Here is a 58,489-nt window from a genome sequence, read left to right as displayed (position 1 = left end):
CAATAACAAAATTCGAAATAAGAACAGCGACAAAAGTTTATGTCGTATTTTTAACCCCCGGATTCATTTAAATGATAATTTCAATGTTGGTGTCTGACTTACTTATAGGTGCATAGTTTCTTAGCATAGCATAGACTGCTTCAGAACATTAACTAACTTTTCAGACAAAGTCGGATTCAAACTTGTATACCTCAAACTTTCCGGTTTCAATTACAACCTTTCTGAGGCTGACATCTGAACGACTCGGCCATCCGTCCATTTATGAACAATTGCCACATTATTTTAACATATAAATTCAGTTGTATTTTAAAATAACATTTTTGCGTTATTTTATATATTATGGTAAATGGCTAATAAATAAGCCAAATGTGTTGAAAATCTCAATGAAATGATAAAGGTTTTAAAAATTAAAAATTCATCTCTTATTTTGGAAAAATTCGTAATTTCTTTGACCCATAGCGAGTCCAATTGAGGCAAGCTTACGTAATGGCTGATGAACATCGAAATTTATTGCTACAGTTGTGTTTATACCAGCGTCACAATTAGTTTACATTTCAGCGGGGAACGTTTTAACACAGCCATCATCAACTAAACAGATTAGTGAGATTACGGTGAGATCAACCACTCCCACTTTAGTTTCGGTAAAAGATTTGAATGTCAATTGAAGTTTTGAATGTCAACAATCCTCAGCTTGTTGTTGATCTGTAACTTTCACTTAAAATTAGCTTTCTATATTTAAACAGGATTAAACCAGTTTCGATAGGTTATCAAAAATTTCGTGACTTTTAATCATGGCAGATTTGTTTTATTTCTTTCAATATTTTGTTGAGAATGTTGATAGCCATTAAACCAAGATACACAGCGCATGTTTTTGCAGATACTGAACCAGCTTAGCAGTAAAAACTTTTAACGGGAATTTTAAGGAACTTCAGAGGGGATATAATTGAAGATTTGAAAGTTTAGAGATGTGAGGTTTATCATGGCTTGTCTGTGTGGTTTTTCTCAACCAAGTGGCGAGTGTCATTGGTATATACTTGGGGAAAAGTCTTCCTCCGAGGTATATACAAGGAATTTAAAAGAAATGGTAGGAATTAGCTGAACACTATGCATGGGATTGGATGTTAAAATTTTGTGACTTTTCTAAAATTCTTTTTCCAGAAAGACATACCGTCACAGTGTTATGTGTCTATTGTTCTTATGCTAATATTGTTGCTGTGTTATTAAAATGCAGACAATAGATTTTGTATTTCCAGTACCAGATTTTTTATTTTAAAGGTCATGTGTTTACTGATGACGTCATTTTCAAATTATTCATATAACCAATGTTTGTGTAATAGGGTTAAAATGGAAATTATTTCACTTTTCCTAGAGGATCGTTACTTCTTTTAAAAAAACATTTGTCTTAAAAACACAACGCACTTAAAAAAATGTGCTTATAGTGCGTCTTTCATTTTCTATATGATGAACAATTTTAACAGCTGGAAACAAAAGTTGGAAATTAAATGAAATTATTCCTAAAAAAACCCAAATTCTATTATCATATTTTTAAAACGGAGTGTTTGTAATGAGGATACTTTTTCTAGCCGTTATACGCATATGAAAATAGTAAGCTCTCTGAAAAGATAGCAAAAAACCTTCAAGTACTTAAGGTTCCTTTAAACTTTAACAGATTTATTTTTGCATAGCTAAGAGCAACATGCGAAATAAATGAACCCTTACAAAGGTCTTCAGATAACAATTTAATCGCTTAAAATTCATGTACTGGCATTCCTTCGCCGGACCCTTAGTCACACAACAGCATTAATAGGAGCTTCTTTCTTATTAGCTAGAAAAAGAAAGTCAAAAAACGTCTTGGGAAAAAGATTCCTCTAAGAAAATTTTTTTTAGCGTTATGTTGATATTACACAACTATGGCCCAAAACCTATTTTTGGGACTTATTTTTAGTTTTGCATTGAAAGAAGAGGGTGTGCCGTTTTACCGTTCCTTTGACATCAGGGACGGAATTTTGGCAAAATAACTAAGCAAAATAGTAGAAGAATATCTGTATTAAATTTTGTCGGATTTTTTCATCACTTAACTGTTCTCTTAATCTCCTGTATGTACAGCTCTGAAACCGTAAAGCTGACCAATGTAAGAAGTGATCAATGATATTTGTGAAATGACTCTCTGAGGCAAAATAGTAGAACGAACAAGTTTTATAAGCTAGTTTGAGTAGTACCTAGAGTAGCCGAACAATCACCTGAGACATTAACCCATTTTTTATATGACACTAATCAGTGATGGATTCAGATTTTTATACCGTGCGTTTCAATTTGGCCAGGGATTGAACACAAGGCTTTCCGCATTGGAACCGAACAATCTGTCACAAAACGTCATAACAAATTTTCCAGACACACAAGTTATTTAATACGGTATGTAATCATCTATTTTGGCATGAGTTTTATTACCACGCAAATAAAAAAGATTTTTTTCTTATATAATAATACGGAGTGTATGTGACGGAAAAAGTATGTCTCAAATGTTAAATCTTCTGACGTTACGGTGCGACGTCAATAACACTTAACGTCAATATCCGATATTAAATTAATGAAACCATTACGGAGTTTCATACCGTGCAGGTCTGGGCACTAGCGAAGCGCTTGTGAGGACAAATTTTTATATTCCCCGCAGAGCGTAAAGCTACGGGGACACGGCAACAATTTTCATGCGATTGCAACAAAAAAATTGTTTTGTTGCAATCGCATGCAAAGTTGTTTCCGTGTCGCATGAGTTCCAGCACATGAAACAAAATTTATGAAAATGAAACCGAAACATGTGTGACAGTGATTAATGCCGTCGCAGTTGATCGAAGTATAATAATAGCTTCTATTGCACTTCTTCTCGATGAAGAAGAAACAAAGAAAAACAACCAAACGATCTATTTGGACAAGGCCATGGTTACAACGTAGGAAGGTTTATGGAGCCTTCCACACCTTGTTCAAAGAATTAAGGGAAGAAGATCTAGAAGGATTCAAAGGATATGTAAGGATGGACGTTGTTCATTTTGATAAACTGGTCCATCTACTTGCTCCAATTTTGCATACGCAAGATACCACTATGGAAGAATGCATAAAACCAGAGGAAACGTGTTGTATCACATTAAGATATCTTGAAGCAGTGAATCATTCAGAACTTTAGAGTATCAATCCCGGATCAGTTTTTGTCTAATTTGTTGTGATTGAAAAACTTTTGTTTTAATTTGTCTTGAGTTTTTCAACGAATTTGATGGTTAAAATAAAATAATGTTGCAAAAATTTTCCTCAAAGTGCGGGGATACGAGGAATTGTTCCTGATCCTCATTTGCAACATGAAAATTTTGTTGCAGCAACAAAAAAAAAATTCAAATTGATTTGAATTTTTTTTTTGTTGCAGCAACAAAGAGTTTGAGCGAAAAATGTTGCAGAATGAGGATATTTGATGTGGGGACACAGTGAAACACAACCTCGTCCCCAGGGCATCTTGTATCTTTTCTGACCCCGGGACGGCGATACGAACATGGCCCTGGAGGAGGCTGGTCCGATATGAAACCTGATTGGCGCGGATATGTCAAATAATTATTGCGTCATACAAAACATTTTGGCGAGGCGGCGAGTCTGTGACCAACAGGAGGAAGCTGTTCCTTTTAAAATGGCGGAGGTGTATCAGCAGTATCAAGTTTTTTTTAAAGTGAAAAATTTAATAAAAAGCATTACTAAGCAATGAGAGTATAAAATAAGACATCATAAAGTAATACTGCTTACATGACAATATTTCAATAGCTGGGAATGTTTAATAAAGCTAGAAAAGTTGTTAGCTAGCACACTATACCTAACACACTATCAAGGTAAGAACAAAAGAAAGAAACTCAATTTGTTTCCAAGTGGCCAGGTTTGATTTGCAGCTTTTTGCAAAGACTGACGTTGCATAAAATTGCCGCCCATGTCCTTTATAGACAAAATAATTTTGCACAAAGTATCGAAAATGTTTTTTTTTTACAAAATATATATACATTACGTTTTAAATTATATCAGGTTGCTATTAGTGGGCATGTTTTATTACCTTATATGCTTTGGTTACTATAAAAGATATAAAAAGCCAATAGGTTAACCGTCGGAGCCATTTTATCATTGAATGCACATTTATCCGGCCTAATTCAAGAAAATTCAAATTGCAAAAGCTTCAGTAAAAAAATAAAGTTATTGACTTGAAACTTGTTAAGGAGTACCTTTAAACCTATCTGATAAAATATAAAATTACACCAGGCATGAAAAATTTAAAAAGCCATTTTGAGGAAGAGAAAAAGGTAGGAAGATTTTCTTAAACTGATTCTTGCTAGGCCTTTTTTAACACGCTATGAAGAAATTTCAGAAAATCAAACTCAATCAAATTTTATTGAGCGCTCAATTAGGCATATGGTAAATCCAGGATGTATTGAAGATGGTGGTAGATATTTAACAGCTCACCACTGTGATATATTATCTCAAGAGTTTTAATACAAATTACAAAGCAGTGAACATAAAAAATCACAAAAAAAGTCTAAACCGAGTATATAGTTTATAAAGCGTCCCATAACTTCAGTAAAAATTAAAATATTGACTTGAGATTTGGTATGATATGGTTTTAGATTGGTTTGATGAAATTGAGCCAAAAAATAGTTCTATTATCATCATACATTCTGAGTTTCAGAATTTAGCCCTTTTCAAAGACGCCGATAAGCCGTTTTGACAGCATATCAATTTTGACCAAGATACAGATTCAGAAAATTTTAAAAGCTATTCTAACCTCAGAAATGTCAGATAAGATTCAACCTAAAATTATGCTAGTAAACAAAAAATTTAGTTGCAAGGAATGTCTCTTTGCTGACATCTTTTTGTGATAGGATGCTCTTATGAGAATACTGAATTAATCTTCACGGTTAGCTAGTTTGGCATTTTAAATATTTTCCAAGCAGAATGATAACAATAAATAGATGTATATATCAATAAAAATCGATTTTTGAACAGCAGCAGAATTTTGATGAGCTCTAAAAAGTGCGAATTTATGAAACTAATTTTGGTCCAAAATCCCCAAAATAATTTCCTCAAAAAATTATTCCCGAAACATTTTTTTCTCAAGGTAGCAATGCTTTGCTGTTCGTAAAGTCGTATATCAATTCTTTCTAAACTATTAAGGCAGTGATACATTAAATCGAGAAAACAGATCACACGCAGACTTGTCGTTCTCGATTTTCAAACCAGCATAATGCTTTTGATAAAATTTTTGAATTATTTATGTTTTAAACAGAAAAAAACCTTGTTTTTGTATAAATTAGATGCAAATTAAGTGTATATACAAAATAAATGTGAGCTTGCTGAGTAAAAAATAAAAAAGTTGCAAGGCGTTTTAAAACATGTCATTAAGAAAAGAAAAAGCAGAATTTATCAGTAATGGGTGGCTTTTTGGAAATGTTAAGGCCACAAATGTAAAAGAAAAAAATACTTCTAAAGTAAATACTTTTCTGAAGCCTTTTTCACCCAATATAACTGCAAGCAGTGAGTCCACCATAGTTGAATTCAGTTTCAGCTAAGTATTGTTTAAATACAGCAAAATCTTTGTCATCATATAAAAGCAGTAATGCAGACACAGATATGAACTCACGGTAAATGAGAATTCTAAAGTTCAGCCAAAATGAATAAAAAATGTAAATGTTAATATGAGGTTAAATTTCTGCCTAGCTACTTTCAGTCGGGCACCTAGAATGATACGAACATTTGAAAATTATGTAGCCATATCTGCACCTTAGAGAACCAACGAAGTGCTATGTTCAGATGGGCAAATCATTTACTAATTTCCAAGTTTCCCCTAGCTACAAGTTTTGCAACCCAGTGCTTGCTAGTCAACCAATTCAGTGAAATACACATAACTAAATTGCTTGAATTTCTTCAAGTAAACAGCAGCCTAAATAACATTATTGTATATTTATACATTTACACAAAACAATCAAGGGCAATATGCGAGAAGTTTGTGTGTTGCGATGAGAGGAATCAAAACAAACTCGCCGCACGCATCTGTGACGTAAAAGGCCGATCTCGCTTAGCTCTGCAAGGTTATATTAAAACTTTGGTACATTGAGACAAATCTCATTAAATATTACACACAGAAATACTGTGTATTGGAGGGTCACGTGACGAGGCCTCCTCCAGGGCCATGTTCGTATCGCCGTCCCGGGGTCAGAAAAGATACAAGATGCCCTGGGGACGAGGTTGAGTGAAACATTTTCATGCAATTGCAACAAAACAATTTTTTTGTTGCAATCGCATGAAAATTGTTGCCGTGTCCCCGTAGCTTAAGGCATTTGCTAAAAAAAACATGCAGGACGCAGAAAATTATTCAGTTTTTCCTTTGTATTTTCACTTTTTAAACTGGTGCGATATATTGATTTTACAATTATTTAAAGGAAGTATACTCAGTATTGACATAAGATTGTATATTATGAAAGTTCAAGACCTAAACTTGGTTATTAATTTGATTGCTTCAAGTTGTGGGGTACACTCACCATGAAAAGTTGGCGGTCAAAAGAGAAAGAAACCTTATTTTGGTAGCAAGTTACATCACAAGTTTTAATATTGTCTTAAAAATATCACAGTGCTGATCAAGGAGGAATTGCTAGTTATGTCATTCAAGATTTATATAGCTACTAGTACAGCCAAAATACAATGCACCTAAAACTTTGAGGCCAAATAAAATGGAAACAAGGTGATGACGTCAATGATTTTTCACCGCGTGGGTAACTAAGGAGCCCCTGGGAACAATTTAGGTAATTTTCCCAAAACTGGGTTCCTAAATCATTTCCAATGGTTGGGTTGATGATTTCATCAAAAAACCTTTAAACCCTAATATCTCTACAACCGTTTGTCAAAGATGCATGATCCTATACATTTTCTTGATCAGCGTTTTAAGATCTATACGATGAAGGCAACAGGTATACAAATTTCTAAAAAAATCTTTAAGGTTTTGACGGGTCTTTGCTGACGTCAGCAAAGTTTTTAATCCCTGATATCTTAGGCCTTAGGCCTTCGTCGAGAACATATGATCCTGTACATTATTTTAACCAGTATTTCAACTTCTACACGTGACAGACAAAGAATAAACAAATTTCGCGAATATTTTTATCTGCACTGCCCTGCTGACGTCAGCAAAACATCTAAAACAACTATCTTTTTATTGACCTTTTACCTAAGTGGAATTCTCCACGGGCTTTATAGACTAGTTTAATTAATAATAACAAATAGTTTTAGTGTGTAAAGACTTCTGGAAACTTAATATCTTGAAGACGTACATTCTAAACGGACCGTCTTAAGAGAGTTAATCTGCTGACATAGCAAAAGTAATTGCTTTATATATAGTCGTAGGTCCAAAGTCCAAAAAGTTGAGCGTGAATGTAAAAGTAATTGCTTTATATATAGTACTTGAATCAGCAAAAGTCGGTTTGTTACAAGCATGGACAAAACCAAAGAAACGTCGTCGTTTTTCAAACATCGCTAAATGAGTTAAATGGGCAATACTCAGTTGCGTCAGCATGTTTCAAGACTGCGCATGTAAAGAAATGACCTAAGATCCGAAGTCGTAGGTCCAAAGTCCAAAAATGCATGGAGGTGCTCATATAATCACTTGTGGTGGCAAACGTTAAAATTAGCTGTCTGATTTATTTTATTTTCTCTATGATTGGAGTTTTTACAAATAGTTGTGAGAAGCAATCATAAAACATAAAAATAATTTGATAGTTTTATAACTTCGTCCCCAGGGCTTTTCGCTATTTTAATAGCTATAGAATAAACAAGCAAGTGCCTCAGGGACAGGATCCATCGTTCAGGAAACTAAAAATCTTTGCAAATGTAAAAAGTAATCCAATATTAGAGTCTGTTTCATGTTAATAGCAAGTTGGAATGGTGTTAATTTTCCTGCTGCATGAAATAGCGGATCTCCGCCATGCATGATAATTTCATGAACTATGTGTAAATCACCAACACTGACAGCTAAATGCAACGGAGACCATCCGTCGTCTGTAATAGAGGTTAGAGATGCTTCACACTGTAAGATATATCTGACGCACTCCACGTTCTCACCAGCAACCGCTGCATGCAAAGGCGTCCAACCCGTTGCATCAAGTAACGTCACTGAGCTACCATTTTTAGTTAATACTTTAATACATTTAATACATCCTTTGAAACAAGCTTCGTGTAAAAGAGACATGGAATCTTGTATGGTGTTAATATCAATCAGTCGACGTTTAACTAAAATTTTTAATCGCTTACAATCATCGTGACGTATGCATTCCAACATTTCTGTGAATAATTTCATTTTCTCGTCATCCGTCAGTAGTTTTTGTAAATGTTTCGGCGTAGAAAATGGAGAGCGCAAAGAACCAAAACTTCGACTGTGATGCAATCGAGAAGTGTCGTCTTCTATGGTCAAGTGATTAGAATTTGTATTAGGTTCGCTATTTCTTTTAAAAGATAACCTGCGTGTCCAATTTGTTGTGTTTTCATTGGTTAGTTTGTTTGGGTCTGTGTTTTCCACGACACGACTCAGTCTGCGAAATATCGACGGAGTTCTCACTCGTGGAGATGATTGCTTTTCATCGCTAGTTTCGGTTGGCTCTGTTAATATCATTGAAAATATTTTAGATACTCTTTTTAAAGAGCCTCGTGTTGATGACGATTTTTTACTAAAGCTCTTCTTCTTCGTTTCTTTTTTATCGATATCTTTTAAGTTTTGTAAACTTATAGTCCCTCTTTTCAGATGTTCGTATTTTTCTTCGTCGCTCGATTCAGAACTGCTACCATGTTTCGTAATTCTAAAATGTGATTGGTTCATGAGATGGTTCGAATGTATATTATCCAGACTGGCTGTTGCATATAAACGCTGTGTAAAGATAATATCTCTTGGAGACCTTGGAGACTTCTTTTCCTCTTTTAACTTTAACGAGCTGCAAGTTCTTTCCTTAGATTGAAATTTGTTATCTGAAAACAGAACTAAACTTGTTGTGGATCCTAGCACCATGATTCTTCTTTCGCAATACACACAAATTTACTGACAATAATCGCTGTTCGTTTGATGTGGTTATATTGAGATCTTGAACATGTAATGTATGTTTTACTATAAAATTATTTTCGTCTACAAACTTTTATGAACTTTTCCAATAAACATATATATGTTTTTATCACAAAACCATTGTCGTAGAAACATCGTATACATGCAAACTCATCAACTTGTTTTTCTGCAATTTCACTTTATTTATAAATATATAACAATACTTTTACTTTTTCTTTCTGTTTTCCCTTTGTTCAACGTCGATTCTTTTTTGTTTCCCCCTAATTCATAGAATTTCCTATCCACGTCAAGTTTCCAATTTCAATTTCCTTCTAGAAACAAAACAACACAACACCCAACGATGATGAAATTTAAATACTGTATCATCCTTGCCAATGTTACGCTTTTTTTTGTTTTTGTTTTTTGGAATAAAGAGTATACCTTGGTTCCCTTTACGAAGTTGATGGCTCTATTACCATCACAAATGAAACAGCGTTTTCAAGTTTTGTCCATTAACCGATTTTAAATGTTACAATTAACAAGATTCGCATACTTGTGAAGCTTAACAATTGTTATAATAATTATATGTAGCAATCACGGTATCTAAAAAAAGATACAGAATTCTTAATTAAAACGATAAAAGTGGGATGACATAATCTCTTTTGGCGATATATATTACATCACCATATCCAGAGAGTTTTAAAATACAGTGGAATTGTGTAACCAACACACAAATATATTTGAACTTTCTGTGATTATATTTATTTGTGTTTTTATTCATCGATTTCGAAATAAACGCCCACAAGCCCCTTGAACGGTTAAAACGCAGATCAAATAGACGAAATTTGAGTTTTAGCTGAAACAATTTCAATAGACAATTAAAAACTTTTACAAACTTCTCCGCCAAAATTTTTTAAAATATTTTTTTCAAGTTTTTAATATCCCCTTATTATTTAAAAATCACCTTTTTAATTGCACACTACGCGAAAATGATTGCGAAAGTGATAGTTTAAACAACCCCTTTCCCAGGCCTCTTCTTTTATAACTTACTTCATTAGGGCAGTGGTGTTTAAAAAATAATGTAAATAATTACATTAAAGGAAATATGTAATAAGTCCCCCTTGATAATTAAAAAGTTTCTAATATGTCGTTGGTTTGAAGTTTACCGTAAATAATATTTATTCTCAATGTCATCATCCACAGGTATTTTTGTAACCTCTTTGAGAGAAAAAAAAATTCCTGGGTACGAGGGTTATGTGGAAAAACTAATCTTTGCGAAGGGTTCAAAAATATAACATAACAACCTGCAATATAAATCGCATCGTAGATAATCTAAACCGTTTATTTTTAAAACTTTTGGTTCTCGGACGAACCACAGTGCTTATGTCATTTCCCCCACACCCACCCTCTTTTTCCTTCCATGAAACAACTTTGTTTCCTATGGCTAGTGTACTACCCACATTGATCATGCTGAAAAAGAACTATTGTAAATCATACAAAAATCAAATTTACTCATTCTATTTTTTACCTTAGATACTTTCTTCACTTTCACTCGACATGGCTACCATCTTTCAAGTATGAGATTGTTAAAACGAGTGTCTTAATAATTCATGCTTTTTAGCGCCAGTTTAGCGCCAGCAAAAACACTTTGCTGAGGTGAAATTAATTAATGAGGCGTCTCACCCTCATATAAAAAACGCTACAGGCCCTGGGATCGAGGTTGGTTATTATTATGTGTTTCTTAATGTTTGGTTGTTTCACAATTTCATGTTTATTTATTATTTATTTACATTGTACTTTTTCACTGGTGTGTTTATTTATAACATTGTATTTTTAAGTCTTTAAGTAGTCGTTACAAAACCCGGCAAAAACGGATTATATAATCCAAAAAAACGGAATACATCTAGGAACTATTTGTTAACACGATTAATTTTAATGGGATAGTTTTTGTGAACAAACTTTCGATGATAAAATGTGCTGAGAAGCGCTTACATCACTGGTAAAATATTTCCATTAAAAAATGTTTCGTATAAGCAATTTCCCGTTTGAATCACGTAAGACTAATAATGACAAACTTTCTCAAAGAAATAACCTCGCTCCGTTTTAACCAGTTGTTTTTGACAATTATAGTTTAAATTACTGTCAGCTTCTCATTAAAACTTTGAAATATCATCGGCGTCTCATTAAAACTTTGGAACATTATCGGCGTGTCATTAAAATTTTGGAACATCATCGGCGTGTCATTAAAACTTCGGAACATTATCGGCGTCTCTTTAAAATTTTGGAACATCATCGGCTTCTCAATAAAATTCTGGAACATCATCGGGGGAAAAATTTCGGTAAAAGAGTGACGATGAATCAGTTTCAACTAATTAATAAATTATTGGTATTGTCTTTTAAAGGGGCTATGAACCGGTTAAAATGCTCACATTCCGCATATCCCGCGCACATATTAAAAATCCAGCAAACGCGTTTTGCGCAATGAATAGACCAGCGCACTTTGCTCGCTGGTTCAATATTTTTTTTCAAAAAGTATATTAGAAAGAAATATTTCAGCGAGACTCATTTTGGATGAAAACATGACCAAGGCTGGAGAACATAAAAATTCTCTGTAAATTACATACATGTAGGAAAATAGCGTTTTTTGTTTTTCACCGTCATTAGCTCCATTTTGTGTAAGTCACTAACGTTGAAAGCCAACAGCCGTTCCGTAGCTCCTTTAAGGCGCTTTTAGGAAATCCTTTTGCTCCTTTGTGAAAATTATTATAAAAATTGTTAATGATAATAACATAAAATAAATAAAACTTAATCGTTGGGACAGTCAAGAAGACCGTCATGGGGCACTCTGTATCTCAAACCGTCCTCACACATCTTTCCTACTAAAGTGCACCCTCTGATCTTTCCTTTTATCTTATCTCAGAAGTTTCCGGCCTCTTTGGGTTCAAGATACAAACGGATCCACTGCATAGTCTTTATAGACTAAGCAGACTGCTTTATAGACTATGTAGTCTGCTGCAATCTCGCCTAAATGCTATTTTCAAAGGAATTTAAACTTCGTTTGTATGGAGAGGCGAGATGGTTTATTATGCTCAAGAAATTAAATTCTTTTGTTATGAAAATCATTTTCTTTGCTTAACATTTTTTATTGTTTTTATTGTTCAGAGCCAGCCTCGCCCACAAGTTGAAAGTCAGCCGACAAGTGCGCCAGCACGGTTTGCCGAGCTAGCCCGCTTCCATGTAAGCGGTCCCTAAGTTTTATTATATACCCTAGCATGACTGTTGCTAACATCTGCACACGTTTTTTCATAAAACACAATTTTATAAGATACTGACAGTGTCTTTTCAAACATTAAGAAATTTTAACTAGTTTTATTTTGAATTCCAGTATTATTATTTGGTTATCCTGACAATATCATAAGAAATCTTAACAATTGATGATTCAGCGGGAAAGACATCTTTTTAGATGATAAATAAAAGATGAAAAAGGTATTATTTTTTTGTGTATATCTTGATAAAAGCCTTCTTGTTGTGACATTCATCTGAAGAGTTTATCTTTTCAATATCTTTCAATAATGCATGTGTGCATTTCGCATTTTTTTAAAGCAAGTATCGCTGTTCCGAAATATATCACAGCGAAATATATCACAGCGAAATATATCACAGCGAAATATACCATAGCGAAATATACAACAGCGAAATATACTATAGCGAAATATACCATAGCGAAATATATCACAGCGAAATATACCATAGCAAAATATATCACAGCGAAATATATCGCAGCGAAATATGCTATAGCAAAATATACCATAGCGAAATATACCACAGCGAGATATATCACAGCGAAATATACCATAGCGAAATATACCACAGCGAAATATACCACAGGGAAATATACAACACAGCGATATATCGTCGCTCTTATAAAAACATGCTATATAAGAATATCTGGCTGGGATTTTAATTTAAAACGACAGGTTTGTTGTTTAGAAGAATATAAAAATAAGAATAATGAAGAGCCAGGTTAGATTGTCATATTCCCATCATAAAAGCGTGTCAACTATTGCAATTCCTCCCGTTAATCAGTAGCGAAATATTAATAATATGCCGCCTATTACTTCACTAAATTCCAAAGATATAAAAAAGCAGTTTATATTATTACCACCTTTATTGTCGAAAGCTTTTTTCGCACCTGGTTGCATAAAACAGTGTGTAAAACTTGCATCCACGTTCTCGCTGTTTTTCTGTTACTCAACATAATATAGATGATTACAGCTGAGAATTTTTCACATTATGTTGAGTGACAATAATATCATTCAATGTTTTAATTGATCAGTCAACTCACTTCAATTTTCAATAAAACCTGTACGATGGAGTGCACAAACTCACGTTCGATTTGGCATATCACCCCCGCCCTGCTGAATTTGTTGTAGCTTCTATTCAATCATGTCATTACTTAATTCAACCTAGTCTCCGAGCTGTCTTGTCGCATTAACATTGCGTAGCTATTTTTTTAAAGAAGTTCTGAGTCCAAGTCTGTCGTATTCATATTTTTTGCACGTGTGTTGTTACATGTTGTTGCATACGTTTTGAAAAAATTCATAATATATAAATGTTTGTCGACCTACGTGAAATTAACTTAGTTAAAAGGCTTTTTGGTATGAAAATACGTGAGAAATAATTACGTCTAGGAACGAGTTTGTGCATAATATAAACAGATTTTCTTATTTAATTATATAGCACGTTGTATCTACTTCTGGAGAGCTGGGGACGGAGTTGTCAATCCTTAACTTGAATATATTGACTTATAAATAAATCTAAAAAAGAGTGTTCCTTTATGACTCAATTTTAAAAATAATTAGTTAGTTGGTTTAAGACAACGTGTTAGCAAATATATTTACTTTTTTTTGTTAATATCCCGTTTTTTAGAAACATTAAAGATGAAACTTCACGAAAAATGAGAATTAGTTAACAAACGCACTCAGAACATTTTTTAAAAAGTTAAAACAGGTTTAACTTCTCACTCCGGGCTGATATGCGTTTTATCCTGATATCAGTCTTTTATATAAACAAGACATGAAGCGTGAACCAAAATTGCTTGCAAGAAAAACTCGCGGGTAAAAATTGTAAACAAATATGGCGGATGTATGCTGTAGGCAGTCTAAACCAACTTTACTTTTTCGCCATTGACAGCTTATCAACGAGATTTTTCCCTCCCCAAGTGAGCTCCCTCGAGTTGTTATAATAAACAAAGATCTAGAAATCTGTTTCTTATTTTTCTAATTAATATCACTAAAATTTTTACAGTTAGATTTCTAGATATTATGTTGTGTTTTGTTCTGCAAGATATCATATAAACAAGAACGGCATACGACGAAAGATATAAATCAAAACATCGATAAAAGAAAGGAGGAGGAAATAAAGTCTTAAAGTCGATCTGAGAATTGATTGAACTCCTTGAGGGCTGTCAACGTTTTGTGCTGTAGATGTTTATAAAATCTAATTTTAATCAATACAGTGTATATATTAGTCGCGAAAAAACCGACGGATTTCGCACGAAGTAGCGGTTCGGCTACCATTTTGAATAGAATATCTATGGTATTATTACGGAGACTAGGTAGATGATCAGACGTTGAACACCGAGTTTGGCACTTCTGTACAAATGAACTGTGTGACACATCGGGGCGAATTCCTCAGTATGGGTATATTTTGCGCCGCACCTATTCCAATTATAACTAAATTATAAATAAAAATAAATCTCTGGAACAGCCGTAAAATAAAAACACAAAAACAAATAAAAACGATACTTACAACGAAAACAAAACATCTGTGTAGAACGTTTGTGGCGAATAAAAACATGTCCAACAGCCTGTTCTCACCCTGCCTAAAATTCCCTTTTTATTTTAACTCGTTGTGAAAGTAGCAAAAGACTTTCACCCATGTTTATAATCAAGTCAAAGGTTTGTACTATTAACTAAATAAAGAAGCTGGCAAAACATCTAAAAATTCTGTTTCCTTTTTTAGCCAGATATAGCTATCCACAAAATCCCGAGCTGCACCTTAGTAAAATGAGTATAACATTTAAAACCAAATATGTTACTGGATAAAAAAGCTTGAAAATAACAAATATAGCAAACTAGTTAGCTGGCTACGATATTTCTCACGATGTATGTTCTTAGCTATAATTTGTGAATTGATTTCTAAGTCTAAGTCTAAGATTTGTATATGGGCTAGAAAATGTAAAAAAATATTTCTCTTAATATGAACGGAGCGAAACGAACAATGAGGAATTTTGGTTATTGAAATTTTCCTATCCAAACTAAAAGTTGAAGTCATTTTAAGTTTCCTTGCAGACAGGAACAGAAAAAAATTAGCAGATAGCCAATCAATTTTAAGTCTTTCCATCTTAATGGCGTTAACGTCAACATCATACGTAGAGCTCCTTTAAACGAGCTCTATATCAGTAAATTTGAACCGATGTTTTACTTTTCTGATATAAGCATGATGAAAAAGCCCTGAGCACAGGCTTGACATATTGCTTACTCCACTTGATATGTTTAAGTAATAGACAAGCAAAAACCTAGAAATTATGTAGCAGTGAGGCTCGACCGAAAATTATTATTGCTAAAATAAAAAACAGCATGTAATGTTATAACTAGCTAAACTTCCCAATTTTAAAATTTAATCATTTCGTCAACACAACTACGAGCACTACTGAAACAAAGTCGACATATGCGTAATGCTAATTAACCATCTGGATATTGCATCATGGAAGAAGCCAATATGAGCAACCAAAAACACCTGAGTACTGTACTATGTATAATATTTTCTCCCAAGCGCGGCTGCTAAACGAATAAGTGCTTTGTTTGACTCTGTAAATATTTGGACATGAATTTCTTCCTTGTAAAAAAACCCGAATATTTAGTTTATTTTTAATTTATTTACAACAAACAACTAAATAAATAAACGATAAATATACAGGACCTTAGGCCATCAATCAATAACCGTTAATTTCAAAATTACATTCACTAAAAGAAGGGTTTACATCAGGCGAACTGGTCCAAGTGATGCGTATTAGATAGTAGGATAGATAAACAGAAGGAGCCATTGCGCTTGTATCGCTCGTCCTAGGCTTTATTGGTGAAAATATGATCAAAGGGACTTCCTCCTAATTAAAGGCGCAGGAAAGACTACTAATTTGATGTCCATGTTGATGCATCAATAAAATACGTGTTTATCTATCTATTCTCCTAAATATTAGCCATGCTGTGTATATAAATCAACTAGACTAAAGCGAGTCACGTGACCCATACGACATACAGCAACATGATCATGCCAGAAGTAATTTCTCATCGTCCTCATCATTCAAATGTTTAGCAGACTTGTGTTCTTGATCTAACGACGCTGTGCAAGGAAAGGTTATCCAAAACAAAATCAACAGCACATAAATAAAATAGTAATAAGAGGTCTGGAAACAAATGCTCGAGCTGTAGTCTTCTTTGATCATCCAATAAGATCGGGCTAATATCCAACATAATAAAAATATGTTGAGGAAGAGGGGAAACCACTTTGTTTCGCGAACAGATCCTCTTGTTTTTATCAGAGTTAAGATGATAACAAATAGTGTAATTCCTGCCACTCCAATTGCTACCATAGCACTATTTTTTGTTTCCGGACAATATCGACTTTGACTAACAGCTACAAAGAAACAAAACACAGAATATATTTATACGATTTTGTTTCCAGCGTCTTTCTACACATTTAGGAGAACTGGCAGGACGCTGAGAGGTTGAACATGGTGTTTTTGAAGAATGACATATTTGAGGTAAATAATAAAAAAAATTAAGCTTGGCACCCTCGTCCCCAGGTTTCACCTTTTTGATATAACAGAAGACAAGGAAAAATATTTATTGCCGTCTGAAAAACAATTAAAGCCACATTCAAACTCGTCCTTAGGACTACTTGTTTTCTCACCGCCGCTGCACTTTCTTGCCGTCAGATATACAAAGAGAGACCACGGGCCTTGGGATAGAGGCTGTGGTTCATTACGCCTAACGGCACAGATAAAAGAAAACTGCTATAAATAAATACTTACAAACGCAGATCACAGCAATTGGAATTGCCAAAGTCAGTGCTATAATAAGTATACTGTATACTTGATCCTTTTTTGATGCCATTTTTACGTAACCTATAAGAGAAATAGGTATGTTATGTTATAAGCTGCAAAGTTCTATTTCTCTCATACAAAAATGAACAAAAGAATATAATGAGCGAGAAACATAAAAAGCTGGTGTATTTCCAGCTTCACTCCCAGGACGCTATCTTGGGGACGATTTAATATCTTCCCATTAATAATGAAAACAAGTACGGCAACTTCGTTCCCAGGGCTTGTTATTTTTTTTAAATTTTGACTTATTCCATCCGAATGTAAAGTAGCTAACAAGCCTTGGGGGCGAGGTTGCAAGTACGTCGCAAATCCACATTCTTTACAAAAAAAGTCACTTAAACAACTACAATAACATGATAACATTAGCGATGAGTTTTGTGCTACTCCAACGTAAAAACATATAATAACGAAGTTAAAGAAAATCATTGTACATAATTAAAAAGAGGATTAAAAGTTCGGAAGATGAGTGAAGGATACGAAACGTGACTTTAAAAGTATAGAAACAAGTCATAAATTATAAAGCTGGATTTACTCTCCACCGCAGGGTATGAAACTTTTTGATATACAATGTCAAGGAATTTTTCTTATATAAATGAAAATGAATACAGAAACACACTGTTCAATTAAAATGTAATAAAATTGAAAAAAAATATATATTAAAAAAAACTTTTCCATTATTCAGCTATTCAGACTTTGAAGTACGCATTTCAATAGGTAATCCATCACTCTGAGTTCAGAATTAATTTGACTGCTGGGCGGAAAGGGAAAGTTTAAACCGTTGACCAACTTAGTCCCCAGGGCTTTTTGTATCTAGGCTGAGATCTGTTCGCCGTCGATAGTGTGCTGCTATTTTTGTTACTGGTAACGAAAAGATTTTCGGCTTATTGCTCTGAAGAATTTATTTTTAATTGACGTAACGAAACCTTAAGTTTGGTTTCCACTAAACGCTTTTTTTGTGAAGTTAACATTTAACACTTCAAAAATCTTGAAACTCTCGACTTACAGTGGAAATAAAAACGCTACTGGTTGCGTTACGTCAATTAAAAATAATAGGGAACGTGCTGTGTGCTGTGCTGTATCCGATTTTACATTGACTTAAATATTTGAATGTTTTTGACATTACACAAGCATTTCTTGTCAGGCGTACTTTTTTTCTTTTTTTTATAAGAACAAAAATGTCCCTGAGCAGGACATTTTTTAAAGCGATTGCGTTTGCAAGTAAAACAAGGGGCATACCCAAAAACCTAGGCCTGATATTGTCAGTTGTATCTTTTGTGAAGACGTAACTTATGCTGACTTTTATTGCAGCAGCTAGCAATAACATCTTAATAGACCTTTCCTGAATTTCTTAATTATGCCAAACTCAATTAAAGCAAAAGGTAGAATAAATTACCTAATTTCGTAAATATTTCTATTCGTTAAGTGCCTCAATCGCGAGCTGAGAGTTACGGTCAAACCCTTCATATAGCCGAGCTTCCTAAGAATAGCCTCGTTTTCAAAATAATTATTTTCTTTAAATTTAAATAAAATCCAACCAGAATATTATATTTCTCCAAAAACTTCATTTTTGTCATGATAATTTAATATTCTATCTGAATATCCTTTTTTGGAGAGCACAGAACCATTATAAAATTTTTGATGACGTCATAATTATTATAATTTATGAAATTCAGCAGAGGTGTATGGTTCTGACAAAAAGTTGTTTTTGTTTGAGAAAAATTTATGGTGCTAACTACGTTCCCATCGAATTCGTTAGTGCAAACCTGCCTTGAGGACTATTAAGACAAAGGTGTTTTTTCAATGGAAATTGTGTTTTAGTGGATTATTTATTGCGGAATACATACTGACCAATCTCGCCCCAGGGCTTATCAAGTTTTTATATAGAGACGAAAACATTTTGTTTTGATGCACACAAGCAATTTTTGTAAGAATAACAAAAATGGATGGTCATTATTTTCACTTCTTATTGCGTTTTGTTTTTAACCTGAAATTCCAGCTTGATATTCTTATAAAAGAAAAAAAAAATTTTTAAAAAGTAACAAATCTACTACTTACTGAACTATCTTCCAAGCCATGCTTTTTTCGCCTTATGAATGATCGCGTGAAGACAATAACACTATTTTAAAAACGCCTCACAGCGATCTCATGAATAAATGCAATTTTTAAATGAAATTCAAACGACTCATTTAAATAATCTCATTGAGGTGACTCAAATCAAACTAGACTGAAATAATTTGTCTCAATTGAAGCCTTCTTTCAATGCAAAGTATATTTTCGCATGTTGTTCTTCGAGTTCTTCGTCTACGCAAGAACGTTGAAAAATCACTGGATTCCTAAGCTTTTCCTAAGCATATGAAGTAGCAAAACCACACACTGTGTGTGTGAGGGGGGGAGGTAATTATTTTGAACAGAATACAGATGTTATTATAGAGAATTAATCGTTAATCTGTGGGGAAATCCAAAGGTAAGGGGTCTCAGTCATGGAGAGTTCAAATAGATTCTCAAAAAACAAATTTCCAGAATCTTATCAGAAATTAGTCAATTTGAATGTAGGGATTTTATGTATGTTTTTTCGCTGCGTATTTTTTCGAATGTATTATCGAAACTCTTGCATCTGAGTCATACTGCTTGTCTTCACTAAGCAGTCTTTATACTCTTCTTTCTTAACCACATCCCCATGACCCGTCAGTAAAAAACAGGCGTAAAAGAGCCCTGGGAACGAGGTTAACTTTTCTCTCTAACCGACGTTCTGGAAAAAATAGAGTTTTCCTTCAAATAGCTAGAAAATGTAAAAAAATTCCCTGAGTTTTTACTACAGGTCAGATCTTAGTTTAATAAACTAAAAGTTGCTTTGAGTTTTTCCAAGGTTTTCTGTCCGAACTAAAGTTCATTGGCGTATAACGAAGCAAGCACTTGAATTTGGACTTCCCAAGCAGATAATAATCCACAACAGCAAGTAAGCAACTGCAGAGAATTTGAAACGACATTAAACACTAGCAAAATTGTGATGTTTCTCACCACCTTCCAAGATTTCATCAGTTAAAGTCAAAATATTAGTGTCGATAAAGCAGACTTATTATCGAAAAACATCCTATATGCTTCTAACAATTTCTTATTTATTATTTATTTCTTCTTTACTTGACTTTGTATATTATTGAAGTGATAGTATATATGTTTATTTTCCTTTCTTCAAGTTTCATTTACAACCTAGTACTGAGGCTCGTTTAACAGATGTTTAAAATTTATTTCCAAAACTATCCAAGTTTTTGCTAGCGTAATTTTAAACAATTTTTGTTTATTTTATTTATCTACTCATTCTTTTAATTACGACTCTATGAATCAACTGAGTACATTCTACTACCTCATCCAAAGACGGCACAGCACCGTAAGAATAGCGTAGGCGTAGAAGAGCCCTGGGAACGAGGTTGTACGTTCTTCATGTCTAATATTTAAAAATTGTAAATTGTAAAAAAATTCAACTTTTACTTAAGCAAATTGCTATGTTAAGCGCTATTAGGCAACCCACAGGGAATCTAGGGATATATTCAGGACTCCAGCAATGATAACTCAGTTACTAGCGAGGAGTAGAAAGCACTATCTTAAGTTGCCAGTTTTTGTAGCAAAAAACATGGCAGATTAGCTGCAAGCACAACATTTTCACATCTTGCAAATAAACATTTTGCACACCCATCTCGTAGTCAATAAATAAATAAAACATACATAAAATGCACATTCGTATACTGTCATGGCTGACCTGCAAACGTGATGTCTCCAACAGGCTCGAAGGCTTTGCACACCTTCTTTACATGATGTGACACTTGTACAAAATCTTATACGTAATAACGCTACAATATTTACGGAGAATCAAAAATGACTTACCACTTCTTCGTGTCACTCCTTCGTTATAATTTTTGTTTGTGTGTTGTACTTATATTGTTCAACTTTTTGTCGGTCGCGTACATATTGAACACAGTACGTTTTCCACAAAACAAAAAAAGGATAACAAATAACAAAAATTCTGGTAATTACCTCCCTTGTTTAAACTTAATGACTCTTCTCATGTGTCTTAAAAAAAGAATAGAGGGTTTAATTTTATCGGCAATTGGGATCATAAAGATTTTTATAATAATATGGTTTTAAAATTTTTAATTTCTCAATTGCTGCGCGTTTGTTAATTTATCTTTCTTTTCAAATATATTTTGAAAACCAAAAGCCTTTTAAAACAACTTGTTTATATACACTCTATGAATTATAAATTTGTATCAACATTATTTTAGCAACTTCACACTTTATCTTTCAACAATTGGCGCTGACGACACGTGTCCACCTGTTTTCTCTATGTGTTAAATTTTCTGCCGTTTTGGTTTCCACACGCATTAAATCTTTTGGGGGGACACCGAAACTTCGTTTTCAAGAATTCTCTCTTGGTGCAAACAATCTCTGACATGTTTTACAAAAAAACACCGTTAAATTCAGAGTTTTCTCATGGACTGATCTCTTTTTTTTTATAATTTTATCTCCGCATTACATCAGTCGGCAAACGAGCCTGATAAAAGAATTATCGCAATATTCTCCCAGCTCATCTTTCCGCTTTTGTAAGGGTCGGTTCCGTGTGATATAAAAGCAATAAGAAAGACTGATTTTAGGAAGTAAACTTCGTCGCGAAAGTTTGGTCTCGCTAATTTTTTTAAGAAGCCTATCGCGAAAGTTATTCCCTCAACACATATTGAAAAAAGCTATTCGCAAGTTAATTCTCGAGAGTTTTTATTAATTCTGAATTTTTTTTTTTATGAGATAAAAAGGTTTCTTTTTAATTTTGTAACAGTTTAAATTGTACTTTTCGAATCTATTTAAAATCGTCATGTGCTTTTTTATTGTTAAAAACATTATATTTTATTTTTCTACACGTGTTTTCAAGACCTTCTTAAACATAGAAAAATTTACAGATTTTTCTGCTTTACCAACTAGCGATACACTAGTTGGAAATACAAGAATGTACAAAATGGCCAAACATTTTATATTTCAGAATCAAGAAAAATTGAGAAAGTTTTGGGGTCATTTCAGGAGAAAATTCGCTAAAAACGTTTGAAAAACATTCCATATTTTACGGAATTTTGACCAAATTTCAGAAGTTAATAACTGAGTTACTAATAACTCACTCGTTTTTTTTCCCGAAAATGTCAAAGAGACTGATCGTAACTCATCTGTCCAGTTGCAAGATAAACATATCCTTAATTTCCCGCAAAAACAACAGAAAGTTACTAAAAACATGGATATCAGCTAAAATAAGTTTAGAAAGAATAGATACTTTGGGTTCACATTTCAGATTTAAGAGCGTCCACCTAGAAGTCTCGAGAAAGAGGGAAGATTGAAGAACTGAAATCTCCTCCTCACGTCTCTTTATTTTGACAATATGTGTTTTTTATTACAGGTTTTGGTGACGAGATTGGCATGGGCAACTATAACATTTACCACGTTAGCAAGTACTCATTTTAACACTTCTCGCTTTTTAAGATTTACATTTGCTGCAATATTCCCTTTTAAACAGTTGACCCTCGTTTTAGCGAACCCTAAGGGGACCGAGTAATTTAGTTCGCTATAATGAGGGATTCGTTAAAAGCGTATTTTTTAAATCTGATAAATTCACGATACTGTATTTCTAGAAACGTCATACTTTTCGGCAACCCTCTTTTTCTTAGCAGCCGACATTGTGTAAACAAAAAATATGTAAACAAACAATTGAATAAGATTCAAAGATTGAATTTCGAATGCCGTTGATTCGATTTTGGTGATTCGAAACATTCCGATTCTAAAATTAGGTACTATTTGCTATTTCAAAGGTAAATCAGGCGTTGTGTTAAGATATTTTTGTTCGATATAATGAGGAATTCGTTAAAAGCGAGTTCGTTAAATAGAGGTATTTTATGAGAGCTTTGTTAGCGAAAATCAAGGGACCAAGACATTTTGTCCGATACAATAAGGAATTCGCTGAAAACCATGTTCGGTAAAACGAGGGTCAACTGTACATTCCTTTTTTATAAGCAGGGCGGCCACAGTTTCAAAAAAATTCGTAATTTTAGGAGATTTTAGAAGGGTTTTGGTTAAATCTTTGGAGAGAACACTAAAGAACGTACAAGATTTTGATTTGAGATTTTGCTAAAATTTTAAAAGGAAACGAAGTAAATAAAAATGAAGGCGATATAAAAACACAAGTGAAGAAAGTTCTCAACATGTTGATCAGAATAATCTATTAAGGCGTTTTGGACTAAATTTGGCATTTATACTGAATCTTCAGTAGCCTTGCTTCATTTACAACTTATAAATAAATAAATAAAAAGCTCTGACGCGACAGAAATTGATGTCATTGCTTCTCACACCACAAAAAAAACCTGCACAAAAAGCTGTGAACAAAATCGGCAAAATTTCATTTTGTGGATTAGTTTTTTTTTAATATAATCAACCCAAAGTCCTTTTTAAGAGCGACAAAATATTCCATAGTGACGATAATACCATCTGCGTATGAGAGCACATTTTATAATATTAAAAGTTAAACAAACTTTTTTTATAAAAGATAAAGAAAAGAAATAAAAGAAAAGCATAGTGACTGAGACAGAAAGTATTTTTTTTTAAATTGTTTTCAAGAAATGCTGGACGGATAGAATTTGGATATTAAACAATTTCCTCTTGCAGAGCGCGCGGAAATTGAATAATTAAGTTTTTCATTTTTCATTGAGAATGAAATTGCAGTTCTATGTATATACAATTAATCGGTCCTGTTTCAAGATAAACATATTCTCAGTGTTTAATCACAAAAAACGAAGCTAACAACAAAAAGTTACTATAAATTGTTTTATGATAACATCCATTAGTTTAATAGATGTTATTTGTTAGAAGATTTTAGGAAGTGTGACCACCCTGTTCATATTCTTATTTTTTTATTCTTCTAACAAACATATTATTTCCCACGTGAAATCTCACCTTGATATAATTGCTTAAAAATATATATAACCCTATCAAACATGTATTTTAAAGCGAGACAAAACAAATTACAAATTGCTACTTTTTTTACTTTTCATTGCTACTAAAATATTCTCTTTTCTGATTTACATCTTCTACATAGTACACATTTTTATACCACTTTCAGTTTAGAAACAGGCCAACAAGTCTGAACAGGTCTACAATTCCATTCGACAATTGAGGTATTGTTTTCTTGACAAGTGACGTCAGATTATATAATCATAATGTGTTCACAGCTGCGACACCATGTTGATTTAAAAGATGTAACCAGTTTCACACTTCAATGGGACCTTCCAAGATAAAGGCATTTTTAGTTGATCTAGAAACAAAATAATGATTTAAAAATTAGAAAAGCATTATATAAGCATAGTCAAGCCTGTTATGAAATTTCCATACACTTACAAAAAAAACATAATTATCATCGTGGGATGATTTTAACTGACATTAACAGTACTTAACGGAGAATACAAATTAGAAAATTCAGGACAAAAAACATACCATCATCTGCCATTTTGAATAACTGTAAATATGAATTAGCATGCATGACCAATTGTGTTGCTTCAACGATGTTGTTGCCAGGGTTACAAAATATAAGAAAAGCAGTGAATGTCACACTATTTCTTTTGCTAAAATAAAAAGAAATATATAAAAATATAAATCGTAGATGAAAAAGAAATTGCCTTTAGAAACATAAAAAGAGAACAACAATGACGATTCATTTAAATTCTCAATTACCCGTTCCACTTTAAATCCCGCTTGTCCTGTCTAGAAAATAATTTTATAACGTTTTAATTTTTTAAGTATATTTAAGTACTTCTAAGGAGATTTTCTTTTTCTAAGGTTATTTTAGGAATTTAATGAGAAGTGGTCACCCTGTTTAAATAAGCGACCCTCCGCCTTGAGAAACGGGCGCTTATTAGAAATTTTAGTTAAGACAACATGTAAACTTTATTTACATATTTTGAATTTCTACAACGTATGGTTGTTTTTAGAAAGAATTTGAAATACGATAAATAAGTAGAAACAAACAAAAAAGTTTGTTTTTTATCTCCACTTTTTACTTTTTACTTTTTTTTTTGAAATATTCCAAAAAAGCACCTGTTCTAGAAAACCATGCTGTAATAAATTTAACAAGCGTCCAGTCGCCTCACACAAATAGGCGCTTCCTTGAAAGCGCAAAACGTTGACGGTATATAACAAAATGATCAATTACAATCGTTACCATCTGAAATAGACACACTGACAAATTATATACTTTTTTATGCCACCCAGTTTAAATGTATGTAGGCCGCAAAGTTGATAAAATTAAGCAATTTGCGTAGAAATCAATAGATCTCAAATATATTTCATGAACACTTCACTGGGAAACTTTTTGAATTATAGGGTGGGGAGTCTTCTTAGAGGCATCAGATATATATCAGTGTATAGTTATGTCATTTTCTTATGACATTTTCTTGTGATATTTACAAGCATTCTTGCAGCTGTACGGTTCTAGTTTGTTTTTTTAACAGAACGTAGAATAAACGCTTCATTTTTCAATAATTTAGAATGTTTTAAGTTTTAAACATCTCTATTTGTCTACGGTAATCGATTAAAAAATTAAAAACAGCCTATGTGAACGTTTTCTTTATCTTATTTATGAAAGGTAACTAAATACCAGTCCGTGGATCAACACGTAATATGTTATTTACTTGTCTTCTTTGTCAGCGCGTCGACATTCGCGTCGGCAATCGCGTCGAAAATCGCGTCCACATTCGCGTCGGCAATTTCCGAGTACCAATGTGAATTAGAAAGTGTGAATGATAGATTTTTTTATCCTATTAAAAACTTTCTGCAATCACTGTGTACTTCTCTATCAAAATTAACAACAAAAGAAGTTAAAGTTAGCATCCTACCACTCTTCATATAACGATTTAACAATGCCAGCACCAGGAAGATGATAGTCATCTATAAAATATGATCAACAAAACAAAAGTTAAAATCTTTCCGTACAGAATATTGCTAAATTCCAGGTTTTTTTATCAACTCACAGCTTTAAAATTGAAATCGGCTAACACATTATGCACACTATGGTTAGCTCATCGTTAGCCCATTGTGAGAACCAAGCTTAAATGACAATTAGCAGACATGCTGTTTTCTAAAAGCAGCGCTTTGATCAGACCAGATTTAGTGTGGATTTTAGGCCTCTGTAATTAATTTAACGTAGACATTGCCAATTGTTGGGCGTCGACGCCCAACAATTGGCAATGCGAGTCAGAAAGGTTGTGAGTGTAAACAGTACTTTAATGTATCACGAGAAAGTAAGGAATCAATTGATCAATTGACAAAGTAATAAGATTTATTTTATTCAAACATGAAATGTCTAGATTTTAATCTTAAAGTTTAATTTTTTTTAAAAAAAATGAGCCTCGTATTGTTACATTAAGGTTGGTTCCTATTGCATCATTAGATAACATTTGTTTCATAACAACATGATCAGAATTTACCTTCTTTGTCGCTATTTTTTGTGACACAATACTCCAACCATGACTTGTCGGCTGCCGTCTCTTTCACACACTGTGAATTGGTCAGATACCGGATTGTTGAGCTATAAAGGTTACATTAAATAACAAATAAAAATAATGCTGTATATGTTTTAAGTGGATTTAATTTTTTTCCTAATTATTCATAAGGAAGATTATTTTGTTAACAATAAAAATTAGCCTTATCAGAGTAAAAATTAAGATTGTAACCCCAAATGTCAACTATAGGGAGTTAACAAGAAAGACACCTCAGTTGCAGTAAAGTATCACTTATATCATGTTGAAATTCATCAAATACATAAAAAATCTATTACCCGGCAATATCTTTATCTTTCCTTACATGAGAACTAACACTGGATAACATAAAAACATCACTGAATTCACAGTCTTTAATCCATTTTACTAACTTTCTTCGGAATGAAGGAATTCTGCCCTAAATGTAGAAGAAAATATTATTTTACGTTTTTTAATATTTATCTGCTTAGAGGCTTCGTACATATCCCTGAAAAAAATTCTACATTTTAAAAAAAAGTCTTATCATGGCCCAATTAACAAACATTTGAAATATTATACTATAAAATATGAACTAAGCAAAGCAGTGAGGCAAAGTTACTATAGCTCTTAGGATCAATTCACAAAATCTGCAAAAATAACAAAATAATCTAATCAATATGTTTTAAGGTATACCTTAGCAAATGGAGATCTTTGTTGCAGAAGAATGATCTTATTACCTTTAAATACTAAATGGATAACAAGATGAAGCTACATTTGATTTTATATGCATTAGGCAACTCAAATACTTGTAACATATATATGCTTACACTCTAAGCTTGTGCAAGTTCCTTGATTAAACTGATCTTTTCCCACTACTGGTAGAACTGCTTCGTCATATATAGCACTGATCTTTTGTACATTATCACCAAGATTTGCAAGAAAAAGGTCAACAGCCAACTGCCCAACATTACCAACAGATACCCCAGACTAAAAAATATTATTCAATTCATTGTGATGTATGATAAAATAAATGTAAATTTAATGAATTGCATTGGGCATAACAGACTTATCATCATTCATCATCATTCTCGGCTTAACATCCGTTTTACATCCTAGCACGGGTTGGACGGGGTATAATAATGACCCTCTTCCAATTTGATCTAGACTGTGTTAGATCTAAACTCACCTTCCTCTGTATCAAGTCTGTCCTTATAACCTCCTGCCAAGTCTTTCTCGGTCTGCCTATGGGCTTTGCCCCAGAAACTATCAAGTCTCTACACTTTATTACCCAATTATGCCAGCCAACTTAATCTTCTTATTTGGATAACATCTTTAATTCTACGGATACTTAGCCTGCTTCTTAGTTCATCTGAACTCTTTCTGTCTCTCAGACTGGCGTTACACATCCACCTAACCATTCTCATATCATTCCTTTCTAAACGGTCAAGATCTTCCTGCTTTATTGCCCCTCACTACCGTACAACATAACGCTTCTTACACAGGCCTCATACAACCTACCTTTTAACTCAATTGACAAGACTCTGCTAGTCAACAAAGGAAGTAACTCTCTGAAGTTATTCAAAGCAGAAACTATCCTGCAAGTAACACTTCTTCCAACACCACCTAAGTAATAGAAGTTCTCAACTATCTCTAACGAGCCACTGTTGGATACTTAGAAGAAGATTAAAGTAACAAAATGACTGTGTTATCCATTTGTAGTTTACATAATAAATATGAAAAATAAAATAAGGCAAATGCAATTTATTTTATACACATTGTGATTGTTAAGATTAAATAAAATGAAAAGACTCCTTTGTGTTGATAAATTTTCTCTTATGGCCTTAAAAATCTTTCAATATCATCTTCCCCTTAATTTTTTGCTAATTTCATTTGATGTTTGACCTTATGACCAGTTTGCATCATTTCATACCAACAACAAATAGCATAAAAGTCCCAAAGATATTATTGACTGGTTTATTTATAAAAGCTCCATTTTGATTGGATTAGTAGCATTTCTGGCAAAAAATCTCCATGCCTCACTTTTTAGTTAAAAGTCGACCAGAAAGGGTGGTGCAATTATTTTCGATAGTCCCTGATTCATGTTAATATGAAACGTATAGATGAAAGAAGAGACAACATGTCCGAATGAGACTGGATGTTATGTTTTTATTATTTGGCTGAAAAATGCTTTGAAAGAAGAACAGTCAGCCACAAAACAAATTTTACTGGTTCTCGTAAAAAAGAGTATATAAACTTACTTTTAAGAACATTGTGGCCAAAAATCCTAAATCGGAAATAATGTATGATAGAATCATTTATATCTTTCTTATAAGCTTTTTTATATGCACTTTGCTGTTTTTAGTCATTGGCCTCTTTCTCATCGCTCTTTTTCACTTTTGAAATTAGCAATATTAATATTCTTGTCAAAAACAGCCTAGGTGATGAGGTTGACAAGTAGGACATTTATTAGTATTTGATTTTAATAGTTAGCAATTTTCCTTTACCATATTTGGTTTGGCACCCTCGTCCTTCGGAATTTTTGCCTTTTTGATATGATATAAAATCTTCCATGCCTATAAAATTCTGCTACGCATAACATGTATAGGTGAAAACTATCACTGTAAGATATTGTAAGCAATAAATGTGGTGCATAGTAAGAAAAATTAAAACAAATTGCTTTCCCCATGGTAGGAATAACCCTATCTCGTATTGCACAAAGATTGACGAATTAATCCCTTGCATACCATGTGGAGTGTGATCGTTACTTTCAGTAAACTTCTATTGGCTGCAAGACAAACAAGGTGGTTCTAAATAGTTAGTATTATTATCTCCTCACTAATCTTAATCAAGAGCATTAACATTAAAAATCTTATATATTTTAAAAAGCTGAAAACAGAACAGTGTTTTTATCCCACACCTGTTTGACATATTTTCAGTCTGCATAAATCATAAGTAGAATTAAGTCAGCAAATTCGCCATTATGAATAAAGCATTATCAAAACTGCATGGTCATGTGATAAGAAAAAGTAAATTTAAATAAAATGTTTTGGCTTTTTTTGGAGATTAAAACATGCAAACGCATAAATTATACGTTACCGTGTGTTATGATTTTGGATTGACATTGAAAATAAACCAAAGTGTTGTAACAGTTCTAAATTCTTTTTCAAATGGAATATATTTTTAGTTTGCTTATTTATGCCACTGATGATAAAACTATTCCATCACCAAAATTTCGACGTCATTAAAAAATGTCAAATAACTGGTGCTTTTATTTAGCTCATGTTTAAAAAACATTCTTTTGCTTATATATTTGTGAAAAATAAGTTAGGCAATAAATCAAAGTTTAAGTTCCTTAAGAATATTAAGAAAAAAGTATATATATAGTAAAGATTGAAGTTATTCGTTGTAAAAATGATGTGACCATTTGCATGTGCGTAACAAAGTTTTATAACATTGGCGCCACAGCACAGTGGTTATAACTCTCCAACTTTCTGCAAGAGATCAGAGTTTCTATTTTCCCTTAGCATTGATTAAATATGGGCAAGTGAATGTTACCATCCCGGGTACACTCAAGCCATCGCATCATGTGCAGAAAATTGGGAAGATGACAGTGGCAGGCAGTTGGATGTTGCAGGGAGTTGTCCAGCAGAGCACGGACCTTAATTGGGTATGCGTAGCTGGAAATAAGCATTAATAATAGACAGGATATACCCCTTGAAAATTATGAGGCTGGACATCATCATGTAAAATATGCTAGCTATCTAGCTTCAGGAAAAGTATTTAGGAAAGAGAAAGAATCTCTATTTGCCTTTGTAGATTTAGAGAAAGCTTTTGATAGAGTGCCACGTAAAGTTATTTGGTGGGCTATGAGAAAATTAGGTGTGGATGAGTGGCTAGTTACGATGGTTCAGTCTATGTACAGCAATGCTAGAAGTCGTGTCAGGATTAACGATTCACTTAGTGATGAATTTAGTGTAAATGTTGGTGTACATCAGGGTTCTGTACTTAGTCCTTTGTTGTTTATTCTAGTCTTAGAAGCGCTGTCGATGGAGTTCAGAACAGGTTGTTCATGGGAGTTATTGTATGCAGATGATTTGGTTCTCATAGCAGAGTCGATGGAAGAATTAGTTGAAAAGTTTGAGAAGTGGAAAAAAGGACTAGAAGAGAAAGGGCTGAAGGTAAACACAGCAAAGTCTAAAGTCATGATAAGTAGCATTGCAGCCAAGTGTGACCTTGTAGTTGGAAAGTGGCCTTGTGGAGTTTGCAGGAAAGGGGTTGGTAGTAACTCAATTTTTTGTCAGACTTGCAGCATTGGGTACATAAGAAGTGCAGTAGTATTAGTGGAAGGTTAAGAGCTGACATACAGTTTGTATGTGTTAGAGGGTGTGTCCATATAAAAGACTACTTTCTTGTCATCTATACTTTCTTAGCACACATTTTTTTGTTACAACCAACCCACCTGCACTGCCTACTGTGCCTCTACTTATAGGTTTCCTTACTTGGGCCTAGCCTCCCTGATGTGAGCTCAATTAGGCACAGTATACTAAAATGCACTTGATAGGAACTGGGGAAAGCTGGGTACCAGACTCAACTGGTGTAGACTTAACCCAAAACAAAATGGTATCCAGCTACAAGAAAGAGGAACAAGGTTTTACAACTAATATATCTCACACTCGCCCCTGCTTTTTTAAAAAGGTTCTGTACGTTTTGTCGGAACAAAGTATATCTTGAGAATTCGTTCTCAGTTATCACTTTTTCGTTGTTGCTTCATATAACATATTGCTTAGTTAGAAGTCAGCCTTTTTACGTGTAATTTATTACTTCGTAGTAGGGTTCGAGTTAGTCGTTGCTTGACATGGACTTCTTGCTTGTTGCATTTTGTCTTGTTGATGGAATCGTGGCCACTCGTAGGCTCGTCGAACTTTGAAATCGTCGATTTTCTTTTTCGAGGAGGAGAATCTTTTATGTAGATAAGAAAAAAATCATTAGAAATTGTGCTGAACAATAATTTCAAAATGAATTTCAGCAACATCTGCAACAGTTGGATGTTTGTTGACAAGTGATCAGCCTGCCATATCCAGTGCAGGGCACTTCTTTGCCATACAAATTTCATAATTTAATTGATACTTAGCCTCCCCAGCTAGCTTTAAGCACCACAACATAATCTTCCACCCAAACTACGGATTGATTCTTCCTGATGCTTCTTATGCCTCTTCATGTCTTTTTCGTTGTTCATCATGTTTTTACTTTGCTTCTATACATCAGCATTTCTTGTTTATCGTGTCCCATGCAGAACTTTTTGCAGTCTTCTAAGCATATAGATTGCAACACAACATTATATACAGTAATACATACATACGTTTAATCATAAGTCAATCGCCGAGGAGGTCTTCGATTTCGACCTGAACTTCGGATTTCATTTTGTTTGTGTTGTGCTGTTGTGTCCTCAGGTTTTGTAGACTTTTCTCCACTCATACAAACTTCATCAACCTGATATGGGATAGTTTCATCTGCTGCATCATTGTCTGCATCTGGATCCTTGGGGAGGTCAGAAGTCTCAGGGACCTCAGGATTTACATCATCAACATCATCTGCAATACTTAAAGCAGGACCATCAGCATCCCTGTCAATGGAGTCATCATCCTCTTCAACAGGAACATCCACATCAGCAACATCTGCACAATTTGTGTCATCTGCACTACTCTCCCCTTCAACAAGAGCAGTGTTGTCTAAGTTGGCAATTTCTTGACGGTCTTCAGCTCTGATATGAAAGTCAATTTCTTCATCGATCTCTGGATCAGCAGTCTTTGGTGTTCTACTCAGGTTCTCTGTTAACTCTAATGGTAAGAAATCACATTTTAACATTAGGTTACGATGCAAGGATCTGGGCTCTCCCTTACCACTTTCTCTCCTGATTACGTACACAGGTAGGTCCTCTACTTTTCGTAGAACCACATGTACATCTGCTTCCCAATGGGAACGAAGTTTACCAGTGCCGCTTCGCTCACTTAGATTTCGCACCAGGACTCTGTCTCCTTCTTTCAACTCCAAACCTCGAACTTTCTTGTCGTATTGATGTTTTCCGTCCATAGCACTCTTTGAAGCAATTTTTGTTGCTGCAGCCAGGGATTCTTTCCACTCTTGCACGAAGGCTGCATGAGTTTTACCTTTCTGGATGTTATCTAAGCCGAACATTGAATCAATTGGTAGTCTTGAATGACGTCCGAACATTAAATAGAACGGTGAGTACCCAGTAGACTTTGATATAGTGCTATTATAGGCAAAAGCTAATTTTGGTAGTTCTTGCTTCCAATTGTTTTTGAACTTTGATGGTAGAGTCTTTAGCATGTTTATGAATGTCCTATTCATCCTTTCCACCATTCCATCACCCATAGGATGATATGGGGTTGTTTTTGATGACTTGATCCCAGACAGCTCGTTCAATCTCTTAAATAGCGTGTTGTTAAATTCTTTTCCTCTGTCGTGATGAAGTCTTGTTGGAAATCCATACTTCATTATCAGGTCATTAAAGATTTTTTCTGCAGCACTGCGTCCAGACTTGTTTTTTGTAGCATATGCCTGAGTAAAGCGTGTAAAGTGATCACACACTACCAAAACATATTCAAAACCCCCTTTGCATTTGTCCAAGTGTAGATAGTCTAGCGATACAATCTCAAACGGTCGTGTCGACTGGATAGGAACTAAAGGTGCTTTGTCCTCTCGGTTTGGTTTTTTGTCTTTCAGGCAACGACAACGATTTCGAATGAAGAATGTGATGTCACGTTCCAGTCTGGGCCAGTAAAAGCGTTGCCGAGCTAATTCAACCACTTTTTCCACTCCAAGATGCCCCATTTTTCCGTGAAGCTCTTCATACACGATGGCATGAAACTTTTTCGGTAAGACAATTTGATTTCCGTATTTATTGCTATTTCGAATAAGGATGTTGTTTTTGATGTCTAATTTATCGAATTGTCTCAGCAGTATCTTTGTTTTATGATGATGCTTTTGATTTCTAGACGGTTTTACGCCAGACAGCACTGCTTCAAAAACAGGTCGAATTACAGGATCCAGTCGTTGTTCAGCAATCAAATCCTTTTCATCGATTACCGAGGAATGTATACCAAGATAATTGATCTCCACCAGAGCCTGTTCTCCCATCTCCAGTAATTTATGATGATCTTTTGCTGCTGAAATCATAGAAGCAATTTCGTCCTGAGTGAATAGATTTTGTGCATGCATGAATGAGATTGGATATCTGTGAAGGATTTCGTGAAAGGTAGTCACAGTCTTGTTGTAATTTGCCTGGTCTATACCTTATTGTAAATTGATAATTTGAAAGATCTGCCACCCATCTCAAACCTGTTGCATTTAATTTTGCAGTGGTCATGATGTATGTTAGGGGGTTGTTGTCTGTGAATATTTCAAAGGGTGGGCCATATCCCAAGTAGTCAGCGAATCTTTCGGTTATGGACCACTTCAAGGCTAGAAACTCGAGTTTACCGCTATGAAGATGATAGTTTTGTTCTGCGTTCGTTAGCGTTCGAGAGGCGTAACTGATGACCTTTAGTTTGCCTCCTTGATTTTGGTATAATACAGCTCCCAGTCCTTTTTGCGAAGCATCACAATGTACAATGAAGGGTTTATTATAATCTGGAAAGGCTATTACTTCAGGTGACTGCAATTTTTGAATGATCTCATCCAAGATTTTTTGATGTGATTCTAACCAATTGATTTTTAACTTCGAATTCTTTGTCTGTCCATGTCCTTTCAATAGATCATAAATCGGCTTCATTAACTTGGAAAAATCTCGTACAAATGTCCTGTAGTAGCCTAAAAAGCCTAACAGACTTCTAAGCTCACTGATAGTGGTAGGCGGTTTTCTGAAATGATCTATATCTCTTACCATCTCAGGGTCTGCGTGATATCCCTCCTCACTGATAATGCGCCCAAGATATTTCACTTTACGCTGAAAGAAATTACACTTTGAAGCTTTAATCTTGATACCTTTTTCTTGCAGTCGTAACAATACAGTCTTGACATTTTTCAAGTGTTCTTCAAATGTTTTTCCATAGCACAAGATGTCATCTAAATAGACTGAACAAATTAGGTCACGGAGCCCAGATAAACATTCGTTCATATATCTCTGAAATACAGGCGGCGCATTTGTTAAGCCAAAAGGCATTCTCAACCATTCATATAATGCCCAAGGGGTCGCAAAAGCGGTCAAGTGGCGCGAAGATTCGTCGATGAATCCTTGGTGGTAGGCTTTCGCCATGTCCAGTGTTGTAAACCACGATTGCCCGCCCAAACCGTCCAAGATATCCTGTACGCGGGGAATGGGTTGCTTATCAGGAATAGTTTTTCTGTTTAGATCGCGATAATCAATGCAGAGGCGCAAACTTCTCGATCGATATGGTTTACTTACAGGGGTCTCATCCTTCAGTCTTATGTTCAATTTAAAATCATCGATTCTCCCAATATCGCTTTCCGATCTCGAAAATACTGTGTTTACTTCACGTAACATTGCTTCTACGCGATCCTTTTGGGCCTGCGGCAGATGCGATAGATCCACGTCTGGGAGCCAATTATCGGAAGTCTTAGTTAATACAGAATGGGTTTTGATTTTAGTCGTCGTCCCAGGGGTCTTTTGATCGGGTGGTAGTGGTATAGCTGCCGAAAAGGACTTTATGGTACCAATAACGGTGCCCTTTCGAAGAATGATGTCTCGACTAGTTGGGTTTTCGATGTAGATTGACACAATTGGCGATTTTCCACGTTTTAGTCTCAACAGTGTTTCTCGAATCTTTATTTCTTCGTCAAAGTCACCGTTTTCCATGGGCTCTAACAAAACACTTCTTTCCTTTTCATCCACCATAAGACGAGTTTTGCATAACACTGCAATCCGATGCCTAGCAGGAATTACCGTGCGATTCCTAACTTTGACGTTTTCCAAAAAGTCTTCTGAATCCTTGTTGTCCTGGATAATCTTAATCATTGACTGTACATTGCATTCATTCAAGCTCGGTAGAACATCTGTCAGTAGAGATGATACATCTAACTCTGGAAAATTTAAAACGATATGTTCAATTATGTTAAATCCGATTACGGGTTGTTCTATTGGTCCCGGGGTCACGAGAAATGGTACAGTAAATACAATAGCGTCTGAAACGCGAAACGACAATGGCGCGACCCCACAAATAGCAACTTCAGTGTTGTTCGCGGCTTTGAGCGATAAGTTTTTTTGTTCCACATCGGCGAATTCAGAAATCGGTGTTGGCTCTATGCCAGGGGCATGCGTGGAAAGCCAGATGCGGTCAACCAAACTAATCATAGACCCGGTGTCCCACAATGCTTCGCATGTCCGGTCATTTAACCGGCAGTTTATGATCGGTTTGCGTCCAATAAGCTTTATTAGTCTCGAATTAAACTTTGACGGCAATGTCTGGTTATCAGCAACTGTAAAGTTTTTAAACTTTTTATCGCGCTCCAAATTAGTAAAATCCTCGATTGCGGAACAAATGTTTTTATGAGAAGTATCCTTCTTTTGGCATTTTCGCGAACAATAAAAAACATTAGATTTGCATTTGGAACAACGATACAATTTTAAACTATGTACATTACATATCCGACATTTTCTATTTACAGGAGAGGGCTTTTTTTGAAGCACTCCTTGCCTCTCGGGAGCACTTGTCAGTTTTTTTGAAAAAGATCACACTCAGATTGGCGGTGGTCCAGAGACCCACAACAAAAACAATGATGACAGGGGCCGTGCGAATTACGCTGCATGCATTCCTTACATCGTGCGGAGCGAGAGGCTTTGGGCCTATACTGATTTGAATTTGGTTGCCACTTTCTTGAGAATCTCTCAGTTGGGTTTTTATCTCCTCAATTTCCTTTTGCAAACTCAAATTATTTAAGGTAGGGTTTCGTTGTTCCCCAGCAATCTCATTAATTTTCACAGTTTTATTATATGGTTTTAGCTTATTAATATGCTCGGTTTCATCTGAAACAACTTGATTCAATTTTTGTAGAATATCTTCATCCGAAACAAAGTTTTCAATTTGAATTAGGGCAGGTTCTTTGAGAAAAGCCTTCATTTGAATCCTTACGTTGTCAGACCGTAATCCAGAAATAAAAGCATGTAAGAATTTTTTTTCCACTAACTGCTCATCATAGGGGCAATCTTCCTCCTGAGACACAAGAATGATTTTTTGTCGTAAACTGAGAAGTCTGATTGCAAACTCTTGGGGTGTTTCTGTAATAGTTTGGCAAGCATTTGTCATTTCGGTAAAGAGTGTAGTTGCGTTTTTTTCGAGAAAATGGCTTCTGAGTATTTTAAGTAGTGGTTTTATTCCCAACCCGGACCTCGACTCTAGGTAGGATCTCAATGGGTTATCTGGGTTGATCGATTTTATCACGGCTGCCAGGATATCCCTTTCACTATATCCTTGGTCTAACCCATTTTTTATTTGGAAAGCCAAACTTTGGTAGGTTAGTTTGTCCTTTTGACCTGGACTGCCAATTGATCCGTTGATTTTGAATTCTCTGATTTTCGAATTTGACAAAAGTTGGGGCTGGTTCCATGATGTGACAAAAGTTTTAGATGGGTGCTCTAATGGTTTGAAAACATCATCAGGTTGAATCAAGGTATCACATGGATAATTGTTCCTTGGGGGTGAAAAAGGATTGTGTGGATTATACAACGATTTCTCCAGGGTGGCACCATGACTAGGAGTCGAACTTTTGAGAGTAAAGGTACGAAAGGGATCCTGTGGCACACCTTTAGTTGTGTCCATGTGGCCACTTGAGAAGGTTTCCCTACTTAGTCTGACTGGTTTTAGAATACGGCTGATAGACTCATGCAAATCTTCAAACAGGCTCATTCCGTGGTCATTCAAATTTTCTACCGTTTCCGAGTTTAGATATCTGAGGATAGTTCGTAAATAGAATGTTTTACCTTGTTTTCTTCTATCCAATCCCAGTCTTATCATAACTGACTCAAGGTCTTTTTCCTCCAAAACAGACAGCATTCCAAATACTTCTGATACCATTTTTTCTTCTCCATCCTCAATTTGCACAGCATCTTCAAATGTTACGAATTCCTGTGGAGCAACAGCCATCCTACATCAAGCCAATCCAGCCATCACTTAGTAATTTTCTGTTCTGTCGACACCCTCTTCTTCTTAATCCTCACACAGGGCACCAAATGTTAGAGGGTGTGTCCATATAAAAGACTACTTTCTTGTCATCTATACTTTCTTAGCACACATTTTTTTGTTACAACCAACCCACCTGCACTGCCTACTGTGCCTCTACTTATAGGTTTCCTTACTTGGGCCTAGCCTCCCTGATGTGAGCTCAATTAGGCACAGTATACTAAAATGCACTTGATAGGAACTGGGGAAAGCTGGGTACCAGACTCAACTGGTGTAGACTTAACCCAAAACAAAATGGTATCCAGCTACAAGAAAGAGGAACAAGGTTTTACAACTAATATATCTCACATATGCAAGCGTTGCAAAGGTGAGATTATAGAGAATGAAGTATTTCCAGCTTTAATGATGTACAACAGTGGCTCGTTAGAGATAGTTAAGAACTTCTGTTACTTAGGTGATATGTTGGGCAGTGAAGGGGGTGTTGGAAGAAGTGTTACTTGCAGGATAGGTTCTGCTTGGAAAAAGTTTAGAGAGTTACTTCCTTTATTGACTAGCAGAGTCCTGTCAATTGAGGTAAAAGGTAGGTTGTATGAGGCCTGTGTAAGAAGTGTTATGTTGTACGGTAGTGAGAGACATGGGCAGTGAAGCAGGAAGATCTTGACCGTTTAGAAAGGAATGATATGAGAATGGTTAGGTGGATGTGTAATGCCAGTCTGAGAGACAGAAAGAGTTCAGATGAGCTAAGAAGCAGGCTAAGTCTCCGTAGAATTAAAGATGTTATCCAGATAAGAAGATTGAATTGGCTGGGGCACTTGGAAAGAATGGAGGAAGATAATTGGGTAAGAAAGTGTAGAGACTTGATAGTTCCTGGGGCAAAGCCCAGAGGCAGACCGAGAAAGACTTGGCAGGAGGTTATAAGGACAGACTTGATAGAGAGGAAGTTGAGTTTAGATCTAACACAGTCTAGATCAGATTGGAAGAGGGTCATTAATATACCCCGTCCAACCCATGCTAGCATGGAAAACGGACGTTAAGCCGAGAATGATGAATGATGATGATGATAGCTACTCTAGAGGAGGATAGATAGATAGATAGATGTGCATATTTTACATGGCTAGCCTCACAAATATCGAGGGATATACCCTGTCTATTATTTCCAGGAGGGGCCATGGCTTAGATGGAGAGTCCTAGTGTATTTAATGCTCATTTTGAGCGACGCAGACCCAGTTAGGGCCCGCGCTCTACTAGACAACTCCCAGCAACATCCAACGGCCCACACAATGTGCCATCTTCCCAATTTCCCTCACATGGCTTGAGTTAACCCGGGGCTATGGTAACATTCACTCGCCCATGTTGAATCGCCGTCAAGAGGAATCGAACCCCGGTCTCCCGCACAGAGTACGAGAGCTATAACCACTAATCTACGGCGCCATTCTAGGCTAGCTTAAACACGAAAAAATCTATTGCAATGATAGTTTTTATTGCAGTAAAAAAATATTATAAACCTTGTACCAAGCACATTATTTCTTACAATTAAAAGAGTATATCCTGTCCATTTCTTCTTGGAAATCACAGGATTTGTAAATTTGAAACTTTCACTTTCGATGGCTTCCATGCCGATTTAAAAGAACACAACATCATCGTGTGACGCACGGAGTGCGGTTTCTATACGGAGTAATACTCCGTATAGCTGCTATACGGAGTTTGGTTTAGTTATACGGAGTCTGCCAACGAATGTTCTTTAAAGTGGAAATATTGCAATATATGACTGTTTAAAACTATTTCCGAAAAGAAATAAAAAATAATCGCCATATAGAACAAGTTAAAAAGACAAGCACGTCATTTTCCTACTTTTTATCCATCGTAACCATACGAGGTATATTGCAGTTATACGGAGTGTGGGAACATTAGTTTGATTGCAAAAAAAGGATTATGGCATATAGACTGTGAGATACCGAGAGTATGTTATGCAGAATTCACTATGGGGAGTATGCAGAAATTGCTATAAGGAGTATTCCATACGGAGTATTCTATACGGAGTATGCCATACGGACTGTGACATGCTTCATATACGAAGTATGCTATACGGAGTGTGACATGCTTACTATACTGAGTGTATCTACGGTAATTAGTACTCTGCATGTTTGTCTCATATTTTAGACTTTTTTCTTCTTACACAAATTATTTGCTTGTTTTAGGCACGATTTTCTAAACTGGAATAGCTCAGAGTAAATTTTTAATAAAAATGCTTAGTTTAGACTTCGATGCTCATGCTGCATTCGCTAATGTCTAGCCAAACCAGTCTCGCATTACTCAAAAAAGCTGTCTGCGCCGCTCGCGACTTTGAGATATTTAAATATCTATATTATAATGCCAGTATACGTCTGTCCTGTCCGTCCGTCCGTCCGTCCATCCCTCTGTCTGTCACGCAAAATGGCAGCTTAGCTGCGACGGGCGAACCCGTGGATGGGCTAACGACTAGTTTCCGTCTATACGGAGTAAACATGTCGCTATCTATACGAAGTTATACTCCGTATACGCATGCCTATACGGAGCCGTACTCCGTATAGCTGCACACTCCGAATGGAACAATCGCATGTACTTTACGTAACAACAATAAAAGCGGTTATCCACATTGCTCATACCAAACTCACTTCGTTCGGCAGAATTGCAGCCGGTACTTTGCTCCCAACCAAGTGAGTACTAGAAGTTGCTTAATAAATATGCGAGTCCGTAATTAGACGCCAACTGCCTCTATTTTCGAATTTTGACACGACACGACATACAAGCCTCTTTTGCGGATGCGTGCTGACTGTATTTTGGGACTATACCAATAAAGAGATAGGTAACTAAAAGTATTTTAGATTTTCTGTTAGTCTTTATATTCTATCGGGTCAAAAGAAGACTCTCAGTCAGGGTCCAACGTATTACTAGTCTGGAGACCCAGTGTAATTTTTCTTACCACCAGGAAATCAAATCTGCTCAATAAGAAGGTGGGGAAAAATTACACTGGTGTATCAAACGATTTTTTGCAGTAAGAATATTGACCGTGCTTTTTGATTAGTTAATTTCATTGTCCTTTGCTCATGTGGTTAACATCAGAAAATCCTTTGTTTTAATTGTAAATGGCCTCACTCTCCTGAACAAATATAATTAATTCTTGACCACGCCAACTTTGTGCCGATTAGATGATTGTAATTCAGGGTTTTTTATAAGGTGGATTTGAATTTAGGGGTTTGCTCTGACATTTGTTGGACTCTAAGCATGTGTTTAAGAGCATCCTGTTTATATGGTCACAGCTGTTTCGTACATGGCTGTTTCGTAGCGGACAAAAATGCTACGAAAAAATAATTCGATTTACCCTCTCAGTTAAAACAGGATGTCTCAAGAACAAAATAAGATTTTGTATTCTGTAAAAAGAATAATAATCTCAGATAAATTGTCTATATTATTAAAGTGGAAGTTAACCCAAAATTATTTTTTGATATTTCATAGAACACAAGTCAACAATTTCAAAATTTAAAGTTTTATTTCACACTTCTAACAGGAAAAGTTAAAAAACTCACGCTGATGATGATGATGTGCATATTTTAAATGGCTAGCCTCACAAATATCGAGGGATATACCATGTCTGTTATTGCCAGGAGGGGCCATGGCTTAGATAGAGATTCCTACGGTATTTAAGATGGAGAGTCCTACGGTATTTAATTTAACTTACTCACCTCCGAAGTGATCGGACGTGTTTTCATCCGTGTTTATCCAAGTGTACTCATGCACTAGAAAGCTCGAAGACAGCCTTTGCTAATATAACGGAAGTATCATTTTTTATTTCTTTAACTTAAATAGCTTATGCTTTAACTAAAACTGATTTAAAGTCTATGAAAAAAGATGAACTGATTGAAAAGTTTCTTGACATACAGAGAGAGAGAGAGATGCATTGAAGGAAATACATGATAAATTAGACACCATTAATTCTAAATTTGAAGCACTTAATAGCAACATAGCGATTTCGCAGAATGTTACTTCCCTTCTCTGCAAAAGAGTAAGGGAACTTAAAAAAAGATGCGGTGTGTCAGAACAGTATTCCAGGCGTGAATGTTTGGAGTTAGTGGGTATTCCGGAATCTGTTTCCCATGATTTACTTGAAGATAAAGTTTTAGACATTTTCAGTTCAATAAATGTAAATATTCAAAGTGTGAACGTAGAACCCTGTCACCGCATCAAACTAGGTCGTACGATTGTTAAATTGTCTAGCCGTAAGGATGTGCAATCCATACTTTCTAATAAAAAAAAACTTAAAGATATTGATTCAACAAAGTTTGGTTTTGATGGCGGTACCAAATTATATATAAATGAAAGTTTGTGTGGGATGTACCGTGGTCTCTGGTCGAGATGTAAAAAACTTTACAATAACGGTGATATCTCTGGCTTTTGGACTTCAAATGGAACAGTGAAGGTTAAAATTAATGAAGATGGCATCGTAAATTCAATTTTACATGATACTGATTTACAAGAATTGTTTCCAAATATTAATATTAGTGAACTTCTTGATTGATTTTTTTTTCATGTTTTATTTGTCGAGTTTCGCGCCATTTTTGTTCTCTGTTCTTTGTTTGGATAAAAAGGCATATTTTTATTTTTTTTTCCCGCCGCCTTTTCCATATATATATTTATAGTATTATAGTATGTTGTGCCTACCGAGATCATACTTTATCTTATGATCGGTGTACCGTAAATTTAGTTGTTATTATGAATCCTAAACATGGCTGTCCTTTATGGGACGTTCCAGCATATATATTTTCCAATTTAATTTGGTTTGTTTCTTATAGCCTAACATTTGTTTCATCCGATAGATAATTCTGATATATATTGCACATTGTTGCTGTCTCATGTGGTGTATGTATCGATTGAACTGAATTCCCAAAAGGGGGTGGGTTCTCTCGCCTCCCTGTTGGATATTATACATCCCAACATCATTTCCTGTTATAAACTTTTAAACTGTTGTTTTATTTGTTTATTTTAGCAACTGGCTAGTTCTGCTTTTAGTGTTTTTGAGTTTTACTGACTCTGCCTTTCCTCCTCTCGTTTGTTGTTTAGGGAAGGGGAAAGCCTATAGAGTCTGTTAAATAAACTCTTGTATATACTATAGTTTTTTGTTTTATGTCATTTTTGTTTTCTCTCTATATTTATGATAAATTATCCGTGTGGAATATGTGGGAAGTCTGTAAACTGTAATCAAAAGGCAATTCAGTGTGATATTTGTGATTTCTGGATTCATATTAAATGTGATGGTCTCAACGTCAAGGATTATGAATCTCTTCAAAATTCTACCCAAAAATGGTTTTGCTGTGAATGTAATAATAAAATTCTCCCCTTTGGCATAAAAGCTCCCCCTCTAGTCTACGACAAGTCACTTTCTTCCCTTGAAATCAAAACATTTCTTACAAAGCTTAATACTCTTAAAATCAATGACATCCCTGAAATCATGGGTGGTGTCAACTGCAAATATTATGATCCAAATGAATTCACTGACCTTCAAGTTACTTCTCATAAATTCTCCCTTTTCCATATGAATATTGCATCTCTGTCAAAACATCTTGATGAATTGAAGGTTCTATTACAACAACTTGGGCATGACTTCAGTATTATTGGTATCACTGAAACTAAATTCCAGATTAATGTCCCTCCTATTAATTGTGATCTACCTGGTTACTCCTTCACACACACGCCTACTGAAGGTGAAAAAAGTGGTGCTCTGTTGTATGTTTCTAATCACTTACAATTTATTGAACGTCTTGATCTTGATACACTTGCATACAAAAGCAGTGAACTTGAATCTAAATTCATTGAAATTATACAGGCTAAAGATAAAAACATGATTGTAGGATGCATTTATAGACACCCCTCAATGTCTGTTGATGAGTTTTCAACAACCAATTTTTAATGCCTCTTCTTGAGAAAGCGTCTTCTGAAAATAAGCCAATCTTTCTCCTTGGTGATTTTAATATTGACCTTCTAATGTCCGAATCGGTTAAAGAAGTTTCTGATTATATTAATATTACCTCCCAGTTTAATTTAATGCCTCATATAATTTTGCCCACAAGAGTCACTGAATCTACCAGAACAATTATAGATAATATTTATTTTAACTCTGCCAAGTGGGATACTTTGTCTGGTAATATTATTAATTCAATATCTGATCATTTCCCCCAGTTCTTGGTGTTAAGAGATTTGTCTGCTGTCAATCTGGCTCATGTATCTAATGATATTTATGCTCGTGACTGGAAAAAATTCAGTCATGATGCCTTTCGCACTGAACTACAATATACGGATTGGGATGCTATACTTCAACCAAGCACAGATGATCCCAATGTATCATTTGATAATTTTTACAACAGTTTCAACAGTCTTTTGGATAAATACGCTCCATTAAAAACGACTTGTAATAAAAAAAGTAGAAAAAAATCCAATCCTTGGATTACTAATGGTATCCTTACCTCTATTACTAAAAAAGACCTTCTTCATAAACGTTTTTTAAGAGAAAAAGATCCATATTTTAAGTCTCTCTTGTTAGAGCGTTTCAGATAGTACCGCAATAAAATTGTAATTCTGTGTAGATTGAGCAAGAGTAATTTTTTCTATAAATATTTTAGTGATAACCAAAAAAATATTGGCAACATTTGGAAAGGTGTTAAAAATATAATTTCTGTTCGTTCTTCTGCTTCTGCTTCTCCAACCTGTATGAACATTGATAACTTACTTGTCACTGATCCAGTGACAATTGCTAGCTCTTTTAATAATTATTTTTCATCATTTGCTGACAATATAAGAATGGGCATCCCATTCACATCAAAACATTTCTCTTCCTTCTTAAAAGATTCTGTTCCTAATTCAATGTTTCTTTCACCAACTGATGATATTGAAGTTCTCCATTGTATTTCTTCCTTGGACCTTGGTAAATCTTCTGAGCCATTTAGCATTCCTGCCCAAATTTTTTCTACTGTTAAAACTGAATTATCCGTTCCACTCTCTAAACTTATAAATTTGTCTTTTACTTCAGGCATTTTTCCTTCTAATTTAAAAACTGCCAGGGTTATCCCTATTCATAAAAAAGGATCCAAATTGGAACTTACAAATTATCGACCTATATCCTTACTTTCAAACATTGATAAGATATTTGAAAAACTTATATATAAACGGGTGTATGGGTTTCTTGAAGCTAACAATGTCCTGTATAAGCAACAATTTGGTTTCAGAAAAAATTACTCAACCTGTCAATCACTAATGAATATCTCTCAAAAAATTATGGATGCTCTTGATAAAGGAAATTATGCATGTGGAGTGTTTATTGATCTCCAAAAGGCTTTTGATACTGTTGATCATGAAATTCTGCTTACAAAGCTTCATCATTATGGAATTCGAGGTAATGCTCTCTCTTTATTTAGGTCCTACTTAATAGGTCGTCAACAATTTGTGTCTTTAAATGGAGCTAGATCAGCAAATAATCTTACCAGACATGGTGTCCCTCAAGGCTCTGTTTTAGGACCACTTTTATTTTTAATTTATATAAACGACTTGAATTCTGCAATTAACTATTCTATGGTACACCACTTTGCTGATGATACAAACCTCCTGCATTTCAGTGACTCTTTGAAACAACTGGCCAAACAAATGAATTTAGACCTCAAGCTTCTCTGCCATTGGCTGAATGCTAATAAGATTTCTCTTAATGCTAGCAAGACAGAATACATTATATTTAAACATGCACATAAACCTCTTAATTATGATTTTAGGCTTCTCATCAATGGTAAAAGGCTTATGCCTAGTGATTCTATTAACTATCTGGGTGTTCTATTAGATTCTGATTTAAGCTGGAAGACTCAGATCAATAATACTGTTGCCAAGCTCAAAAGGGCTAATGGAGCTTTAGCTAAACTTCGTCATTTTGTGCCTCAAAATGTCGTCTTAGCTTCTGCTATTAGGTAAGGTCTCCCTTCAAAAATAGTTTGTTTGTTTTTTCTCTTCATATTAAAATTTATTTAATTATTTGAACTGTACAGCTATTTTTGATTAATAAAATTATCTTATCTTATCTTATCTTATCTAATGCTCACTTTGAGCTACGCAGACCCAATTAGGGCCTTCGCTCTACTAAACAACTCCCGGCTACATTCAACGGCCCACACAGTCTGCCATCTCCCCAATTTCCCTCAGCTATAACCACTAAAATTACGACCGCTATCTCGACCCCTTCGACAGTAAAAAAAACTGGATCGAGCGCAGTTTATGACGTAAATGTGTTCCGAAAGCAATTTTTGTAAACAAAGCTACAAAGTATAGTCTCATTTTATGTCTGAGTTGATTAGTTAGCAATACGTTTAATAACATTATAATTCTTACATAAATAAAACATGCCCAACTGTTCAGCATTCGGATGTACAAGCAGATCGTCACGTGAAAAAGACCTGAGCTTCCACAGAGTTCCTTCAGCGAAAAACAACGAAACCTTGTGCAAGAAATGGTTGCAAAACATACGACGTGATGGAGCCTTGCCAAAAGATTCAAGCTTTTTTATTTGCTCAAAGCATTTTAAATCAGAGTGTTTGCAGAGAGCAGGTCAAGGAAATCATCCGTAATATTTTTCACACTTTTTGATTCATTATTTGCTGAACAAATTTTTTTAAAACAAGGAATCATTCTTATTGCATTTTAGACGGGGGTTATATTTAAATGTTATATCACGTTTTAGGCGGTACTACTTGGTACCACCCCGCGTAGAAGATTGTTGTCAGATGCTGTACCAACAGTCTTTATATTCACGTCAGAATGTAAAAAACTAAAACACACAGAACAACAGTCGAATTAAAAAATGGCTTCGAGAGGGTTCTACTGCTTTCATAGCACTGGAGAAAGCTGTGCGAGACAAACTATTGGTACCAGATTTGAAGTACCTAGTTGAATTTAAACATACTGGCAGTTTAGAGGTATGTCATAACAAATACTGCCCCAAACGGCTTCATTTTACCTACAGTGGTATGGTCGCGCATTCTCAGTTAGCAGTGTTAGATCATAAAGCTTGCACAAGCTCAAAGCATGCACAAACGAAAGATGGCAAATTGCAGTTTAAACGCCAATACTCAAAGGTTTCTGGCGCCTGGGTAGTACAAAAAAAAGATCAGAGCTATGCAGAACATTTGGTAGAGGAAGTCGAGTATTTAGTGTCTTCTCAAGAAGAATGTGCTGTTCCAGATCTTAGCAACCAAAATACATTGCACCTGTACAACGCCCAGAAAAAGCAGAAACTGTATGCAGCACAAAAACAAGATTCTTGTTTTGAATTTATTTTATTGTAAAACGTTTTTCTTCTTGTTAGTTATACACCTAAATGGTTGTCATCAACACTGGTTTATAAAGGCAAATCGTTCTGAAATCGTCCGACTCTGTGATTCACTCGTTCTGTAAATAAGAAATAAAATTAAATAAATAACCCCCAGACAATAAGTCATATATGTTTATGCCGAATATCCGCTTGAGTGATGGAACACAATACAAAAAACCCAAATTAGACTGTGGTAACAACACAAGCAGTTTTAAAAAGTTTAGAAAAATATTTAGCAGTGAAAAAACTTTAGAGGAAAAAGAGAGCCGAAGAAAATATATTTTCGAAAGGTATTATTTTTTGCTTAATTAAATTTGGTTTATTTTACCTTAGAAAATTACTCCAATGTTGCTGTAACAAAACTTGCCGTTTGTTTGCATGCCTTGGCATGACCTGTTAAAAGGTGAAATTGTGACTATCCTGATAATTGTTGTAGCTCTGACTTGAGTTTAACACAACAATCATTAAACACAACAGCAACACAACAGCAACGCAACGTTGTACCAATGTATCAACTCTGCACCAAACAGAACAAAAACCCCATCCAACACTATTATATTTAGTTTTACTGTCTAAACACGAACAGTCGGTTAACATGACCAACAAATTCAAGAGTCCTTGTCGCTGTTGTCACACATAATAAATATTTATTCCAGGTATGTTTTAAAATATTTTAAACTACGTATAATACTTTGAAGAAATAATAAATGTCAGTAGAAATTTATTCTAATCCGCTTTTCTATACGCGACCTCAAATTTTGTTTCTGAACACATTTACGTCATTTTTGTTGTTCGATCCGAGACCATCAGTACAAAACGCGCTGGGCAAAAAAACGACAATTCTTTGAGGTGAAACAGCAGCTAGTTCACAAAGAGAACACAACATTCAGGACCTAAGTTATATATTTTCATGATATTATGGACTAGTTGAATGAAATATCAAAAATAATTTTTGGGTTAACTTCCCCTTTAAAAGAAAAAATTTATTGCACACCTGTCCGAAATTGGTAAATTTAGGCCACAATGTCTAAAAATGACTTAAAAATTATCATTTAGATGAATGTTTTCCACAATATCTCTGGAATAAAGTTAAGAAAACACGTTTTTTAAGTTCCACAGGTTAGGGTAAATATCTGGAATGAAAATTACTTAATTTTATTACTATCTACTTTTTTATTACTACTAAAGGTTATTTTTGGGCCAAATGTGAGAACTATGTGGAAAACGACCTTAAGAGCCTTAATGTATGCTTAAAGTTTGTTTATTACTGAATAAAAAACATTACTTTGGATTCTAAGGCCATTAAAGATAATGTACATAGATGAAATATTAGTCTGTCCGAAATTGTCCAAGGGGTTATTTTTGGGCCAAATGTAAGAAATATGTGAAAAACGGTCTTTAGAGCCTGCATGTATGCTTAAAATTTGTTTATTAACTGACTAAAAAACATTACTTTTGATTCTGAGGTGATGAAGTATTAAACTGTCCAAAATTGTCCAAAGGGTCACTTTTGGTCCTAAGGTTTTTCGGGCCAAATATGTGACATATATTAAATAAAATGTCTTTTATAGTCGACGGTTTCAACATTTTAGTTTAACATGCTAGAAGAAAATACCTCAAGTTGTGCATAAATATTTTATTTATTATATACATTAATTATATATCTACAAAGCAATCATTTTGTGTTTCTTTATAAATTGTATAAAATAGCACCCTATCTTGTGATAAAGCCAAGATTAGCTAGCTAGCTACCTATAAACATCTTTGATTTTAACAATTTCATCTTGAGAAAGCCCACCAAAGTCTTAACTAAATATAAAATAGAAGTCTTAAGCTACTTAGCTACAGAACACGATGCAAAATGCAAAACTGTAGGACCAAAAAATATCTACTCTTTACAAAAAAAAAATATAAAACAGGAGAAACAAGTTTAAAAAAGATAACAATTAGCCACGCTAAAGTTTTACAAGCTACAAAACAATTAAACTTAAGGGTGCACAAAAATAATAATAAAATCCCTGCAAAATAAAGTAGTTTATTGAAAAATGCCGGTTTCGAACTAGGATTCCTGGGCCTAGCAATCAAGTCCAAGGTAAACACCACACCGCCGTAATTTTTTTGGGAAAAACCATACCTAACAAAACATTAAATGGCATCGCTATGACTCTCTTAGAAGTTTAGATACTTATTTAATTAGTCAGAAAAGGGATCATAAAGTTGCCGTGCACCACTTTGGCAACTTTTTCTCCTCTTTTTTAGTGCTTGAAGAAGACTTTAACTTAAAATTTAAGTAGTTTATAGTTTGTGAGATTAACAGTGCACGGTACTGGCTGATAAAACCTTCTTTCCAGGCCTCCCATACCAATTTTTAAGTCCGTAGCTAGTACTGCGGCGCTGGAAAGATGGTAAACTTTTGCCAAAAATAATGTGTTTTATAATTTTGTGTGTTTTGTTTGACGAAATAACTCGAAATCCATAACACACACGTATAACATATTTATACATTTAAAAAGAATAAAAGTAGATCGTTTTAATACTTTTTATTTCAGTAAAATTAAAACAATGCAAAAAAGTTTCAATAAGGTGACTCCAATTTAATTAGTTATTCTACGGGCCTGACCGACCCTAATTTTCACAAAAACAAAAAAATAATAAGATCAAGCAAAAAAGTTTCAAAGGAAAAAAAAATTGTCATCCCATCTAGTGAAAATATAATGAGCATAGAAGATAATCAATGATGTGTTTTTTTGTTGGTTGAATGTCAACAAGATGAATCAATAACGTTACTTTACTTAGGACCAGTGTTGTTAAGGCCACTGGAAGTTCGTGGTAACTTGTTGCAATAAAACTAAAATGCGGGATGCACTAATTTTGTAATCACAAAAATAGTTACATGGTTAAACAGAATGCTTCACCCCGATCACACCTCTGATCATGATGGGCGAGTATAATGCTTGTAAGTCATATTGAAGAAGAACTACTTTGTTCATCACTAACATACTGCCAAGCAGTGAGCAGGATTCGATCCGCGGTCCCCAGAACTAAATTTTTATGAAGCGAATTGAACGGCGAGTTCGATGGTGAATTCGCTTTTTATTTTTCACGACAAAATAAATTAGTTTACCGCGTACTGATTGGTCAAAAAATAGCAGCGAAACCTTTAGCCTCAAAAAAGTAGGAACTGTTTCTACTTTACAGCGAAGCGAATATTTCAATGCAAAATCAAAAGAAAAAAAACTGCACATGCTCAGATACAATTTGGCGTCAAATTCAATTTGCTTTATGAAAATCCCCCTTTATGCAAAAATGCATAGAAAAAAAAAGGTTGTTATTTTTATTATTTTTTGGTTGTTCCAACCATACATTCTCAATAAAATTATTTTTATTTCACAGACCGACGGCCGTTAGCTACTATCGACTTCGCCCGTAGAACAACTAATTAAATTGGAGTCGCCTAACTTAAAAAATAATAAAAATACAAAATTTCAAAAAAAATTTTGGTAGACATTTTAATTTTGTCTGCGGTTTGATCGTAGTGAAACAGCCGTGTGGTAAAGCCTTTATAAAATTCAAGACTAATCATTCAAGGATATCTTTCTTTTCTGGCTTCAAATCTTTTATATATTTTAAATACTGATTAATCTTCCTGAATTAGCCAAATTTTAAAGTGCATTCTCCTGTAAGTTTTTTATTAATTAAGGTACCAACTATGAAGGTTTGACCATGTGAGCATGGAACAATATCATGTGACAACGGGTCTACGAGAATTGTTGCATGATTTTGTGTCTTGTTATATATGGTTTATTCTGACCTGAGATCCAATGGGATTATTTCCAAAACCTATTTTATGATTAAAATGATAGCAATACTTACTCACTTGTTTTACATGTTGACTGCTTCAAACACATTGCTGTGTAACTTTTTTTTATTGCTCAAAAAGCAGATCTGACACAAGGAAAACTTAATAAAGCAAATTAAGAGAGGAGATGTAAAAGGACAACACACATTGCAACATTTTTTCTTATAAATGGTATATAATATGGCAGATCCTAGGCTCAAGGCAAAAGATATCAGGTCATAACCATACAGTTTTGCCAGTAAACAGAGAATGTTAGCACATGAAATGTAATTTAGTCATTACTTTAATACGGAATAAATTGATGTGCATATTTTACATGGCTAGCTTCACAAATATTAAGGCATACACCCTGTATTTATGGCTTAGATTGGGGTCTGCGCTCTACCAGTATCTAGCTAGCATATTTGGGACGAAAACCGTTAGATTGGGATCGCTCTTATTAAAACTTTTACCTCTTGGCACAAAAGAAGTTTAATTTTCTAAAGTAACTAAAATTAGTGTGCAAGTTAAGAAAAAAATAATTTTTTGTTTGGCGAAAAACTTGCATCTCATGGATTTGGGTTATTAAGATATCGGCTGTTCGATGAGGGTACCAAACTTGCTGGAAAACAGTGCAAAAAATTTCATGAGTAGTTCAGACAAAATTTCACCCAAAAAACCCTGCATCTATTTTAAAAATAAAAAACATGCTCTTTGGTTATCACGCAAGTTCGGGAGTTATGGTGCAAATTTTATTGCAGGAGTTTTCTAGGCATAAAAATGTTTTCAATGCAAAGGACTTTTGCATACAAGACTGAATGAAAGTTGCATGGGTGTCTGCACATGTATGGCTTTTTTATCCTAAGATGGTAACTGCAAGTGTGGTGGAATTATTTTTTTATTATTATTATGAGCTTACTGCTGGTATCTTTGTTGTCAATATGAGCTGTAAAACTTTATTGTACAACGCCAACCATAGTTTTAGGTTAATTAATTGGGTGCTTTTTATTTAGAAAAATTGTATGTTGTTTGCATCAGGGGCATACAGGTCGTATAAGAGGCAAGGATTCATAATGAAGTCTGTTATTGTTGCAGTTGCAACATTACTGATTATGCTAGCAGCATTCCATGTACGCCAAGCACAGGGAGAAATAAAACCAAGAGAGAAAGGAAAAGTAAAGAAAGGTCCAAAAGTCACTAGACATGTGAGTATATGATTAGTATATGATCAGGTCTATCAATAAAAAAGCAACCAAATGATAAATCGCACAGCGCTTTAATAATTTTGTTTCTGCAAGCAATTCCAAAATACAGTATGAAAATTAAGAAATAAAATTCAAAAAAGTGTAGTAGGAAAATTTCTTTGCCCATGTAACCATACAGGATTATCTGTTTTAGCATGTGGAACAGACTTTACAAGTTCCAGCATTGCTCAACGATGGGAATTTTAGCCCAGATATCAAAAATTGTATGTCCATCCATTAATTAAACTACTTGACTACTTGAGGAACAAACAATATTTATATGCAAATTAAATGGAACAGCGACTAATAATGACAATGCTAACAATAAAGCTTAAAAAAATATTTTTCTGTTATTGTAAAAGATTTTTATCTTTTTTCTTCGTTTTATTTTTCTCCAAAAGACAACCATAATAGCACTTTAAATAACGTTAATGTTACTTTTAAAATCCTGGCAATTATACTTTCCTAAGAGGCTTAATAATCAAGCACCCTGAGAATAATAATCATCTTTGTTCTATTGTGAAGAATTTCACCAACTAAAGCCTATACTAAGCCTATATCCTGGCTAATTCACCAACTCTTGGCCTACATAAAGAATTATGTAGAAAAATATCAACGGGCCCCTTTATAGATGGTACCCACAGACTACAGCTGATATTTAGCCATGCCATCTTTTACTTGTGCAGAGGTGAACATCAATGAGACACAGATAAAATAAGTCTGCATAATGGCACTTAAAAGTGGAACAGGCAATATAACGTTGGCGTTATTCTATTTTAACTTTTTCTTTAATTTCAACACTATGATATGTCACATGGTAATTCAATTGAAAAAGTAAATATAAGAAAGTCAAATTTTAATTTACCATGTTGGAAAATCAAAATCACTAGCTAAAGTTTTTATGGAACGAAGGAAAGCAGTTAAAAAGTCAGCTATTATTCCATTTCTCAGAATTAGGCCGTCTTTGTGTATACGAGAGTGATCACTTGCACCTTAAGGTTAGACCTGCATAGGCCTTAGAAAATTCTAATTAAATGTCCTCAAATTTGACTCTGGCAACCCTGAGAAAGCTGATGTTCTGGATTTACTTATAGTTATGTACCATTTTTTATTTATTATTACTGTTGCAATGTTGTATCATCTTTAGGTATGTCTTTAAGAGAGTACATTTTTGCGTTGGATTTGTTTATGAATTAAAACATTGTCAGACTAAATTATCACAGTTAATGTTAATTGTGTGTATCTTACTTGTCTTTCCTACCATTCCCTCAACCTTGTGTTTCATTTATTCGCTATGCAGAAACAAATACTTATTTGCAGAAAGCCTGTTTATTCTTTCAATGTTAACTTGTGTTTAGATATTTTTTGATATTGAGATCGGAGGTAAAAAGACTGGTCGCATTGTTATTGGACTTTTTGGGAAAACTGTTCCAAAGACTGTTGAAAATTTTGCCACCTTGGCACTTGGAACGGTATGCATTTTTTTGTTTCATCAGAAGTTAACTCTTAAATCTAGGTTTTATGAACTGTGTACACATGCAATTTGAATAAAAAATTCTTTATTTTGGCTATTTTTTTTATTTTTTTTAATTTCAATTTATATATTTAGACTTATAGTCACTTGTGCATAATTAATTCTGTTGTTTTTATTTGTTTCCTAAGTTTTCCAAAACTTTTTTTTTTTCATTTTAAAAGTTACAAAGCCTTAAATGATATTTTGTCAAATACATATTAGAGCTGTTTTTAATTATATAGGAAATGAATAGATGAGGTCTTAAATTCGAAATATTACGTAACAAGGGGATAAATGGGTGAATAGGTGGTACTAAATTTGTTACGATGCGTTACAACGAGTGGGGAAGGTAGTTATAGTAAAGAAATGGCGAATTCAGGTGTTACATTATTGAATGGTCCCTTAATCTAAGAAGAAGTAAAAAAATGTTTATATATAAATGATTAAAAATCTCTACTTTTGTTTAGAAAGGATTTGGTTACAAGAATAGTAAATTCCATCGAGTTATCAAAGATTTCATGATCCAGGGTAAGCTACAATTTATTCAGGCTTGTCACGCCTCATCAAAAGTCCTCGTTTTCCTCAATATTGAAAAATTTGCTCAAATACACTTAAAAATTAGATTTTTTAACAACCTTTTCCTCAAATCTACTCAATTTTGGTAAACTTTGATAAAATACATGAAAATGGGTACAGCGAAAAAAATTTTTTACCCATACATTTCCTTGAAAATCTCCTTAATATTATCAATTTATGTGAAAAATGATGAAAATCTCTTAAAATCTCCTCAATTTTTTTTCACAAAAATACCATCATCTTCTCAAAAATGGTTAAGAATTCTCATCAGAAGACTTCGAATCTCCTCAAATTTGACTTTATAAAGTGGCAATTTTTATGTTGGGGAATTTCTTTTATAACTGTGTTTGTCTGCCTGTAAAATGCAAAGTCGATTATATATATAACAAAAAGAACTTAAGGTGCCTAAAAACATCCCTTAGAACTAGTATATTTTTATCATAGGTGGTGATTTCACCAGAGGAGATGGCACTGGTGGTACGTATGTTATGATATTGTTATGCAAAGAGGCTGTTTTTGAAAGCATTTCACCTTACTGGAAATTTTGTAGAGTTTCCAGGATTTCCATACTGAAAGAGTTAAAAGTCCCATAAAAATGTTTTAAAACATTTTTTATCTCTGACCATGGGTTAAAAGTTCCATAAAACTTTGATACCCGGTAAAAAGTATGCGAAATCCTAGCGAAAATCAAGAATAGGGAATTTTTAAATACCTACGTAAAATCAAAAATAGGCTAATTCGCGAAAATGAATTTCAGCAATAAATAAATAAAATATGTTTGATCCAACCAACAGGATTGACATGAAATGAATCCATTGCAAACCTGCAGCAATCACACATGTGCAGTTTTCACATCGCGATATAAAAAGCAACTTGTGAAAAAAATATGATATATCCTTACACTCTTTAAAATCTCATATTTGAGAAATTTCATGATTATGCAAATCTCCTTAGGTGGTACACAATCCATTTTGTCGAATTAAAATATGTGACCAGCAGCATTGTCTATCGTGTAGAATTCGATTTGATGAACAACAAAAATTTTTTGACAAAAAACATTTAAATTTAATACAAAGAAGTAATTTGGTTAACTTACTTTCGACAAATTTAAAAATTTGAATGTCTCGTTATTAAAACTTTGAATTCCATAAGTTTATATAAAAAGGATAATGCACAATCAAAAGTTCATTTTTATTTTTATTATGGAATTGCAAAGTACAGAATTTTAGGCCTTTTACGAAAATGGAGACTCTTCGCTTTAAGGGAAGAAGGTGTAGGCTTTGAATATAAACTGCAATGAATCTGTAGCGATAAAAAATCGAATCATATAGTCCTTTAACGATTATTACACGAAACCTTATGTAATAATGGTTAAAGTCATATAAAATTATCCTTTGATCCCACCAAAGCAATTACAGAGTAAAAAAAATAATAATAAATAGCCTATTTCAACTTTTAAGAATTAAAAAGTCAGAAATGTTTCTTTCGTGAAAGTCTATTTTTAAGCGTACCGCCCATGTATGCTTGCCGTTAAGTTGTTTCAATGCAGGTGCATTCAAGTTCTGTCCAAATATAGGTAAAAGCATCTACGGTGATAAATTTAAAGATGAGAACTTCAAACTCAAGCATCACGCTCCAGGTTATGTATCCATGGCGAACGCTGGTAAAGATACGAATGGTTCACAATTTTTCATCACAACAGTGAAAACAAGTTGGTTGGATGGCAAACATGTCGTGTTTGGGCGTGTTGTAGAAGGAATGGTAGGTGGTCATGATACAATACTTTAATTTGATTGGCTATTCTGCTAATTATTATAATTTTTTTATATATTTTGCGTTCCTGTACGCAAAAACGGTTGACATGATTTAAAATTTCAGTTTTGAACGGAACAGAACAGAAAGTATATCAACCAATGATATTCCTGACATCACAATTTTTCGATCCTGGAATGGAAAAACAAATAAACGGCTTCAAAGCGTTTTTTACATGGGCGTTATTTGATAAATGCAAGGTGTCTATTACATGGGACGTTTTTTGATAAATGCAAGGTGTCTATTACATGGGGCGTTATTTGATGAGTGCAGGGTCTCTATTACATGGGGCATTATTTGATAAATGCAAGGTGTCTATTAAATGGGGCGTTATTTGATGAGTGCAGGGTGTCAATTACATAGGGCGTATATTGGCTCTTTGAAAAAAGGAATTAACTTACTCCTAAAATCTTTGGCTTTTAAATTTAACCATTCAATTCTCTTTGAAGTACGCAACATAATTATGGCGTGTATAACTAACAGAATGTCCAGGCTATTTTGGTTGAGTTTAAAATAACAAATATTTTCGCATATGTCAGTGAAATAGTTCAGTTAATTTATTGACTACAGTTACCATTAGATTGTTCGTTGCCTTGTCGCTCTTTTAGTGAAACAATTTCTTGTATTAAGTTTTTATGAACTTCTTTTCCAGGATGTTGTTCGAACGGTTGAAAACACAAATGTTGATGGTAGCACTCCTAAAGAAGACGTTGTAATTGCGGATTGTGGAGAACTGCCACTAGAAAGACCTTATAATACCGATAAAGAATAAGCCTGTATGTTCTTCAGCATTTTCACCTACATACGATACTCCTAAGTAACTTTTAGAAATCGTTAACTAAGTCTTGCTTGCAAAACTTCACGAGGAATACAAGAGTCCCTCTAATCGGAGCATATATTTTAGTTTATCACGATCGATGTTGATACTGCGTTAAAAAAATTCAAGCGGAGATGGTAATATTTTTTTTCGAGTCAGTGGCTAATTTTTTTATTTAGAAAATATTAAATTATCATGTAATTGTATTCAATAACATTTTTTACAAAGACATTCAATCTCTTTCACAAAAGCTTTTTATTTGTGTTTCCGTGCTTGCCAAAAAACTTGAGCATTTCTTGCGGAAACTGACCAATTTATTGTTATTAATTAAAAATAGGTCGATATTCTTTGAAAGGCTGTTATAATACCTTAGCTGTGTTTGTTTGGCATCGAACCGTCATAACTTTCTCATTTTTTATTTGCGTTTCACAGTTTAAAATATTTGACTATTTTTTATCAAGCCTTCTTATGTTTTCAACTAAAGAGTCTCTCACATCGTAAAAAAATGTCAAATTAAGCTTTTTAAGAAAACTACAGCTTCTTATTTCTGACCCACATTTGGCGATAAAAAAAGCGCTAATTATTGCTCTACTTGTCGTTAACCGGTGGAAATATCCACGGGGTCGCCTGTCTTTAAATTAAACGCTAATTTAATACTCACAAGCCTATTGTGGAGTTTTCCAGGGAACGTAGGACTATCGCAGGGTAACACAACACCTGAACAAAATTGTACGAAACACAGATTCGGGAATTATGTACCACAGTCCAATTTGATGACGATGCTAATGACGAGTGCTATGTCGGCCATACTGTTTGTTTTTGTTGAAGGAATTCTTGTATGTCAATACAACAAGCATTGATGTGCAAGAATTTTTTTTTTTCAAGAAATCTGTTTTGTTTTTTGTTTTGGTTTTTTTTTTTTTTTTTTTTGTTGCCGAGTTTTGCCCTTTTTTTGCTTTTTAATTACCGTTTTGAGTGTTACGCGAAAAAGCAACCTTTGTGAATTTTCATTAAATTTTTATTATCAATTCATGTTTCAAGTTTCCTTTACAAAAATTATTTTTCGTTAATTTGAGCGCTTAGTCAGGTGAAATCGCATATTTCAAAGTTACTATGACTGAACTAGGCGAAGCTTAAAGGTAGAAACTATCACGACGCGATAAAAGCTTTCGCTACCAATCTTTACTTCGCGTGAAGAAAAATGTAGGTACGGAAATTCTGACGCACGGGAAAGAAAGTATTGTGTTTGATAAAATTTATAGCTCTCTAAGCTAGTGCAACACAGAGAGAAAAACACCATAAAAAATTTATAAGAAAAACGCCGTTTAATCTTTATAATAACAGACGTATTTTGTCTGTGTGT

General features: G+C 34.3%; 5 protein-coding genes across 11 annotated transcripts; 2 read left to right on the top strand and 3 right to left on the bottom strand.

Annotated features, from left to right (window-relative positions):
* Positions 1-7,695: 7,695 nt before the first annotated feature.
* Positions 7,696-9,685, bottom strand: LOC130632918 (ankyrin repeat and protein kinase domain-containing protein 1-like). Its single transcript, XM_057444512.1, has one exon. It carries the CDS (start codon positions 9,059-9,061, stop codon positions 7,868-7,870), a length of 1,194 nt encoding a protein of 397 aa, XP_057300495.1. The 5' UTR covers positions 9,062-9,685; the 3' UTR covers positions 7,696-7,867.
* A 6,326-nt stretch (positions 9,686-16,011) lies between these two features.
* Positions 16,012-21,418, bottom strand: LOC130632861 (uncharacterized). 5 transcript variants are annotated; one of them, XM_057444509.1, is made up of 3 exons: positions 21,288-21,418; positions 17,187-17,279; positions 16,012-16,789 (listed from the first exon to the last, which is right to left on the bottom strand). In XM_057444509.1, exons 2-3 carry the CDS (start codon positions 17,266-17,268, stop codon positions 16,422-16,424), a joined length of 450 nt encoding a protein of 149 aa, XP_057300492.1. In that variant the 5' UTR covers positions 17,269-17,279; positions 21,288-21,418; the 3' UTR covers positions 16,012-16,421. The 5 variants fall into 5 exon arrangements, with proteins under 5 accessions (XP_057300492.1, XP_057300490.1, XP_057300489.1 ...); XM_057444507.1 differs by lacking the exon at positions 21,288-21,418 and adding an exon at positions 21,138-21,281; XM_057444506.1 differs by lacking the exon at positions 21,288-21,418 and adding an exon at positions 20,979-21,119.
* A 2,893-nt stretch (positions 21,419-24,311) lies between these two features.
* LOC130632825 (proteasome assembly chaperone 2-like) lies at positions 24,312-39,597 on the bottom strand. 3 transcript variants are annotated; one of them, XM_057444504.1, is made up of 9 exons: positions 29,536-29,677; positions 29,296-29,364; positions 27,619-27,778; positions 27,485-27,537; positions 27,112-27,230; positions 26,762-26,862; positions 26,171-26,222; positions 24,774-24,901; positions 24,312-24,594 (listed from the first exon to the last, which is right to left on the bottom strand). In XM_057444504.1, the coding sequence occupies exons 1-9, from the start codon at positions 29,536-29,538 to the stop codon at positions 24,530-24,532; spliced, it is 750 nt and encodes a 249-aa protein (XP_057300487.1). In that variant the 5' UTR covers positions 29,539-29,677; the 3' UTR covers positions 24,312-24,529. The 3 variants fall into 3 exon arrangements, with proteins under 3 accessions (XP_057300487.1, XP_057300486.1, XP_057300488.1); XM_057444503.1 differs by lacking the exons at positions 29,296-29,364; positions 29,536-29,677 and adding an exon at positions 39,479-39,597; XM_057444505.1 differs by lacking the exon at positions 29,296-29,364.
* Positions 39,598-40,641: 1,044 nt separating this feature from the next.
* Positions 40,642-57,376, top strand: LOC130632809 (peptidyl-prolyl cis-trans isomerase B-like). Its single transcript, XM_057444502.1, has 7 exons — positions 40,642-40,792; positions 52,178-52,369; positions 53,767-53,880; positions 54,389-54,449; positions 54,942-54,974; positions 56,074-56,258; positions 56,962-57,376. Exons 2-7 carry the CDS (start codon positions 52,187-52,189, stop codon positions 57,079-57,081), a joined length of 696 nt encoding a protein of 231 aa, XP_057300485.1. The 5' UTR covers positions 40,642-40,792; positions 52,178-52,186; the 3' UTR covers positions 57,082-57,376.
* On the top strand, positions 41,575-44,401 carry LOC130643063 (uncharacterized). The gene is made up of 2 exons (XM_057449567.1): positions 41,575-41,623; positions 41,868-44,401. The coding sequence occupies exons 1-2, from the start codon at positions 41,575-41,577 to the stop codon at positions 42,500-42,502; spliced, it is 684 nt and encodes a 227-aa protein (XP_057305550.1). The 3' UTR covers positions 42,503-44,401.
* Positions 57,377-58,489: the final 1,113 nt, after the last annotated feature.

The sequence above is a fragment of the Hydractinia symbiolongicarpus genome, chromosome 1, assembly GCF_029227915.1.
Source record: "Hydractinia symbiolongicarpus strain clone_291-10 chromosome 1, HSymV2.1, whole genome shotgun sequence".
In the NCBI taxonomy this organism is placed as follows: domain Eukaryota; kingdom Metazoa; phylum Cnidaria; class Hydrozoa; order Anthoathecata; family Hydractiniidae; genus Hydractinia; species Hydractinia symbiolongicarpus.
Note: the sequence above shows the minus strand (reverse complement) of the source record. Positions and strands in the feature narration are given on the sequence as shown.

What these genes read in the sequence shown, in the direction of transcription:
- LOC130632918 (XM_057444512.1), bottom strand. Translation starts at nt 9,061, where the DNA reads ATGGTGCTAGGATCCACAACAAGTTTAGTTCTGTTTTCAGATAACAAA.
- LOC130632809 (XM_057444502.1), top strand. Translation starts at nt 52,187, where the DNA reads ATGTTGTTTGCATCAGGGGCATACAGGTCGTATAAGAGGCAAGGATTC. An exon ending in GTCCAAAAGTCACTAGACAT is followed by an intron (nt 52,370 to 53,766) that starts GTGAGTATATGA and finishes ACTTGTGTTTAG; the next exon opens with ATATTTTTTGATATTGAGAT. An exon ending in CAGAGGAGATGGCACTGGTG is followed by an intron (nt 54,975 to 56,073) that starts GTACGTATGTTA and finishes GTCCAAATATAG; the next exon opens with GTAAAAGCATCTACGGTGAT.
- LOC130632825 (XM_057444503.1), bottom strand. Translation starts at nt 39,562, where the DNA reads ATGGAAGCCATCGAAAGTGAAAGTTTCAAATTTACAAATCCTGTGATT. An exon ending in AAAAAATAGCGACAAAGAAG is followed by an intron (nt 26,223 to 26,761) that starts GTAAATTCTGAT and finishes CATATTTTATAG; the next exon opens with ATGACTATCATCTTCCTGGT. An exon ending in ATTCAAAATGGCAGATGATG is followed by an intron (nt 24,595 to 24,773) that starts GTATGTTTTTTG and finishes TTTTGTTTCTAG; the next exon opens with ATCAACTAAAAATGCCTTTA.
- LOC130632861 (XM_057444506.1), bottom strand. An exon ending in AATTGCTGTGATCTGCGTTT is followed by an intron (nt 16,790 to 17,186) that starts GTAAGTATTTAT and finishes GTTTCTTTGTAG; the next exon opens with CTGTTAGTCAAAGTCGATAT.
- LOC130643063 (XM_057449567.1), top strand. Translation starts at nt 41,575, where the DNA reads ATGTCTGTTATTGCCAGGAGGGGCCATGGCTTAGATAGAGATTCCTAC. An exon ending in CTTAGATAGAGATTCCTACG is followed by an intron (nt 41,624 to 41,867) that starts GTATTTAAGATG and finishes CTTGACATACAG; the next exon opens with AGAGAGAGAGAGATGCATTG.